General features: G+C 36.0%; 2 protein-coding genes and 1 long non-coding RNA gene across 4 annotated transcripts in view; 2 read left to right on the top strand and 1 right to left on the bottom strand.

The window, feature by feature from the left end:
- Positions 1–2,960, top strand: part of LOC139871531 (shaggy-related protein kinase kappa-like) — a 3,960-nt gene extending 1,000 nt beyond the window's left edge. For both annotated transcript variants that reach the window (XM_071859232.1, XM_071859231.1), the window contains exons 4-12: positions 1–168; positions 337–411; positions 676–732; positions 825–965; positions 1,347–1,397; positions 1,539–1,634; positions 1,724–1,807; positions 1,900–2,002; positions 2,714–2,960. The exon at positions 1–168 is cut by the window's left edge and continues 105 nt beyond it. In XM_071859232.1, the coding sequence (XP_071715333.1) occupies positions 1–168; positions 337–411; positions 676–732; positions 825–965; positions 1,347–1,397; positions 1,539–1,634; positions 1,724–1,807; positions 1,900–2,002; positions 2,714–2,805 (867 nt within the window). In that variant the 3' untranslated portion in view covers positions 2,806–2,960. The remainder of the gene's footprint in view (positions 169–336; positions 412–675; positions 733–824; positions 966–1,346; positions 1,398–1,538; positions 1,635–1,723; positions 1,808–1,899; positions 2,003–2,713) is intronic.
- Positions 2,961–18,005: 15,045 nt separating this feature from the next.
- On the top strand, positions 18,006–22,936 carry LOC139871899 (stromal 70 kDa heat shock-related protein, chloroplastic-like). The gene is made up of 8 exons (XM_071859652.1): positions 18,006–18,680; positions 18,798–19,050; positions 19,452–19,531; positions 19,640–19,782; positions 19,863–19,961; positions 20,448–20,637; positions 21,255–21,653; positions 22,370–22,936. The coding sequence occupies exons 1-8, from the start codon at positions 18,141–18,143 to the stop codon at positions 22,769–22,771; spliced, it is 2,106 nt and encodes a 701-aa protein (XP_071715753.1). The 5' UTR covers positions 18,006–18,140; the 3' UTR covers positions 22,772–22,936.
- A 2,466-nt stretch (positions 22,937–25,402) lies between these two features.
- Positions 25,403–59,820, bottom strand: LOC139871774 (uncharacterized). The gene is made up of 3 exons (XR_011766770.1): positions 59,683–59,820; positions 25,934–26,178; positions 25,403–25,505 (listed from the first exon to the last, which is right to left on the bottom strand). It is a non-coding gene; the product is annotated as an uncharacterized lncRNA (long non-coding RNA).
- Positions 59,821–72,089: the final 12,269 nt, after the last annotated feature.

The following is a 72,089-nucleotide window of genomic DNA, read 5'->3' as shown; positions in this document are numbered from 1 at the left end:
AATGTTGTGGCACTTAAGCATTCGTTCTTTTCAACCACGGATAAAGACGAGCTTTACCTTAATCTTGTTCTTGATTTTGTTCCTGAAACCGTAAGCCGTACCGCAAGGCATTACACTAGGTTGAACCAACGAATGCCCTTGATATATGTCAAGTTGTATACCTATCAGGCACGTGTCACTTTTGAGTTTAAGTTTACTTTCCCTCATTTATATTAGTATTACTATTAATTATTATGGAGTAATAGATAGATTACGTTCAAAAGGATTGACAGTAATAAAAGGATTAGAAATTTACTAGACTTTGAGAAAATCTAAATTATGTTTTTTCGGGTATAGATATGCAGGGCACTTGCTTATATTCACAATTGTATCGGGATATGTCACCGTGACATTAAACCGCAGAATTTACTAGTGAGTTTCTTTTTGAAAATCAATAATTTATTTCTGCACCTAATACTTCTTTAATTCTTTGTTTCTAATTCCGTCTTATATCCGTACTTATGAATGCATTTTAGAAAACTTGACAATGATACTGAAATTTTTGCCCTGATATGAAATTAATTAGTATTTTATTCAGATTTTTATTGAATCTTCACACTTCGATGAATTCTGTTACTGTAAAATTAACAAAGATCTAGGCATGCTTTATTTATTTACATTATTTGTTATTCTCAGGTGAATCCACACACACATCAGCTGAAAATTTGTGACTTTGGTAGTGCGAAAGTCCTAGTAAGTCCTGTACAAAGTGCATATTTGTTTAGATACATCGTAATTTTGTAAACCTTTTTTTTAGCATCTTTAATTAATATAAAATTTTCTAGGTCAAAGGAGAGCCGAATGTTTCATATATCTGTTCAAGATATTATCGTGCTCCGGAGCTCATATTTGGTGCTACCGAATATACAACGGCTATAGATATATGGTCAACAGGTTGTGTGATGGCTGAACTACTTCTTGGACAGGTATTTAAGTGGCGTTTGATTGTGCTTTACATTTATATAATAGCTGGTTCTACGATATTGGTCAGTCAAAGTTAGACAACTTGTTACAAGTGTTTGGAAAAATCAGATTGTTTAGGGGAACTATAGACGAAATGACCAAAATGGACATTTTTGGACACTGTTGAAATATTCGAGTTGATGTCAATTCTATACTACACTACTAATATCTTGTTATAAATTATATGGTTATAGAATTTGTAGTTGAGTTATCATATAGAATTCCAATAATTACGGTCTTTTAATTGTATTATTATTAACAATGAAGTTTGAGTGTAAAGAGGGGTAATAAGTAATATTTTTTTACAAAGCAATATTTATATTTATAAGTTAATCAATGTGCAGCCTCTATTTCCTGGAGAAAGTGGTGTTGATCAACTGGTTGAGATTATTAAGGTAAGTTGATTCAACTATTGTAAAGACATTTACTTTTTCTTCATAAAAAAACATTTTGAAATTCATATAAGTATTTTGGCAGACATAATGTATACTCGATATATATTTTACTGATTTCATGCAGTCTTATTGTTTATATAGGTCTTGGGAACCCCTACAAGGGAGGAGATAAAGTGTATGAATCCGAATTACACCGAGTTTAGATTCCCTCAAATAAAGCCTCACCCATGGCACAAGGTATACCTTAAAGATGATTACATTTCACGTTTTAGCGCTTAAAGTGTTGTCAACTATGATATGTGTCTTGAAATTTTTTTACTTTTCAGGTTTTCCAGAAGCGTTTACCGCCTGAAGCTGTGGATCTAGTTTGTAGGTTTTTCCAATATTCACCCAATTTACGTTGCACTGCTGTAAGTTCAGTCTTATATAAACTTTTACTACTCTTGACGAACTAGGCATTGTTTTTTTAAATTCTTATTTTTTTATAACTTTTTTTTTCTAGTTGGAAGCTTGTGTTCATCCCTTTTTTGACGAACTGAGGGACCCTAGTACCCGCCTTCCTAACGGTCGCCCCCTTCCTCCACTCTTCAATTTTAAACCTCAAGGTAAATGACAATTATAACCCAATAGTTCTTTCATGTACCCTGCCACTATGATAATAGCATAAGTATATTTATTATTTGATCCAATACCACCAAACGCGACAACATAATCAAATCTAAGAAAGAAGGTAAATGTTTACTTGTGGTCCACTGTCTTCAACTCCTTGGTAAAGGTGACAAAATCGACCCATTATCCGGAAATGGGTTGATTTGGGTTATATTTCGTCTCTAAAAGGTCATATGGATTAAGCTGATAGATTTAACTAAAAGGGAAACAGGTCAAATGGGTTGAATACCATTATTGTACATTAGGTACGTGTATCCTAATGTATAAAAACCTCTGAAATATTGAATATTAGTGAGATTCTTTTTGTAATCATATATAGCATCTTGATTATTTACTACCTTAGGAAAATGGATAAATTTATGCATGTGGCTCGGCCTGACCCGTTTTGACCTACAGTAAATAATTACACTTTCTGACCTGAAACGGCTATCCAACACATTCACCCTCCCAACATACCACTTCTAGTCCTAACCCACTTTCTAACAAAATAATTTCCCTAGAAATAAGTTTACTGTTACATAACCACATGCTATTAAAATTCTAACTCTTCACTAGGTTTATAATCTATTATACCTCGGACAACTGTGTTTATCCAGAGCTCACATTTTCATCATTTTTGTATCGTTAAATGAGTTTTGGTATTACAGAACTTGCTGGCGTATCTAGAGAGACAGTCCACAGGCTTATTCCAGAGCATGCTCGAAAACAGAACTTATTCATGGCTCTAAACATCCAATGAGTTTAGGATATTTCGTGTGCTGCTGTCCTACACCAATGTTTCCTGCTTATATTACTACTTATATATAGAATATAATACTACATATGTTTACATATGAGCTTGTTATATTAATATGAGGCTGAGCTGGGTATAAAAGTAAGCCCAGGTTTTTATTATTCGTATTATTTCTATGTGCGTCTTCTGTATTTAGCAACTGTTCTATTCTATTATCGTTAAAAGTACTCTTCGTCGTTCATCCCAGAGTATTTCATACCGACACCATATCATTTAACGCCCACAATCTCCATAGTTACTGATGGACAGACACTAGAACCGCAACACCATTGTTCACACAGTTTGTGCATTGCTGTTGTGTGATCCCGTAAGCGTGTGATACACCACATTTCGAGTTGTTTCTCCATCCATGTATTGATAATCCTTGAGGTCTTTGAGTCGAGACCTACTGAAAGGTAACTTCCATTAATTAATTTAGGTGTGTCTCAAATAACAAGTTGAATGGTGTGTGAGCTTCATGATTGTAAATGAACTTATAATCTCCATTATACTATCAAACTGAAAAACTAATATTTTGTAGTAAAAATTTTTTAGACAATGATTATATATGAGTGTGTGTGTGTGTGTGAAAAACACTAGTAAGAAGCTAGAAAGAATGGTAAAAAATAATTAAGAGAGGCAATAGCATTAACAAATTAACTTTCAACGTTATAAATTAAGCCATGAAATGAAAATAAACGAATAGAACCAAAGTTATTTTTTTTCTTCATCTCGTGCGGTGAAGTAGTAGAGTAAGTATAACTATTTGTTCTAAATGTTGTTCATGTATGTTTGTTTTAAGTTGACCGTACGAATTTAAACAAATCGTTTGAATCATCATCACTTATAACACAACTACGATTACATCATCAAATCTACTTTGAAGGCAGCATATGTAAAATTGTCCCTTCCAAAGAGATTATTTCAAAATAAATGGACAATAGTTAGGAGAGGTGTGTCAGCGACGAGCAAAAGCAAGGTTTCTCAAGTAGTAGTGACCTCAATTCTTTTGTTAGAGCTGAGGAGTTCGACTCCCGGAAGCTACAATAATAATCTTGATTCTTGAAATTCACCCAAAGTCGCATTTCTCACATTGTGTTGCGGGGTAGCGAAAAAGAGATTTTTACCGGCTATGCTCTCAGATTGGTCCGGTTTTCCCCCAAAGCAGCGGTTGAGGACAGTTTATGAAACTGCATGAAATGATCGCGTGAGTGGTAATGATCGCGTGAGTGGTTTAGATCTGTTGTTAAAAAAAAAAATCATCAAATCTACTTTAATTTATATTAGTATTAGTATGTTTTTCTTTTTGGGAAAAAAAACCTTTCTATACCTAATTATTAATATATTAAACATATTACAATATTAATTATTAGACAAAACTTATAAATAGTGCCAGGGTTATTATCGTCTTTTCACCTTTTTTTTTTCCCTTTTCCCTTCTTTCTTTCAAGTAACACCACACAAGGCCCCCACACTTTGTTCAAAAATTAAAATCGACCCCCAACATAGGGGGATAAAGCGTCAAATCAAAATTTTCATAAAATATCTTAAATAAACTCCACTCAAATATTAGACAAAACTTATGAATAGTATTAGGGGTATTATCGTCTTTTCACTTTTTTTTTCCTTCCCTTTTCCCTTCTTTCTTTCAAGTAACACCACACAAGCCCCCCCACACTTTATTCAAAAATTAAAATCGACCCCCAACACAGGGGGTTTGTAGTGACCCGAACTTTTCCATGTTTATATATATTAATTGAGATTGATATTTACATGATTAAATGTTTCCAACATGTTAAGCAATCAAACTTGTTAAGACTTGATTAATTGAAATAGGTTTCATATAGACAATTGACCACCCAAGTTGACCGGTGATTCACGAACGTTAAAACTTGTAAAAAACTATATGATGACATATATATGGTTATATATATAGTTAACATGATATTATGATAAGTAAACATATCATTAATTATATTAACAATGAACTACATATGTAAAAACAAGACTACTAACTTAATGATTTTGAAACGAGACATATATGTAACGTTTATCGTTGTAACGACATTTAATGTATATATATCATATTAAGAGATATTCGTACATCATAATATCATGATAATATAATAATTTAAAATCTCTTTTGATATTATAAACATTGGGTTAACAACATTTAACAAGATCGCTAACCTAAAGGTTTCAAAACAACATTTACATGTAACGACTAACGATGACTTAACGACTCAGTTAAAATGTATATACATGTAGTGTTTTAATATGTATTCATACACTTTTGAAAGACTTCAAGACACTTATCAAAATACTTCTACTTAACAAAAATGCTTACAATTACATCCTCGTTCAGTTTCATCAACAATTCTACTCGTATGCACCCGTATTCGTACTCGTACAATACACAGCTTTTAGATGTATGTACTATTGGTATATACACTCCAATGATCAGCTCTTAGCAGCCCATGTGAGTCACCTAACACATGTGGGAACCATCATTTGGCAACTAGCATGAAATATCTCATAAAATTACAAAAATATGAGTAATCATTCATGACTTATTTACATGAAAACAAAATAACATATCCTTTATATCTAATCCATACACCAACGACCAAAAACACCTACAAACACTTTCATTCTTCAATTTTCTTCATCTAATTGATCTCTCTCAAGTTCTATCTTCAAGTTCTAAGTGTTCTTCATAAATTCCAAAAGTTCTAGTTTCATAAAATCAAGAATACTTTCAAGTTTGCTAGCTCACTTCCAATCTTGTAAGGTGATCATCCAACCTCAAGAAATATTTGTTTCTTACAGTAGGTTATCATTCTAATACAAGGTAATAATCATATTCAAACTTTGGTTCAATTTCTATAACTATAACAATCTTATTTCAAGTGATGATCTTACTTGAACTTGTTTTCGTGTCATGATTCTGCTTCAAGAACTTCGAGCCATCCAAGGATCCATTGAAGCTAGATCCATTTTTCTCTTTTCCAGTAGGTTTATCCAAGGAACTTAAGGTAGTAATGATGTTCATAACATCATTCGATTCATACATATAAAGCTATCTTATTCGAAGGTTTAAACTTGTAATCACTAGAACATAGTTTAGTTAATTCTAAACTTGTTCGCAAACAAAAGTTAATCCTTCTAACTTGACTTTTAAAATCAACTAAACACATGTTCTATATCTATATGATATGCTAACTTAATGATTTAAAACCTGGAAACACGAAAAACACCGTAAAACCGGATTTACGCCGTCGTAGTAACACCGCGGGCTGTTTTGGGTTAGTTAATTAAAAACTATGATAAACTTTGATTTAAAAGTTGTTATTCTGAGAAAATGATTTTTATTATGAACATGAAACTATATCCAAAAATTATGGTTAAACTCAAAGTGGAAGTATGTTTTCTAAAATGGTCATCTAGACGTCGTTCTTTCGACTGAAATAACTACCTTTACAAAAACGACTTGTAACTTATTTTTCCGACTAGAAACCTATATTTTTTTGTTTAGATTCATAAAATAGAGTTCAATATGAAACCATAGCAATTTGATTCACTCAAAACGGATTTAAAATGAAGAAGTTATGGGTAAAACAAGATTGGATAATTTTTCTCATTTTAGCTACGTGAAAATTGGTAACAAATCTATTCCAACCATAACTTAATCAACTTGTATTATATATTATGTAATCTTGAAATACCATAGACACGTATACAATGTTTCGACCTATCATGTCGACACATCTATATATATTTCGGAACAACCATAGACACTCTATATGTGAATGTTGGAGTTAGCTATACAGGGTTGAGGTTGATTCCAAAATATATATAGTTTGAGTTGTGATCAATACTGAGATACGTATACACTGGGTCGTGGATTGATTCAAGATAATATTTATCGATTTATTTCTGTACATCTAACTGTGGACAACTAGTTGTAGGTTACTAACGAGGACAGCTGACTTAATAAACTTAAAACATCAAAATATATTAAAAGTGTTGTAAATATATTTTGAACATACTTTGATATATATGTATATATTGTTATAGGTTCGTGAATCAACCAGTGGCCAAGTCTTACTTCCCGACGAAGTAAAAATCTGTGAAAGTGAGTTATAGTCCCACTTTTAAAATCTAATATTTTTGGGATGAGAATACATGCAGGTTTTATAAATGATTTACAAAATAGACACAAGTACGTGAAACTACATTCTATGGTTGAATTATCGAAATCGAATATGCCCCTTTTTATTAAGTCTGGTAATCTAAGAATTAGGGAACAGACACCCTAATTGACGCGAATCCTAAAGATAGATCTATTGGGCCTAACAAACCCCATCCAAAGTACCGGATGCTTTAGTACTTCGAAATTTATATCATATCCGAAGGGTGTCCCGGAATGATGGGGATATTCTTATATATGCATCTTGTCATTGTCGGTTACCAGGTGTTCACCATATGAATGATTTTTATCTCTATGTATGAGATGTGTATTGAAATATGAAATCTTGTGGTCTATTATTATGATTTGATATATATAGGTTAAACCTATAACTCACCAACATTTTTGTTGACGTTTTAAGCATGTTTATTCTCAGGTGATTATTAAGAGCTTCCGCTGTCGCATACTTAAATAAGGACGAGAATTGGAGTCCATGCTTGTATGATATTGTGTAAAAACTGCATTCAAGAAACTTATTTTGTTGTAACATATTTGTATTGTAAACCATTATGTAATGGTCGTGTGTAAACAGGATATTTTAGATTATCATTATTTGATAATCTACGTAAAGCTTTTTAAACCTTTATTGATGAAATAAAGGTTATGGTTTGTTTTAAAATGAATGCAGTCTTTGAAAAACGTCTCATATAGAGGTCAAAACCTCGCAACGAAATCAATTAATATGGAACGTTTTTAATCAATAAGAACGGGACATTTCAGTTGGTATCCGAGCGTTGGTCTTAGAGAACCAGAAAATTTGCATTAGTGTGTCTTATCGAGTTTGTTAGGATGCATTAGTGAGTCTGGACTTCGACCGTGTTTTCTTTAAAAATGATTGCTTAACATTTTTGTTGGAAACTATATATTTTTAACATATGAATATTATGTGATATATTAATCTCTTATCGTGTTTGATATTATGTGATAGATGTCTACCTCTAGAACAAGTCCCATTGACTCACCTAATAATAATGAAGAGTCCAATGTAAATTGGAATGATTCGTGGACTGATTCACAAGTTCCCGAAGAGGAACCGGAAGAAGAGTCGGAACCGGAAGAAGAATCGGAACCGGAAGAAGAATCGGAACCGGAAGAAGAAATAGAATCGGTGGGGGAAATAATAAAACGGTTAAGTAAAAGAGAATCCTCAACCAACCGATCAAGGTTAATCATGGTCAATGGTGTTTCCGCCAAGGAAGCAAAATATTGGGAGGATTACCAATTCTCCGATGAATCGGATTCCGACGAGAATTCCGATGATGTTATAGAAATTACCCCAACTGAATTTAAAAAGGCAAAAGAAAATAATAAGGGAAAGGGCATAAAAACAGAGAAATCTAATTCCAACCCCGATGAACTTTATATGTATCGTCAACCCCCGAAGTCCTTAAGTTGTAACAATGACCCGGGAACCTCTAAACCACCAGGTTTTTCTAAACCAATGTGGATAACGACGGCTCGTATTAGGGGAACATCATATATCCCTAGAAACTTGGCAAAACGAACCAAAACCGAACAAGAAGAAACGAGCGAGTCGGAATAAGATAGTTATATTCGTGTGGTGTAATATATGTAATATAGTGTGCTTATGCTTTATGATATATGTAAAAATTGCTTGTATTAATAAGTATTTTTTTATGAATCTAACTCTTGTCTATTTTACAGTATAAAAACACAAAATGGATAGACAACCCAATATTTTAAGAGACCTACCCGGAGACATGATTGATGAAATCTTGTCTAGAGTCGGTCAGAATTCCTCGGCACAACTATTTAAGGCAAGATCAGTTTGTAAGACATTCGAAGAACGTTCCAAGAATGCCTTGGTTTATAAAAGGCTTTCGTTCGGAAGATGGGGAATATCACATTGGGAAATCCATAAGTTACGATGTGTTTACTTTGACGCATATATTGCGGGGAACCCAAATGCTATTTTACGCAACGGGTTAAGAAATTATTTTGACTCAGTATATCCGAATATAGGACTTCGTGATTTAGAAAAAGCGGCTAACATGCAACATAAAGAAGCATGTTATGCTTACGGGTTAGTAATGTTCGCTTCTCACCAAAGTGAGAACATGAACATCGGGCTACAACTATTAAACAAAATGTTCCCACAAGTGACGGAGTCGGTAATTGGGGTAAGAAATGAGGTTTTTAGGTTATTACGAGACTGTTGGTCATTACGTAACCCTCGTCCCTTTGATGACGTTACAACACGCTGTCTTATCAACGGCCATAATGGTTATGTTCCACAAGACCAAGGATGGGAAGTAGTCCTAGTAAAACCAGAATGCATGACTTGTTTCTGGACGTATGAATTACGTGTCTTTATTGCCTTTGCTGAACGACTTGTGTACTAGCTAGAATTATCTTCACAACTATCTTGTATCAAAGTTATTGTGTGCTATATTTCATGCTTTATGTAAAATAAGCGGTATTGTAAGTTTGTAAAATATTGTATAAAAGTTTGAACGCGAAATATTATTATAATCAGTTTTTCATATAGAATTGTAGTAGTTGAATTGTATATTAGCTACTAAGTATGAACTTAACGGGTAGGTACTACCCGAATTTAAACTTATAAAACGCTAATATGAAGAAAAAGCTTTTATAAATGAGTTCATATTATGCTACGAAATACTATTAACTACTCTTAATATTCTGTATGATTAACTTGTTCCATTTGACTATTTTGAAGGAAATGGCACCGACTACTCGACACACCGTGAATATGAATGAAGAGGAATTCCGTACTTTTCTAGCTTCAAACATAGCCGCAGTACAGGCTGCGCTACATACCAACAATAACCTTGGATCTAGCAGTACAGGAAATCGTGTAGGATGCACCTACAAAGAATTCACTGCCTGCAAACCTTTGGAATTTGATGGAACCGAAGGACCAATCGGATTGAAACGGTGGACCGAGAAGGTCGAATCGGTGTTTGCCATAAGTAAGTGTACTGAAGAGGACAAAGTGAAGTACGCTACGCATACCTTCACAGGTTCTGCGTTAACATGGTGGAATACCTATCTAGAGCAAGTGGGACAAGACGATGCGTACGCACTACCGTGGTCAGCATTCAAGCACTTGATGAACGAGAAGTATCGTCCCAGAACCGAGGTCAATAAGCTCAAGACAGAACTTAGAGGGTTACGAACCCAAGGATTTGATATTACCACGTATGAAAGACGATTCACAGAATTGTGCCTATTGTGTCCGGGAGCATTCGAAGATGAGGAAGAGAAGATCGACGCGTTTGTGAAAGGATTACCGGAAAGAATCCAAGAAGATATAAGTTCACACGAGCTCGCCTCCATACAACAGGCATGTAGAATGGCTCACAAACTAGTGAACCAGATTGAAGAAAGAATTAAAGAACAGACTGCTGAAGAGACCAATGTGAAGCAAGTCAAAAGAAAGTGGGAGGAAAACGGTGATAAGAATCACTAATACAACAACAACAGCAATTACAACAATAATCGCAACAATTATCCCAACAATCGCAACATCAATCGCAACTACAACAAACGGCCCAACAACAACAACAACAACAACAGCAACAGCAACTACAACAATCATCCCAACAACAATAATAACCGCAACAACAACAACAATCAGAAGCAGCTATGCCAAAGGTGTGAAAAGTATCACTCGGGGTTCTGCACCAAATTTTGCAACAAGTGTAAAAGAAATGGTCATAGCGCGGCGAAGTGTGAGGTCTACGGACCAGGGGTTAATAGAACGAAAGGAACAAATGGTGTCGGAACGAGTAATGGCGGAGCAAGTAGTGTCGGAGCAAGTTATGCCAATGTAGTTTGTTATAAATGTGGAAAACCGGGCCACATTATTAGAAATTTCCCGAACCAGGAGAATACGAATGGACAAGGCCGCGGAAGAGTTTTCAATATTAATGCGGCAGAGGCACAGGAAGACCCGGAGCTTGTTACGGGTACGTTTCTTATTGACAATAAATCTGCTTACGTTTTATTTGATTCGGGTGCGGATAGAAGCTATATGAGTAGGGATTTTTGTGCTAAATTAAGTTGTCCATTGATGCCTTTGGATAGTAAATTTTTACTCGAATTAGCAAATGGTAAATTAATTTCAGCAGATAATATATGTCGGAATCGAGAAATTAAACTGGTTAGCGAAACATTTAAGGTTGATTTGATACCAGTAGAGTTAGGGAGTTTTGATGTGATAATCGGTATGGACTGGTTGAAATAAGTGAAAGCAGAGATCGTTTGTTACAAAAATGCAATTCGCATTATACGAGAAAAAGGAAAACCCTTAATGGTGTACGGAGAAAAGGGCAACACGAAGCTACATCTTATTAGTAATTTGAAGGCACAAAAACTAATAAGAAAAGGTTGCTATGCTGTTCTAGCACACGTCGAGAAAGTACAAACTGAAGAAAAGAGCATCAATGATGTTCCCATTGCAAAAGAATTTCCCGATGTATTTTCGAAAGAATTACCGGGATTACCCCCACATCGATCCGTTGAATTTCAAATAGATCTTGTACCAGGAGCTGCACCAATAGCTCGTGCTCCTTACAGACTCGCACCCAGCGAGATGAAAGAACTGCAAAGCCAATTACAAGAACTTTTAGAGCGTGGTTTCATTCGACCAAGCACATCACCGTGGGGAGCTCCTGTTTTGTTTGTCAAGAAGAAAGATGGTATATTCAGGTTGTGTATCGACTACCGAGAGTTGAACAAACTTACCATCAAGAACCGCTACCCACTACCGAGAATCGACGACTTATTTGATCAACTACAAGGCTCGTCTGTTTATTCAAAGATTGACTTACGTTCCGGGTATCATCAAATGCGGGTGAAAGAAGATGATATTCCAAAGACTGCTTTCAGAACACGTTACAGTCATTACGAGTTTATGGTCATGCCGTTTGGTTTAACTAATGCACCAGCTGTGTTCATGGACCTTATGAACCGAGTGTGTGGACCATACCTTGACAAGTTTGTCATTGTTTTCATTGATGACATACTTATTTACTCAAAGAATGACCAAGAACACGGTGAACATTTGAGAAAGGTGTTAGAAGTATTGAGGAAGGAAAAATTGTACGCTAAGTTTTCAAAGTGTGCATTTTGGTTGGAAGAAGTTCAATTCCTCGGTCACATAGTGAACAAAGAAGGTATTAAGGTGGATCCGGCAAAGATAGAAACTGTTGAAAAGTGGGAAACCCCGAAAACTCCGAAACACATACGCCAGTTTTTAGGACTAGCTGGTTACTACAGAAGGTTCATCCAAGACTTTTCCAGAATAGCAAAACCCTTGACTGCATTAACGCATAAAGGGAAGAAATTTGAATGGAATGATGAACAAGAGAAAGCGTTTCAGTTATTGAAGAAAAAGCTAACTACGGCACCTATATTGTCATTGCCTGAAGGGAATGATGATTTTGTGATTTATTGTGACGCATCAAAGCAAGGTCTCGGTTGTGTATTAATGCAACGAACGCAGGTGATTGCTTATGCGTCTAGACAATTGAAGATTCACGAACAAAATTATACGACGCATGATTTGGAATTAGGCGCGGTTGTTTTTGCATTAAAGACTTGGAGGCACTACTTATATGGGGTCAAAAGTATTATATATACCGACCACAAAAGTCTTCAACACATATTTAATCAGAAACAACTGAATATGAGGCAACGTAGGTGGATTGAATTATTGAATGATTATGACTTTGAGATTCGTTTCCACCCGGGGAAGGCAAATGTGGTAGCCGATGCCTTGAGCAGGAAGGACAGAGAACCCATTCGAGTAAAATCTATGAATATAATGATTCATAATAACCTTACTACTCAAATAAAGGAGGCGCAACAAGGAGTTTTAAAAAAGGGAAATTTAAAGGATGAAATACCCAAAGGATCGGAGAAGCATCTTAATATTCGGGAAGACGGAACCCGGTATAGGGCTGAAAGGATTTGGGTACCAAAATTTGGAGATATGAGAGAAATGGTACTTAGAGAAGCTCATAAAACCAGATACTCAATACATCCTGGAACGGGAAAGATGTACAAGGATCTCAAGAAACATTTTTGGTGGCCGGGTATGAAAGCCGATGTTGCTAAATACGTAGGAGAATGTTTGACGTGTTCTAAAGTCAAAGCTGAGCATCAGAAACCATCAGGTCTACTTCAACAACCCGAAATCCCAGAATGGAAATGGGAAAACATTACCATGGATTTCATCACTAAATTGCCAAGGACTGCAAGTGGTTTTGATACTATTTGGGTAATAGTTGATCGTCTCACCAAATCAGCACACTTCCTGCCAATAAGAGAAGATGACAAGATGGAGAAGTTAGCACGACTGTATTTGAAGGAAGTCGTCTCCAGACATGGAATACCAATCTCTATTATCTCTGATAGGGATGGTAGATTTATTTCAAGATTCTGGCAGACATTACAGCAAGCATTAGGAACTCGTCTAGACATGAGTACTGCCTATCATCCACAAACTGATGGGCAGAGCGAAAGGACGATACAAACGCTTGAAGACATGCTACGAGCATGTGTTATTGATTTCGGAAACAGTTGGGATCGACATCTACCATTAGCAGAATTTTCCTACAACAACAACTACCATTCAAGCATTGAGATGGCTCCGTTTGAAGCACTTTATGGTAGAAAGTGCAGGTCTCCAATTTGTTGGAGTGAAGTGGGGGATAGACAGATTACGGGTCCGGAGATTATACAAGAAACTACCGAGAAGATCATCCAAATTCAACAACGGTTGAAAACCGCCCAAAGTCGACAAAAGAGCTACGCTGACATTAAAAGAAAAGATATAGAATTTGAAATTGGAGAGATGGTCATGCTTAAAGTTGCACCTTGGAAAGGCGTTGTTCGATTTGGTAAACGAGGGAAATTAAATCCAAGGTATATTGGACCATTCAAGATTATTGATCGTGTCGGACCAGTAGCTTACCGACTTGAGTTACCTCAACAACTCGCGGCTGTACATAACACTTTCCACGTCTCGAATTTGAAGAAATGTTTTGCTAAAGAAGATCTCACTATTCCGTTAGATGAAATCCAAATCAACGAAAAACTTCAATTCATCGAAGAACCCGTCGAAATAATGGATAGTGAGGTTAAAAGACTTAAGCAAAACAAGATACCAATTGTTAAGGTTCGATGGAATGCTCGTAGAGGACCCGAGTTCACCTGGGAGCGGGAAGATCAGATGAAGAAGAAATACCCGCATCTATTTCCAGAAGATTCGTCAACACCTTCAACAGCTTAAAATTTCGGGACGAAATTTATTTAACGGGTAGGTACTGTAGTGACCCGAACTTTTCCATGTTTATATATATTAATTGAGATTGATATTTACATGATTAAATGTTTCCAACATGTTAAGCAATCAAACTTGTTAAGACTTGATTAATTGTGATAGGTTTCATATAGACAATTGACCACCCAAGTTGACCGGTGATTCACGAACGTTAAAACTTGTAAAAAACTATATGATGACATATATATGGTTATATATATAGTTAACATGATATTATGATAAGTAAACATATCATTAATTATATTAACAATGAACTACATATGTAAAAACAAGACTACTAACTTAATGATTTTGAAACGAGACATATATGTAACGTTTATCGTTGTAACGACATTTAATGTATATATATCATATTAAGAGATATTCGTACATCATAATATCATGATAATATAATAATTTAAAATCTCTTTTGATATTATAAACATTGGGTTAACAACATTTAACAAGATCGCTAACCTAAAGGTTTCAAAACAACATTTACATGTAACGACTAACGATGACTTAACGACTCAGTTAAAATGTATATACATGTAGTGTTTTAATATGTATTCATACACTTTTGAAAGACTTCAAGACACTTATCAAAATACTTCTACTTAACAAAAATGCTTACAATTACATCCTCGTTCAGTTTCATCAACAATTCTACTCGTATGCACCCGTATTCGTACTCGTACAATACACAGCTTTTAGATGTATGTACTATTGGTATATACACTCCAATGATCAGCTCTTAGCAGCCCATGTGAGTCACCTAACACATGTGGGAACCATCATTTGGCAACTAGCATGAAATATCTCATAAAATTACAAAAATATGAGTAATCATTCATGACTTATTTACATGAAAACAAAATAACATATCCTTTATATCTAATCCATACACCAACGACCAAAAACACCTACAAACACTTTCATTCTTCAATTTTCTTCATCTAATTGATCTCTCTCAAGTTCTATCTTCAAGTTCTAAGTGTTCTTCATAAATTCCAAAAGTTCTAGTTTCATAAAATCAAGAATACTTTCAAGTTTGCTAGCTCACTTCCAATCTTGTAAGGTGATCATCCAACCTCAAGAAATATTTGTTTCTTATAGTAGGTTATCATTCTAATACAAGGTAATAATCATATTCAAACTTTGGTTCAATTTCTATAACTATAACAATCTTATTTCAAGTGATGATCTTACTTGAACTTGTTTTCGTGTCATGATTCTGCTTCAAGAACTTCGAGCCATCCAAGGATCCATTGAAGCTAGATCCATTTTTCTCTTTTACAGTAGGTTTATCCAAGGAACTTAAGGTAGTAATGATGTTCATAACATCATTCGATTCATACATATAAAGCTATCTTATTCGAAGGTTTAAACTTGTAATCACTAGAACATAGTTTAGTTAATTCTAAACTTGTTCGCAAACAAAAGTTAATCCTTCTAACTTGACTTTTAAAATCAACTAAACACATGTTCTATATCTATATGATATGCTAACTTAATGATTTAAAACCTGGAAACACGAAAAACACCGTAAAACCGGATTTACGCCGTCGTAGTAACACCGCGGGCTGTTTTGGGTTAGTTAATTAAAAACTATGATAAACTTTGATTTAAAAGTTGTTATTCTGAGAAAATGATTTTTATTATGAACATGAAACTATATCCAAAAATTATGGTTAAACTCAAAGTGGAAGTATGTTTTCTAAAATGGTCATCTAGACGTCGTTCTTTCGACTGAAATGACTACCTTTACAAAAATGACTTGTAACTTATTTTTCCGACTAGAAACCTATATTTTTTTGTTTAGATTCATAAAATAGAGTTCAATATGAAACCATAGCAATTTGATTCACTCAAAACGGATTTAAAATGAAGAAGTTATGGGTAAAACAAGATTGGATAATTTTTCTCATTTTAGCTACGTGAAAATTGGTAACAAATCTATTCCAACCATAACTTAATCAACTTGTATTATATATTATGTAATCTTGAGATACCATAGACACGTATACAATGTTTCGACCTATCATGTCGACACATCTATATATATTTCGGAACAACCATAGACACTCTATATGTGAATGTTGGAGTTAGCTATACAGGGTTGAGGTTGATTCCAAAATATATATAGTTTGAGTTGTGATCAATACTGAGATACGTATACACTGGGTCGTGGATTGATTCAAGATAATATTTATCGATTTATTTCTGTACATCTAACTGTGGACAACTAGTTGTAGGTTACTAACGAGGACAGCTGACTTAATAAACTTAAAACATCAAAATATATTAAAAGTGTTGTAAATATATTTTGAACATACTTTGATATATATGTATATATTGTTATAGGTTCGTGAATCAACCAGTGGCCAAGTCTTACTTCCCGACGAAGTAAAAATCTGTGAAAGTGAGTTATAGTCCCACTTTTAAAATCTAATATTTTTGGGATGAGAATACATGCAGGTTTTATAAATGATTTACAAAATAGACACAAGTACGTGAAACTACATTCTATGGTTGAATTATCGAAATCGAATATGCCCCTTTTTATTAAGTCTGGTAATCTAAGAATTAGGGAACAGACACCCTAATTGACGCGAATCCTAAAGATAGATCTATTGGGCCTAACAAACCCCATCCAAAGTACCGGATGCTTTAGTACTTCGAAATTTATATCATATCCGAAGGGTGTCCCGGAATGATGGGGATATTCTTATATATGCATCTTGTCATTGTCGGTTACCAGGTGTTCACCATATGAATGATTTTTATCTCTATGTATGAGATGTGTATTGAAATATGAAATCTTGTGGTCTATTATTATGATTTGATATATATAGGTTAAACCTATAACTCACCAACATTTTTGTTGACGTTTTAAGCATGTTTATTCTCAGGTGATTATTAAGAGCTTCCGCTGTCGCATACTTAAATAAGGACGAGAATTGGAGTCCATGCTTGTATGATATTGTGTAAAAACTGCATTCAAGAAACTTATTTTGTTGTAACATATTTGTATTGTAAACCATTATGTAATGGTCGTGTGTAAACAGGATATTTTAGATTATCATTATTTGATAATCTACGTAAAGCTTTTTAAACCTTTATTGATGAAATAAAGGTTATGGTTTGTTTTAAAATGAATGCAGTCTTTGAAAAACGTCTCATATAGAGGTCAAAACCTCGCAACGAAATCAATTAATATGGAACGTTTTTAATCAATAAGAACGGGACATTTCAGGGTTAAAGCGTCAAATCAAAATTTTCATAAAATATCTTAAATAAACTCCACTAAAATATTCAACAGGTCATATCTTCTCGCTCGCAACGAGTTAAATTTTTCCGACACCATCCTTAAACTCGAAATAATTTTATGAACACAATGTCACTAACTATACGCAAAACAGACACTTTTAAAAAAACGCTAAATATTTAGGGTACTATTCATATATGTTGATTTTTCACTCGCAGCTACGTAATTAAATACAATAAAATACATTAAAAATCGAACCCGGGCGCGAAGACAGTTTCTAAAACTAGTTATTATTATTTTGGCATACAAATAAAAAATATTTTGGACCAACCTAACCCCTTCCCCATCCAATCACCTATTTTATCTTCTTTCTTCACTACTTACCTTCACAATTTCTCCGTCGCCTTCTTCACCCAACTTTCTAGGGTTTTAGCGCGGCTGAGAAATTTCACTTTTCAATTTCACCACCAAAAATGGCCTCATCATCAACTGCTCAAATCCCTCTAGGAGCCACTGCTTTCACTTCATCAACCAAATCAACCAAATCCGTCTTATTCAGCCACGGTCTAAAAACCTCAGTTTCATTTTCACAACAAATATCATCTCTAAAACTCAAAACCACCACAAAATCACGTAAAAATCGCGCTCTTAGAGTAGTCGCCGAAAAAGTAGTCGGAATTGATCTCGGAACCACCAATTCCGCCGTCGGTGCAATGGAAGGCGGTAAGCCGGTGATTGTGACCAACGCCGAGGGACAGAGGACGACGCCGTCTGTTGTAGCTTACACGAAGAACGGTGATAGGTTAGTTGGACAGATTGCTAAACGGCAGGCGGTTGTTAACCCTGAGAATACGTTTTTTTCGGTTAAACGGTTTATTGGAAGGAAGATGTCTGAGGTTGATGATGAATCGAAGCAGGTTTCGTACACGGTTGTTCGTGATGAAAACGGAAACGTGAAGCTTGACTGTCCTGCTATTGGCAAACAATTTGCAGCTGAAGAAATTTCAGCTCAGGTGTCATGATGACTATACATTTGTTTAAGTGTTATGGAATTAGTTTGAATGTTGATGTGTTATGTGTATTGAATTGTGATATATTGTTGTATATTGATATTGATTGATGATGATTAGGTTTTGAGAAAGCTTGTAGATGATGCTTCGAAATTTTTGAACGATAAGGTTACGAAAGCTGTTGTAACAGTTCCTGCTTACTTTAATGATTCTCAAAGAACGGCCACAAAGGATGCTGGTCGTATTGCTGGACTTGAAGTTCTTCGAATTATTAATGAACCTACAGCCGCTTCACTAGCTTATGGTTTTGAAAGGAAGAATAATGAGACGATATTAGTGTTTGATCTTGGAGGTGGTACTTTTGATGTTTCAGGTGAGGGTTAGGGAACCTTTGATAGCATAATTTCACCTTGATTGGTTGCTTACTTAAGTTGATAACGATATGATATAAGTTGTTACTGAATACATCTGTTGGTGTCTATAGCTTTGAGTATTATTTTTTATACAGTTGTTAGGTGTTGTTTGTTTTTCAGTCTGCAAATCTTATTATGTCTTATGTATGCGTGCTAACAGACGTTCTTATTGCATATTGTTTGTTTTTCTAGAAGACATAAGATAAAATAATGTCTTCAACTGTCTGCTCGCACACTTAGAAATATGCTTCTAAGTGCTGCAGACAGAATTAAGTTATTTTGCAGACATAACAACAAACAGTCTTGATGTTTACACTATTAAACTTGTCTTGATGTTTCTTTCTGATTTTGTGGATTGTAGTTCTTGAGGTTGGTGATGGAGTATTTGAAGTGCTTTCAACTTCTGGAGATACACATCTTGGTGGTGATGATTTTGATAAGGTTTGTATTGTTTCATAGTGAATCTCGTTGCACGTTTATTACCACTTTATTGTAGCATAGGTAAATAGGTGATTTGTAGTTTCATTTCTATCTGATATGTTTATGTAGAGAATAGTTGATTGGCTTGCTGCTAGCTTTAAGAAAGATGAGGGCATAGAGCTACTAAAGGACAAGCAAGCTTTACAGCGTTTGACTGAGACTGCTGAAAAGGCTAAGATGGAACTTTCAACATTGACACAGGCAAATATTAGGTCAGTTGATATTTGATAATTCATGTTAATGTTTCGTCTTTTGGGCAAATGGGTTTACTAACTTATGCTTTTATTTCTAGCTTGCCTTTTATCACAGCCACAAATGATGGCCCCAAACACATTGACACCACCCTTACAAGGGCAAAGTTTGAAGAACTGTGCTCAGATCTACTTGATAGGTACGTATATATTTCTTTTGCTTATATACAATGTTCAATGACTTTGGGAAGCATGTCTTATTGATTTTGTGTTACTTGTTGAAAATATTACGAATTCGTCTAATCAGCTTATATTTTATCTATAACTGATCAATGGGTAGATTCAAAAAATTTGAGCTAAAATGAAATGGTTCAGTCGCATCTGAAGTCTCCTAAAGTGTATTTTTTAGGTTCTACTACAACCTAAATTGTATATAAAACCACTAGATTATTATTGGAATAATCCAGTCTTAGAATTTTGTTTAGACACACTAATTGCTTACAATAATAAATCGGACAATTTGTTCATGTAAATTTGTGACCCATATTGAAGTTATACTTTAACTTGTTACCGAAATTGCTGGACTCACCCATTTTGCTACCTGTTAAATCTTTCTTATGAAGTAAATCCCTGAAACTTTAAAAGAGAAATGATAGTGTAATTAATTAGTTCAAAAATGATTTCAGGCTTAAAAAACCAGTTGAAAATTCCTTAAGAGATGCTAAGCTATCTTTTAAGGATCTAGATGAAGTGATACTTGTTGGTGGTTCAACACGTATTCCAGCTGTTCAGGAAGTTGTTAAGGGCTTGACTGGAAAGGAACCAAATGTTACTGTAAATCCTGATGAAGTTGTTGCTTTGGGAGCTGCAGTTCAGGTATATCCTCCTCCATCCAATTTTGTTTCACTTCTCTTTTTACTCATCTTGTATAAATATTTTTAATTTCATTTTCTTTGGAGGGGCTGTATGGATGTATACTTTAAAAGTGGTTATGTTTTATTGGAAATTAAGAATTAAATATTAAATAATTAGATGTGATAAAGCAAAATGTGGAAGGAAGATAGTGATTGGTTGTGCTGCTGCCACTTGAAATGAAATTATCTGATTTTTTATTTGTTTGAAAAATTCATATTTTATTTAAGTGGTAGGATGATTTAAAAAATATGGTTTTGTGGGTAAAAGTTACTTAAATTAGGTTAAAACTAAATAGAAGGTATAAGTTGGTAGTTGGTAGCTTTTTCCTTACCCTTAAACAAACCATTTTGTGGCAGCTTTTATGTAACTGATTATAAGATAGTTAGATGCAGAATCTGTTTATCCAAGCTTCAAAAAGTATATCTAATGACTTTCGGTTGCAGTAATTATTTAACAATTAAACCAGTTTCAAAATACAATTTCTAACATCCACCAGAACGTTATATTTTGTTGTTGCTGTGTGGTCATATTATCCGCTCACTATTTATGTTCCATTATTTTGATTTATTCTTTTCTAGGCTGGTGTATTAGCTGGAGATGTGAGTGACATTGTTCTACTTGATGTTACACCATTATCCATTGGTCTTGAAACCCTTGGTGGTGTGATGACGAAGATTATACCTAGAAACACGACTCTCCCCACTTCGAAATCAGAGGTTTTCTCAACAGCTGCTGACGGGCAGACGAGTGTTGAAATCAATGTTCTTCAAGGTGAGCGAGAATTTGTGAGAGACAATAAGTCTCTTGGCAGTTTCCGTCTTGATGGAATCCCTCCGGCCCCACGTGGAGTTCCTCAAGTTGAGGTCAAATTTGACATTGATGCAAACGGTATTTTGTCTGTCACTGCCCTTGATAAAGGCACTGGAAAGAAACAAGATATCACCATCACGGGTGCTAGCACACTGCCTAATGATGAGGTATTTATGACTTTTATTTAGTTTTAGAGGTGGTAAGATAGGCAGTTGGGCTTGGTGGTTAATGGGTCCATTGTTGTAATTGGCGGCCGTCTCGGCTGAATAGTCGGTTTGGTGACTAGACCGTCCCGTTTTGCACAAAAACGTCTAACTAGTCGGTCAACGCCGAAAAGTCAGGTCAGTCAAAGTTAAGGTTTGTCAAAGTTAGGTCAAAATCTTAGTTTATACTCAGATTTTGTGCCCTATACATATGTTTCAAATATTTACGTTTGAACATTTTATATTTGATATATTTATGGGTAATGTATATACTTTAAATATATATTACTTAAAGTCAACATTAGTCAAAGTTCGACTTGACCCAGACTAGTCACTTCAAAGTCCTGAATGACTCGTATCCGACTCGCGACCTTGAACGGGTCAAATGGGCTCTGCTTGGAACTAATTATTTGATGATTATGAGAATTAATAACAATACATAACAATATAGGTCTTTCTGTCTTTGTAATAAACAATTTGGGAGAATAATCTAGTTTGATGCTTCAATAAATACAACCTGAACTGGCCTGTTTTCATTTACGGAGTAAATATTCATGAATGTGATGAATGGGTACAAAGAATGGTTATTATAGGTTTTGTAATAAACAATTTGACACCTTTGGTTTTCATATTAAACAAAATAATCTGATACATGGTGTTGTGACAAATGTGATGAACAGGTACAAAGAATGGTTAACGAAGCCGAGAAGTTTGCAAAGGAAGATAAGGAAAAACGTGATGCCATAGACACAAAGAACCAAGCAGATTCAGTAGTTTACCAGACAGAAAAACAGTTGAAAGAATTGGGCGACAAGGTTCCCGCACCTGTTAAAGAAAAGGTTGAGGAGAAACTTGGATCACTTAAGGAGGCCATATCTGGTGGCTCAACACAGACCATAAAAGATGCAATGGCCGCACTTAACCAAGAAGTTATGCAGCTTGGCCAGTCCCTGTACAACCAACCTGGTGCATCAGGAGCAGGACCCTCACCTGGTGAAGCCTCTGGATCCGAGACTTCCGAACCATCGAGCAAGGGACCTGAAGGTGATGTCATTGATGCCGATTTCACCGACAGCAAGTGAAGATATTTATAATCAAGAATTTTGTCTGGTAATTCTCAATAATGATGTGTATACGGGTTTTTATTGTTTTTCTTGGTCCAATTCGCCCTTGTGTTTTAAGTTAATCGTGATGCTTTAGATGTTAAACGAGTATGTTATAGTAATAGGATAGGTAGAACCTTAATGAGTCATGAACATTGAGATTGTTTTAATTTCTACTCAATTGAGGGTGACTTTTGTTATGGATCTTTGCCCATTTTGGTTTTGTTCTTCAGTAGATCAAACTATCTCAATAAGTGTATGAATAAACAACCTTTTATTAAGTTATATGTGTTTGGATTACTTGGTGAAGTTGAATTTTAAGCCACGAAAAGCAAAATCCAATATTCAAATTCTGCGGGCTAACTTTATCCTTCAATAACGATTGTCAATTGCGGATGTGCAGCATCATCAAGAAACAATTGTTGCAAGATCTAGGTGTCGTATGAATGCCATCGTACCATTGAAAATTTTGGTGCTATCAAGTGCGCTATAAGTTCATGTTTCAACAATAATAAATGAAAAGGACACATTCTCTACTTCTATAGGAATAATTTATCGTCTTGGACCATAGTAATAAACGAGACAGACTTGGTGTTAACAAGCATCTAAATCTCTGTTAGACGTTATATTCCATGAGGTCGTCAAACAGAGGCGAGTCTATGTATACTCCAGTGGGGTCCCGTGACCCCGTTAGTTGCGGAATTTTTTTTACAAATGATCATTAAAAATTTATAGGACACCACTAAATACAAACGGGCTCTTCACTGTTCGAAAATTCGCAACAATAATAGATGAACAATTGTTGGATCAGTTTAATTCGGGACAGGCAACATGTCGGAATAACCTCGTACCAAAAAAGATTGAAATTTTTATTTGGCGAGCACTCAAGAAAAAATTACCGGTTAAGATTGAACTTGATAAAAGGGGCATTGATCTCCACTCGGTAAGGTGCCCCATGTGTGATGATGATCTAGAATCGGTGGAACTCTCGCTCTTTAGGTGCAAATATGTGGAGGAAATATGGGCTCGTGTGTACAAATGGTGGAATGTTAGCCCCTTTACATTTACTAACATGGCGGATAATTTAGGGGCAAGCAATCCACCTTCAAAGATTAAGTTCGGGGAGCAAGTGTGGCAAGCAACAAGATGGATAGGTGCATATCTTATTTGGAAAAATCGGAATAATATGGTGTTCCAAAACAAAAAATGGACCGCCCCGATGGCTTTAAGTGAGATACAAACCTATTCATTCGAGTGGATTTCTACTAGATCGAGACGGCGAGATTTAGATTGGTTGACTTGGATCTCAAACCCAAGTGCTTATCTTAACCTTTCGTAATTGTATTTTAGTTCTTTCGAGTTTCGTGGTTAATTGGTTGCTCGCTTTGCAACCTTGCAACCTTTAGAGTTAGCACGCTAGCCTAGGCTTGTTAGGCTATCATCCTTTGCATCTCCGTGGTTTTTTATAAATATATTTGCTTTTCAAAAAAAAAAAAAAAAAAAAAAAGAATTTATTCTATGAGCAACTGAAAGATACTCTCTCCGTCCCAAATTAATAGTCATGTTTTCACTTTTCAAAGTCTTTAGTTCTTAACTTTGACTTTTAATAACTTTTTTTGTGTTATACAATATTTAATGAAATTTATATGTATATATTAAGTTTTATATGTGCTTTCATTTGTCATAACTTTAATCAAATATTATATTATATAATAAAAAGGAAGTTATTTAAAGTCAAACCTAAGAAATAAAGACTTTGTTATTTGTTTATTTTCCTTGTTTTGTATTCCTAGAATCTTTGTTCTTCGATGCAAGTTTAGTTAGTTTTAGTTTTAGTTTTAGTTTGAGCTCGGTTTATTTGGTTGTATGTTCTTCGAGAGTTCAACTTTTGTTGAAGTTCTCGATTGATTTATTTAAGTTTTTAGTTTTTTCGCTGAAAAAAATGTAACTTATTCTTTTAGATAGTGGCATGTGGATAATTATTATGTTTTGTTAAAGGTCCATGTCAATCTCGAAATCACTTATTTCAGCAGCGAGAGATCGGAAGTAAAACTCATAAGTTTATTCCATTATGCTTTGTTGATCATAAATTTTGGGTGGAGATCCATTTATATATGATTGTCTAATTTCATATATTGAGAAATATGTGTTACAGAGTATATTGTATTAGCAATGATGTAATTGTTAATGAATTTTATCGTATGAAACCGCATAGACAAAATTAAAAGTCGCATTTAGTATTTTGTAGATTGAATATACGATATTTTGTATTAATGATATGCTTTTGTATAATGATGTTTGTAATGACTCGATCAAATCTGACCTGACTCGACCCGAAGTGACACATTCACTTTTCTGTTTGAGTAAGTTATCGGAAAAAAAAAATTAGGACCCCATTGATTTACGATCCTAGATTCGCCACTGTCGTCAAAAGAATCTATGTGCAATATATCAAATGCATGCTCACACCAGACACTACTATTGAAAAATAAGCAAGACCGAGAAGGAAAAAAAACCATATATGGCAACCAAAAAGGAAGAAAGAGACAAGTATACCTATTTCAACGTTCATACAATTGTACAATTTTAATGAGATATGTAAGACCTTGTCTTTATACGAGTATCTATATCTATATGCTTGCACATTCCAACATTCCATATCTGGATGCTGGGAGTCCGTTTCGAATGAACAACTTTGAACTTCCATATACACCTGTGCCACAAAGGCCTCAAGTTATTTCAAATAGTAAGGATTTTCATAACCATAAACTAGCAGAGAGGGATAGTATTTAAAACAGCCAACAAAACTAGCATCGCACGATGATATAAACCATGAAAAGCTTATGTGAAGTATCCAAAAAACATTTTTACTGAAACTGTAATGGGTCAGATAGGTTAAAAGTCGCTCAGTCTTTTTATAATGCACAACCACCTAAACTGTTTTTAACAAGATATTTAGATCATTACTGTAAAATTATTGCTTTTGTAAAAATCATAGTCATCACAATAAATATGTATGATTCTTTTGTCATATAAAGATTGTGTTACCGTTTCAGACGTTACGAGGAATATATTAGTAATAGCGAATATGGTTACTAGTATGAGCTTCATCTAGAAGAAAAAACCAGTAAGAATCAGTACCTAGACTGAATTAAATCAATCATGAAGACCAAGTTCAAGCTCAAGCTCGTCATCTTGTTCAAATAGCTTTAATAGCCCAGCATACTGTTCATCACGTCTCTTTTTTTGCCATAACTTGAAAAGGAAAAATGACAAACCCCCAACTGCGGCAAGTGTCACGCATATTATGAGTATTGTAGATCCAGTTCTGCTAGTTGAAGAAGGATGAGCATCAACCTTTGTTACATCTTTGGAATCTGTGTCATCTGAAACCAATAAATGAATTATAATACAGAAAATTATTAGCCTATGAGAACGCTAATCATTCAAAATTTTCATTATGCAACACGAATAAATAAAGAAAAGAGACATATGTAACTATATAACAATAACAGAATAACACCCATCAAGGATAACATTTTCAAGGCAGAAACTTACAAGTTTCAAACCACCAAATAATGTCATAATGCTTACGCTGTTACGCATGCGTTTGGTATGCACAACAATTTGAATTATTGATCATGAATTTATGGTAACTGAAATTTACAATTTTCAGAAAACAGATCTCAGAAAATGAAAAATACCATAACGACTATTACGTACTTATATGCTATTTGAAGTTTTGATTTGATTTAAAATCAATTATACTCCGAAGTGTTCCCCTAAAACTTCCACTAAACCTCGTTTCGCCTACTCTAAGATAAATAAATCAGTATGAGCAACAATAAGTGTGCATTGTTATGCATCATCTTAATCTTATATGTCTTTCTTAATAAACTATCTATAACTAAAGAACAAATCGATACGGAATTCATATGAGCCTATTTATGTAACCCTACAACATCACACACTTGTATGCGTCTTCGTTTTTGATTATATACATTTTTTTAATAAATATTTACATATTATTCCCTATCATGCATGTATGTGTCTTCCATTATCAGCACCATATTCATATTCACATAATATTACATTCTGTTGGAAATTTAGTGTAATTGTGGGTTTTAATCTACACTTGTAAATGGGTTTGGAGGTACGGAGTGTACACCCATTAAGTGATAGATTACCCGGACCTAAAAGTGGTTTTCCATTATTTACTATCATGACTTGGTCTACCTGAAATTTGACTAAGTGTTTTCAGTACTAAGTTTTCTTAGTAAGCTGAAATTTGGCTAAGTGTTTTGTGCTGGTTGTTCTGCATTGCTGGTCGGTCCTTGTGCTGGTTGTTCTGCATTGCTGGTCCCTGTGCTGGTTGTTCTGCGCAGCTGGTCCCTGTGCTGGTTGTTCTGCGCAGCTGGTCCCTGTGCTGGTTGTTCTGCGCAGCTGGTCCTGTTTGCTGGTTCCTCTGCGCTGCTGGTCCTGTTTGCTGGTTCCTCTGCGATGCTGGTCCTGTTTGCTGACTTTTGCGCTGCTGGTCCCTATTGTAACGACCCGACCAAAACCGTTATTGACGGCGCCGTTAACTTAGGTCCCGTTGCGTGGTCGTAGTCCCTATATGAGACTCGTTTGACCAAAATTATGTCGCATTCATTTGAAAGGTACAAGACTTGCAAGTTTAGTTTACAAAACCGTTCGACAACAAGTCTAAGTTTACAAAAGTCATAAAGTATAAATGAAATAACTTGCGACATAATTAGTTTAAAAACACAGTTGCTATAAATAGCGTAAGTATGTAAACAAAAGTTTGAATCCAAAAGTGCTATCCCTAGCGTATGCATGCATGGTTGACTCCAATCAAGTAATCAAAGAGTGCGGAAGCATGTATCAAGTAGCCAAGTATGAACCTGAGAAAACATGTAGAAAACTGTCAACGAAAAACGTTGGTGAGATCATAAATGTATTTGTAAAAGTATGTTTTTAAATCACAAGGTTTAGTATCAAAGCGTATACATCTACAAAGATGTGTTTGTATCAAAGCGTATACATCTCGAAAGATGTTGTTTGTAAACCATACGATTTGGTATAAAGTGAATATCAAGCGTATACATCGCAAAAGATGTTGTCTGTATCACGAGCACCCAATTACCAAAACTTAACTGAATCTTACCTCTGCATAATAGTGTTAGAACCTACACTATACACCGAAAATACGTTTCATCCGTCAGACGAGGGTTCGTCAAACCCGTATGGCCACACAACATAAATTCTCGCTCACACCCTACAAGTGTAACTAATGGTAATTGAACTTGAGGATTTTTGTTCTAACTCGTATGTATCTTTGCTCTTGTATTCGTATTTGTGTTCAAAGTATGAAAGTATAAACCGTATAAAATGTATATAAAGTATATGTTTCTCAGCCCACGATTTAAAGTATAAAAGTATTTGCAAAGGTGGGACTATGATCTCACCTCGAGTGCACGAGTATAAATGTACTTCACAAAGTAAACGCGTGCATGAAAGTTGTTTAGCCTTGACCTAAACAAGTAAGTTGTGTCAATTAACCGGTTACGACACAAGGTCGGGTGAAATGTGTTCAATTAGTCCTATGGCTCGTTACGACTCGATTAAACATAGCATGTGAATCAATTTGTCAAGTTTCATACAAGAATCACGTATAAAAGCATGTTAGAACGATTGCATAAAAGTTTGGTTAAGTTTGACTAAAAGTCAAACTTGGTCAAAGTCAACAAAAAAGTCAACACGTTCGGGTCGGGTCCCTGACTATTTTTCTATGCTAGTTATTCATATACAAGTATATTAGAACAAGTTTCATGTGAATCGGAGGTCGATAGCTAGTCAAACATTTCACGTGAAAAGGGACATAATGAGCAGAATCTGGCCAGGCCAGTTCGCGCGCCGCGCGGGGATGGGGTGCGCCGCGCCACCATCTGGGCAGACCCTTTTCTGTTTTTCAAAGTATGCGCGAACCAAAACTCTTTCCCACCCAATTCTTGACCCGCAAACACCCAAACATGTGTCTTATATCATCGGAAAGGTATTTTTACAAGGAATACAACTAAACACAATTCATCAATCACAAACATCATTTACAATAGCCGAAATCTCATTAAGTGATCAATAAAAGTTCATTTTCAAAGTTTCAAGTTCATCAATCGCATTTTAAGTTTCGGGAATTCAATTCACACATATGATATGCCGTTTTGAAGGTAATGAAGCATACATTACTACTAAACACTAACAATTAACATTTCATGGCATTCAAGCATCAAAAGTTCATGTCAAGAACTATCAAACCCTAGTCAAACATCACAAAATCCTTAATTGGGTTTTTGAAGTTTTCTTAATCAACCTACACATCAAAATGTAGCTAATGATACTAGTAACACAATTAAAACATGAACTTTAACAATTAAACAACTTTTAATCATCCAAAATCAAAGATTAAGCTAACCCACTTCAAAAGTTCAAACTAGTTACTCAAATCAACAAATCGAGCAAACAAAACATATATTCATGCTAGACACGAGCCATAGACACTAACTAACACAATTTCAAGTTAAAAACACGAATTTATAGAAATCTAGAGTTTTTAGAAAGTTACCCAAAATCAATGAAATAGTATCAAATCGTAGAGGATGATGAGAGGATCAAGAATATGTAGTTTGTTTTGATGTTTGCTTGCTAAATCGAAATTAGATGATGAATCTTTTGTTTGAAGGTTGAGAGAAAAGATGGAAGTAATGAAGATGATGGAGATGAAAATGAATGGAGGAGGATGGAGTTGACTAGTTGACCTAGTCAACTAGTTTGGCTCTTTGGCGAGTTTAGTCCCTCAAGTTTATAGTCGGGTGCGGGAATTAACCGATCGAATATTTTAAAAACGCTCGTGTAAACGGGTGACGTTAAAATTAAATAACGAGGGATATTATTTAAAAAAAAAAAAGACGGTGTTAAAATAAATTTAACGGAAAAACGCAGGATGTTACATTATCCACACCTCAAAAGAAATTTCGTCCCGAAATTTAGTTGGAAGTAGTAGTTGTTGAATCTTCCTCGAGATCTTGCGTTGTAAATTCTACGGATAAGTGAAGGTACGTCCTTGGGCATTTCAACGAACTTCGACGGTCGGGATTTAACGTCGTCTTAAAGTTTGGGTTCAAAATTCATGGTTTCAACCGGTCCTCCTAGGAATGAAGTTTATCGTCGATAGTAAGCTTATCGAAAAGGAATGACAAGTTCTTGTTTCGCAAAACACGTCTTTAAGTTGATACATCGAATGTAGGATAAACGGAGACTCGAAATGAGCCGGAAAATCTAAACGGCTAGCAACGGGTCAAACGCCCCAAGATTTCAAAAGGATTAAAATATCACGGGTTTAGCTTTCTATGTTTCCCGAAACGGATTACACCTCCTCAAAGTGCGACTTTTAATGTGACGCGGTTTCCCATGGAATTTGAAAGGTTTACGTGTAACATCGGCATAGCTCCTGGTGATTACGAGTCGCGTTGGGTCTTGCTTGAATATGAATAAATCCTCTCGATTGCTCATGAATAAGCTCGGCCCCGGTGAATTGATCATCGTTTACTTGGTTTCGACAAAAAGGAGGATGGCGTTTCCGGTCACATGTGGTTTCAAAAGGTGTGACGTTAAAACTCGAATGAAAATCATTGTAGTACGAGGATTAAGCTAAAGGAAAATACTTTTCTCAAGTAAATTTGAAGTTAGTAATACAACTCGTATTATGGATTCTAAGGTTTAAATCGTATGTTTGTTCGGTCCGTCGGGTTACGGATGGTACGCGGTACTCATGTCTAAACGTGGTCCCGAGGCTTTTTGTGAGGCACTCCGAAGTCTAGAAATGAAACGAGGATCTCGGTCCGAAACGGAGTACATTCCGTAAGGTATATTTGAACAAATCTGTTAGGACTCGAAAACGTTAGTTAGAACAAGTTTCTCAAGAAATTTGCGTTGCGGAAGATTTATCGGTTTCCAAAAACGTTCGTCGGGACTATTCACCCTCGAGGCGAATACTAGCATAACGTGAAGAGTCTCTCTCCATTGAGAATTTAAAATAAAAGATTTCCTGAACCGGAATTACGAGTGTAAGGCGAGAGAAGTTTCCGCCTCGATGCGAGCATAACGAGTAAGTTGTAGTTAGTCAATAAGACTGTGCGAGGACGAGATAGTATACACGTGTAACGTATGGTCTGTAACATCCTGCCTTTTTCCATTTACTTTTCCGTTATACTAATTTAAAGTCCGTTATATGTTTATAACATCTCCCGTTGATACGCGTTTTAAATTATCTCGTTTAGGTAATTCACGCACCCGAACGAAAGTTGAGGGACTAAACTTGACAAGGGATCAAACCCTTGACTAGGTCAAAGGGTCAAACCCCTTTCACCCATTCATTATCATCTCCATCTCTCTCTCTTTCTCTCTAGCAAGAACACACACACCATTACCAAATTCATTCAATCATCATCTAAAACCGATCTAGGAGGCTTACAACAAAATAAATTACATATTCGTGATCCTCTCTTCATCCTCTTCATTTTGGTACCAACTTCATCTCGTTTGGGTAACATTTCTAAAACTCTAGATTTCTCTAAATTCTTGTTTTTGACTTGAAATGGTGTTAGTTAGTGTCTATGGCTCATTGTGATGTCGTGTATGTAATTTGTATGCTCGATCTCGTTGTTTTAGTATAACTAGCATGAACTTGATTTTGGTGTGTTGTTCTTGAATTTAGGATGATCATATGTTGTTAGATGTTAAAAGTTGATGTTTTAATTGTGTTACTAGCATCACTAGCTTCAATTTGATGTGTAGGTTGCCTTAGAAAACTTCATGAACTTGATTATTGATTTTGGTGAATTTGGGTTAGGGTTTGATGAACTTGAAATGGACTTTTGATGCATTGAATGCCATGGATTATTATTGGTAAGTGTTTAGTTGGATTGTATGCTTGATTACCTTCGAAACGGCATATCATTCATGTAAATTGGTTGCCCGAATCATTGAATTGCATTTATGAACTTGTATGCGGTTAATGTTAAGCATTAGATGCGGTTTTGGTTGTTGTAATAGGTAGATTGATTGATGAAATGTGTTTAGTTGTTTTCCTCGTCAAATTACCTTCCCAACGGTATAAGATACTTGTCTTGATTGTTTGCGGATCATAAATGGTGATTGTTTGAAGTTAGGTTCGTGCATAAAACTTAAAAACTGCCAGAACTCTCTGCACAGGTAATGGCGCGGCGCGCCATATACCCGCGCGGCGCGCCATTATGGTCTGTCCAACTTTGTCAATTTTCGAATAATGTTTGCTATGCTACGCACCTCCGATTCACATGTAACTTGTCCTAACATGCTCATACATGATTAAAAACCTCAGAAAAATAGTTCGGGACCCGACCCGAACGTGTTGACTTTTTCGTTGACTTTGACCGACCAAAGTTTGACTTTTTGTCAAACTTAACCAAATGATTATGCAACCTTCCTAACTTGTTTATACACTTGTACCTTACATGAAACTTGACAATTTGATTTCACATGCTACATAATCGAGTCGTAACGAGCCATAGGACTAATTGAACATCTTTGACCTATCGTGTTTACCGTTATTGATACGACCTATTTGTTTAGGTCAAGACTAGCACTATCCTTTGCACACGTTATTTTGTGAAGTAATTTTCGTACGTGCACTCAAGGTGAGATCATAGTCCCACTTTTACTCTTTTTGAACTTACTTTTGGGATGAGAAAACATAAACGTTCTTTTAAACTACGTGAACACAAGTACAGGGAAAACAAACATTCTACATACGAGTTTGAACACAAATCCTCAATTCGATTATCATTAGTTACATCAGAAGGTGTAAGCGAGAACTTATGTTATATGGCCATATGGGTTTGACAAACCCTCACTTCGGACGGTTCGCTACCGTCTACGGGTGAAATATATTTTCGGGAAACAGTGTATGTTCTAACACTATTATTACGGGGTTCAACGGACGGAATGTTAAGCTTTGATAATTGAGTGCTCGTGAATATTAACTTTTAGAATGTACTATGACTTTATCGATGTTGCAAATCTTGTGGTTCAACTTACTTTTACTCACTTACTTATTTAAACCTATGATTTCACCAACGTTTTCGTTGACAGATTCTCTATGTTTTTCTCAGGTCCTTGAACTTAGGTGATACATGCTTCCGCTCATACTTTTTGATACTTGCATTGGATGTCGAGTATACTTGCATACGTGGAGCGTCTTTTTGACTACTTTTAAATTGTGTCGCACGTGTTTCATACAAACTTTAAACATTGTTATGTACTTGTTATGGAAACTACTTTTGTAAACTTTGAAACATCCTTATTTATGAAATGAATGCGACAGATTTTTTTTTCGGTCAAACTTTATTATAAAGACTTACGACCATGTAATGGGACCATACGTAGATGACGCCGTCATTTGACGATTTGTCGGGGTCGCTACAAGTGGTATCAGAGCCCAGGTTGTAGGGATTTAGAGTTCATTAGTGTCAACCCCGAGTCATAGGGTACATTGGTGAGTCTAGACTACAACCGGCATATAGACTTGACATAGGAATTACTTGACTACTTGTGCATTCATACTCGAACTCTCTTACTCATATCTACTCTTATTCTATCTTAATCTCGCGTTATATAATTAAATTGGCACGCCACCTTGACTATATGAAGTAATGTCGCATGCACATATGAGTTAGGGTAATATAATTTCCGGGATTATATTACGGTGACACATATGAACATTCCGACATTATGACATAAAGAATTTAAGGCGGGTCAAGGATAATTTTCTCTCTATCTTTATTCCATATCACGGTTAGTATTATTTAGAATACTAACCAATGGTATTCTTTTGTTTTGAAGGAACAATGCCTCCTCGCCGTGTACGACGCAATGAAACTCCCGAACAAGCCTTACAACGCATGATAGCCACCGCCGTGGATGCGGCCATGGCCGGTCACTCGTCTAACAACAACAATAACACCAACCACAACAACAATAACCAAGGAGCCGGTAACTCTAGCGAAGGGTGCTCCTACAAAGCTTTCATGGGGTGCAAACCTCACACTTATGATGGAACCGGGGGACCGGTTGTGCTTACTCGTTGGTTTGAACAAACGGAGGCCGTCTTTAGCATAAGCGGTTGTCGGGATCAAGACAAGGTCAAATACTCCACCCACACTTTCTCCGGAATTGCTCTAACATGGTGGAACACCTATGTTCAATCGGTGGGTACCGATGAAGCTCATGCCCTCTCTTGGGCCGATCTAAGGGAAAAGATGATTGTTGAATATTTTCCGCGCGAAGAAACCCGAAAGCTTGAGGAAGAACTAAGAGCTTTGAAAGCGGTCGGAAACGATCTTAAAGCTTATAATCAACGCTTCGCCGAACTATCCTTGATGTGTCCTAATCTTGTTAACCCCGAATCTCAAAGGATTGAGCTCTACATGCTCGGTCTTCCAAAAAGCATCAAACAAGGGGTGATGTCATCCAAACCCGCTACTCATCAAGCCGCTATGAACATGGCCCGCCAATTAATCGAAACGGTTGACGAAATCGTAGAGCCGGCTCCTAAGGCCGAGGACAAGTCGGGTGGCAACAAAAGGAAATGGGAAGCCACTCCATCAACCAACTACAACAACAACACCTTCACCAAAAAGCCTTTCAACAACGACGGCAAGAAGGGTTATGTCGGAAACTTACCTTTTTGCAACAAATGCCACAAGCATCATCACGGTGAATGTAACAAGCTAGTTTGTCACCGTTGCCAAGGTGTTGGTCATAGGGCCAACAATTGCACAAGCGCCGCCCCCGTTGCTCGAAAGGGGCCCAATCCTCCAAAAACGGTCACTTGTTACGAATGTGGCCAAACGGGCCATTATAAGAACGAATGCCCGAAAAAGAAAGCCAACCCCAACAACCGAGGCCGAGCCTTTAACATCAACACCGAGGAAGCCCGAGATGATAATGAATTAGTCACGGGTACGTTTCTTCTCAACAATTCTTATGTCTCTTGCTTATTCGATTCGGGTGCCGATAAGAGTTTTGTATCCAAGACTTTGACTCATTCTTTTAATACTCTACCACGTCCACTAGATACCACTTATACCATTGAAGTGGCTAACGGGAAACTATTAAGTGCCGACACATGTTACCGGGGGTGTACGTTAAACATTTTGGGTAAGGAATTTGAAATTGACTTGATACCTATAGAACTAGGAAGCTTTGATGTAATAATCGGTATGAATTGGTTAGTCAAAACGAAATCTCACATCCTTTGTGATCTTAACGCAATCCGAATTCCTATCGAGAATGGTGAACCTTTGATTGTTTATGGCGATAAGAGTTGCACCAGACTCAACCTCGTTTCGTGCCTTAAAGTTAGAAAACTACTCCGTAAGGGTTGTTTTGCGATCCTTGCTCACGTTAAGAAAGTCGAGTCCGATGAGAAGCACATCGGTGATGTGCCAATTGTTAGTGACTATTCCGATGTATTTCCCGATGAATTGCCGGGTCTTCCACCTCATCGAACGGTTGAATTCCAAATCGATCTTATTCCGGGAGCCGCACCCGTAGCACGTGCACCATATAGACTCGCTCCATCCGAAATGCAAGAATTGCAAAGTCAAATCCAAGAACTACTTGATCGTGGTTTTATCCAACCTAGCCATTCACCATGGGGCGCTCCGATTTTGTTTGTTAAAAAGAAAGACGGATCCCTACGAATGTGCATTGATTATCGTGAACTAAAAAAATTGACAGTTAAGAACCGATATCCTCTTCCTCGCATCGATGACCTCTTTGATCAACTACAAGGGTCTTGTGTATATTCGAAAATCGATCTCCGCTCGGGTTATCATCAATTGAGGGTTAAGGGGGAAGATGTCTCCAAAACCGCTTTCCGAACTCGTTATGGTAGTTATGAATTCCTTGTCATGCCATTTGGTCTCACTAACGCACCGGCGGTGTTCATGGATCTTATGAACCGCGTGTGCAAACCGTATCTCGATAAATTCGTTATTGTGTTCATCGATGACATATTGATCTATTCTAAAAATGAAGAAGAGCACGAACAACATCTCTGACTTGTGCTTGAACTCTTGAGACAAGAACGACTTTATGCCAAATTCTCCAAGTGTGAATTTTGGTTAAAGGAAGTTCAATTTCTTGGTCATGTTGTAAGTGATCAAGGTATTAAAGTCGATCCCACAAAAATCGAAGCCATTAGTAAATGGGAGACTCCTACTACTCCTACTCACATTCGTCAATTCTTGGGTCTCGCCGGGTACTACCGTAGATTCATCAAGGATTTTTCTTTGGTTGCTCGTCCTCTAACCATGTTAACTCATAAGGGAAGAAAATTCGTTTGGGCAACCGAACATGAATCCGCATTCCAAATCTTGAAAACGAAGCTAACCACCGCTCCTATCTTGTCACTTCCCGAAGGCAATGATGACTTTGTTGTATATTGCGATGCCTCGAAACATGGTTTTGGGTGTGTATTGATGCAACGAACGAAAGTCATTGCTTATGCTTCTCGACAACTAAAAATTCATGAACGGAATTACACGACTCATGATCTCGAACTCGGAGCCGTTGTCTTTGCACTTAAAATGTGGAGACACTATCTTTATGGAACCAAGAGTACTATCTTTACCGACCACAAAAGTCTCCAACACATTTTCGATCAAAAGCAACTAAACATGAGACAACGACGATGGATTGAAACTTTGAACGATTACGATTGCGAGCTTCGTTACCATCCCGGGAAGGCAAACGTAGTAGCCGATGCCTTAAGTCGAAAAGAAAGAGCGGTGCCTCTTCGTGTCCGAGCCTTAAACATCACCATCCACGCAAACCTTAATAGCCAAATTAGGGTAGCCCAAGATGAGGCTCTCAAGGATGAAAACCTTTCACACGAGCTCTTGAACATTCTCGTCTCTCGATTCGAAATTAGGGAGACCGGACTCCGATATTACGCCGGAAGGATTTGGGTGCCTAGTTATGGGGACCTACGAAGCCTTATTTTAGACGAAGCCCATAAGTCACGATACTCGATTCACCCCGGTGCCAATAAGATGTACCACGACCTTAAACAACTATATTGGTGGCCGAACATCAAAAGGGACGTAACTACTTATGTTTCCAAGTGTTTGACATGTTCCAAAGTCAAAGCCGAACACCAAAGACCGTCCGGACTACTTCAACAACCCGAGATCCCGCAATGGAAGTGGGAAAGGATAACGACGGATTTCATCACCAAGCTACCAAAAACGACGGGCGGTTATGATACCATTTGGGTTATTGTTGACCGTCTCACCAAATCCGCACACTTCCTGGCCATGAAAGAAACGGACAAAATGGAGAAACTTGCACAACTTTACATTAAGGAGATCGTAGCCCGACACGGTGTACCTTTATCGATTATCTCCGACCGAGATGGCCGTTTCGTTTCTAGATTTTGGCGTACATTGCAAGAAGCGTTGGGAACGCGTTTAGACATGAGCACCGCATATCATCCTCAAACCGATGGACAAAGCGAACGTACAATTCAAACCTTAGAGGACATGTTACGAGCTTGCGTGGTTGATTTTGGAAAAGCTTGGGACAAGCACTTACCTCTCGCCGAGTTCTCTTACAACAATAGTTATCACGCGAGTATTAAAGCCGCACCTTTTGAAGCGTTATATGGTCGAAAATGTCGCTCTCCTCTTTGTTTGGCCGAAGTGGGTGACGTGCAAATTTCCGGGCCCGAACTCATTCACGAAACAACCGAAAAGATTCTTCAAATCCGAGATAGGCTTCGGACAGCCCGGAGTCGTCAAAAATGCTATACCGATAAAAGACGCAAAGACCTCGAATTTCAAGTCGGTGACCACGTCATGTTAAAAGTCGCACCTTGGAAAGGTGTCATCCATTTTGGGAAACGTGGGAAACTAAATCCGCGGTATGTTGGTCCTTTCGAAATCTTAGAGCGTGTTGGAACCGTTGCTTATCGTTTAAACCTTCCGCCTCAACTAAGCTCCGTCCATCCTACTTTTCATGTATCTAACTTGAAAAAGTGTCTTGCCGAACCCGATATCGTCATTCCTCTCGAGGAACTTACTATTGATGACAAACTTCATTTTGTGGAGGAACCGGTTGAAATTGTGGACACCTCCGTCAAGACATTGAAACAAAGCCGAATCCCGATTGTTAAAGTCCGTTGGAACGCCAAAAGGGGACCCGAGTTTACTTGGGAAAGGCAAGATCAAATGCAAAGGAAGTATCCTCATCTATTCATGAATTCGGAAATACAAGATCTCGAGGAAGAAACAACGACTACTACGCCTACTTAAATTTCGGGACGAAATTTCTTTTAAGGAGTAGGTAATGTAACATCCCGCCTTTTTCCATTTACTTTTCCGTTATACTAATTTAAAGTCCGTTATATGTTTATAACATCTCCCGTTGATACGCGTTTTAAATTATCTCGTTTAGGTAATTCTCTCACCCGAACGAAAGTTGAGGGACTAAACTTGACAAGGGATCAAACCCTTGACTAGGTCAAAGGGTCAAACCCCTTTCACCCATTCATTATCATCTCCATCTCTCTCTCTTTCTCTCTAGCAAGAACACACACACCATTACCAAATTCATTCAATCATCATCTAAAACCGATCTAGGAGGCTTACAACAAAATAAATTACATATTCGTGATCCTCTCTTCATCCTCTTCATTTTGGTACCAACTTCATCTCGTTTGGGTAACATTTCTAAAACTCTAGATTTCTCTAAATTCGTGTTTTTGACTTGAAATGGTGTTAGTTAGTGTCTATGGCTCATTGTGATGTCGTGTATGTAATTTGTATGCTCGATCTCGTTGTTTTAGTATAACTAGCATGAACTTGATTTTGGTGTGTTGTTCTTGAATTTAGGATGATCATATGTTGTTAGATGTTAAAAGTTGATGTTTTAATTGTGTTACTAGCATCACTAGCTTCAATTTGATGTGTAGGTTGCCTTAGAAAACTTCATGAACTTGATTATTGATTTTGGTGAATTTGGGTTAGGGTTTGATGAACTTGAAATGGACTTTTGATGCATTGAATGCCATGGATTATTATTGGTAAGTGTTTAGTTGGATTGTATGCTTGATTACCTTCGAAACGGCATATCATTCATGTAAATTGGTTGCCCGAATCATTGAATTGCATTTATGAACTTGTATGCGGTTAATGTTAAGCATTAGATGCGGTTTTGGTTGTTGTAATAGGTAGATTGATTGATGAAATGTGTTTAGTTGTTTTCCTCGTCAAATTACCTTCCCAACGGTATAAGATACTTGTCTTGATTGTTTGCGGATCATAAATGGTGATTGTTTGAAGTTAGGTTCGTGCATAAAACTTAAAAACTGCCAGAACTCTCTGCACAGGTAATGGCGCGGCGCGCCATATACCCGCGCGGCGCGCCATTATGGTCTGTCCAACTTTGTCAATTTTCGAATAATGTTTGCTATGCTACGCACCTCCGATTCACATGTAACTTGTCCTAACATGCTCATACATGATTAAAAACCTCAGAAAAATAGTTCGGGACCCGACCCGAACGTGTTGACTTTTTCGTTGACTTTGACCGACCAAAGTTTGACTTTTTGTCAAACTTAACCAAATGATTATGCAACCTTCCTAACTTGTTTATACACTTGTACCTTGCATGAAACTTGACAATTTGATTTCACATGCTACATAATCGAGTCGTAACGAGCCATAGGACTAATTGAACATCTTTGACCTATCGTGTTTACCGTTATTGATACGACCTATTTGTTTAGGTCAAGACTAGCACTATCCTTCGCACACGTTATTTTGTGAAGTACTTTTCGTACGTGCACTCAAGGTGAGATCATAGTCCCACTTTTACTCTTTTTGAACTTACTTTTGGGATGAGAAAACATAAACGTTCTTTTAAACTACGTGAACACAAGTACAGGGAAAACAAACATTCTACATACGAGTTTGAACACAAATCCTCAATTCGATTATCATTAGTTACATCAGAAGGTGTAAGCGAGAACTTATGTTATATGGCCATATGGGTTTGACAAACCCTCACTTCGGACGGTTCGCTACCGTCTACGGGTGAAATACATTTTCGGGAAACAGTGTATGTTCTAACACTATTATTACGGGGTTCAACGGACGGAATGTTAAGCTTTGATAATTGAGTGCTCGTGAATATTAACTTTTAGAATGTACTATGACTTTATCGATGTTGCAAATCTTGTGGTTCAACTTACTTTTACTCACTTACTTATTTAAACCTATGATTTCACCAACGTTTTCGTTGACAGATTCTCTATGTTTTTCTCAGGTCCTTGAACTTAGGTGATACATGCTTCCGCTCATACTTTTTGATACTTGCATTGGATGTCGAGTATACTTGCATACGTGGAGCGTCTTTTTGACTACTTTTAAATTGTGTCGCACGTGTTTCATACAAACTTTAAACATTGTTATGTACTTGTTATGGAAACTACTTTTGTAAACTTTGAAACATCCTTATTTATGAAATGAATGCGACAGATTTTTTTGTCGGTCAAACTTTGTTATAAAGACTTACGACCATGTAATGGGACCATACGTAGATGACGCCGTCATTTGACGATTTGTCGGGGTCGCTACATGGTCAAAGTTGGGAGAATTCGTCATTCATTCGGAAGCATAAATATAGTTCGACAATAATCGAAGATGTGTCCCTGGTATGGTGGTTGTCAGTACTTTCGGAGTTTTCAGATGTCCAAACATGAAAGGATGAAGTCATGTACATGGCACATGGTGGTAATTAGGTTGATCGAGTCTAACCACCATCACGTGTCATTAGAACTTTGGCATGAATTACCGTAATATAACCACGTTGATCGAGTGTCGTTATATTACGCTAACTCATACCTCCATTCCCACATCACTCTATAGATTCAAGTTCGTGTAATCGTGAAGTTTAAAATAAACAAAGTGTAACGACGTCTCTAACGTGACTCGTATTGAATCGAAAGAATTAGTGCATCTATAAAGAAGCGTTCCCCGAGGGAAGTGTATAAATGATTGTTCACGTCAATGTGGTTCGAGTCAGACAATAAGGTATTCAGGTATGAAAAGAGTAACGAGTCATGATAACGAGTAGCACGCAACCGTAGTGATAAATGTTGATGACGATACTCACCTAGAGTAGTGATGGTAGTAACACCAAAAAGTAGATAGTAAGAAACACCAGTGGGAAACCGATAGTAAGTTGAAACGGTGGCAAATAACAATCCGGGAGACAGAGTTCTCGAACAAGTGTGACTAATGAAGTCGTCGTCATCCATACGTGTATGAATCATGAATTTACGTGTGTTACCAAAAAGTGGCGGAATACGAGTTCGTATGATGAAGGTTGGGTACCATTAAAAAGTTTGCCTAAGAATGATTCAAGTATAATGCACAAGTAGTCAAGTAAGTGCTATCTATAGCAAATGTATGTCAGAATGCAAATGCTAACTATCCGGTTGTAGTCTAGACTCACTAATGCGTCCTAACGACTCTGTTAGACACACTAATGCACGTCCTAGTTCCCTACAACCAACGCTCTGATACCACTTGTAACGACCCGACCAAAATCGTTATTGACGGCGCCGTTAACTTAGGTCCCGTTGCGTGGTCGTAGTCCCTATATGAGACTCGTTTGACCAAAATTATGTCGCATTCATTTGAAAGGTACAAGACTTGCAAGTTTAGTTCACAAAACCGTTCGACAACAAGTCTAAGTTTACAAAAGTCATAAAGTATAAATGAAATAACTTGCGACATAATTAGTTTAAAAACACAGTTGCTATAAATAGCGTAAGTATGTAAACAAAAGTTTGAATCCAAAAGTGCTATCCCTAGCGTATGCATGCATGGTTGACTCCAATCAAGTAATCAAAGAGTGCGGAAGCATGTATCAAGTAGCCAAGTATGAACCTGAGAAAACATGTAGAAAACTGTCAACGAAAAACGTTGGTGAGATCATAAATGTATTTGTAAAAGTATGTTTTTAAATCACAAGGTTTAGTATCAAAGCGTATACATCTACAAAGATGTGTTTGTATCAAAGCGTATACATCTCGAAAGATGTTGTTTGTAAACCATAAGATTTAGTATAAAGTGAATATCAAGCGTATACATCGCAAAAGATGTTGTCTGTATCACGAGCACCCAATTACCAAAACTTAACTGAATCTTACCTCTGCATAATAGTGTTAGAACCTACACTATACACCGAAAATACGTTTCATCCGTCAGACGAGGGTTCGTCAAACCCGTATGGCCACACAACATAAATTGTAACAACCCAAACCAACACCCGACAAAACCTTGTGAAAATACGAAATAAAAAAAATTTCTGTTGCAGACCATCGGCGCGCCGCGCCATATGGCCCGCGCGCCGCGCCATATCTGGCTGTCCCCGGGACTTTTTAACCGCGAAAAGGTTGACTAGTTCCCGGCACTTTTAGACAAAACGCTTTTTACCATACTACCAAATATGTAAAACTAACATGTTTCAAACATAAAATTAAAGTTTTACAAGCGGGGCCCACATCGGCCGTTTTACGAGTTTAATACAAATGTACGAGTTTCGACCACCAAAAGTTTAAGTTCCAAACTACACAATGAGCATGGCGTTTGGGATTAAACTACCCAACTATCGGTCAAACTCCAAGAGCTACTAAAGCCAAAAGCGTCCCCTAGCATCAAGCGGGATCTCTAGTCCAAAACGATGCCCTTACCCTTGTCCAAAACCGAACCTATAAAATGGTAAACAACGAGAGGGTAAGCAAAGCTTAGTGAATGCAATAATTATACGAATACATATATAATTATACCTACTTGCATACACTTACACAACCCCAAACATGCTAGCGAACAACATTAGCTTATCGTCGCAATATCAAGCTATAAATCTCCAATACCACAAGCTAGCATAACAACCGCATATAAATATAACTCGAATAATATAATATGCTTACAACACAAATAACCATGGTCGACCAATAGTACAAGGGAACGGCGCTCGCGAAAACGCCATCGGTGTTCATAACATCCGTTAGGGCACTTAACACCTCGCACCACTAACCCCTAGGGTGGCACCTTAACACCTCGGCACTTCACCCCGAGTGGCATCTTAACACCTCGATGCTTCACTCATTATTTTACGGAGTGGTGTCTTAACACCTCGACACTACACTCCTAGGTGGCATCTTAACACCTCGATGCTACACCCGAGTGGCATCTTAACACCTCGATGCTACACTCTTCACGTGAAACGTGGTGTCTTAACACCTCGACACTACACCTTTCACGCTACAACAAATAGATACATTATATACATACGCATATAATTATTCCACTCACCTCGAAGTCTTCGTGTAAGATAACCGCACTTGCAACGTCAATGTAACGTACCTAATCCATTTTAGCACATAATCAATTCACAACTCAAGTCGGTCAAGCAACTCACTTAACAATCTAGAGTCTTTTGACCCTAAGTGCAATCCCGACCCATTTTGCACCTTTAACCCTAATAATGGGTTAACTTCACCAAAAACCCTAACTTTAGGCAATTAAGGTATTAACACACTTTTAACCACGAAGTTAACTCGTTTTCATACATGCAAGGCCACTTAGGTCATTAAAGACCCATTTGACCCATTTCAAGGTCAACACACCCATTTGGGTCATCCAAACCCAAATAACACCCATTCACATATCATTAAGGTGTTCTAGTACATAAACTAACCAATTTAGGTTCATAATCTAATTTAACACTTTGAAAACCCTAATTGGTCATCCTTGAGTCTTCATGACCCAAATTCACCCAAAACCCCCAAATTACTAGCAAGTGGGTTTTGTGTGCATCACTAACCCAAACCCTAACCCTTAATGCAATTAAATTAAGAATCTAGGTTTTAGGACTTACCAACACAATCACTACGTAGCTAGCGACTAGATGAACGACTTTAGAACTCGCACTAAGACCCGATTCAACCTCCTTCAAGCTCTAATGAAGCTTTCTCACTCAAGGATGCACTCTCTCACTAGAAATTGAATTTGAGAGGATAAGGTTGTTGGAAGTGGAGTGAATGAAGCTCCAAAACTGATCCAAGGTATTAAATTCGGGCTCCAAAGTGAATTGACCAAAATGCCCTCCAATTGTCTAATAAAAAGGAAAAGAGGATTCTGTCACAGACAGATGGCGCGGCGCGCCACTAGGCCGCGCGACGCGCAACCCTCCCAGTCCAGCTTCTTTTGCCTTTTAAAATATATACAATCAAACCCCGATCCAAGTACCGCACAATACACTTATATACACATATGTACACTACGAACACTCGGGTCTTACAACTCTCCCCCACTTATTCGGATTGCGTCCTCGCAATCCAAGCCGCATGACACGAGGGAAGGTAAACCAACACGAACTCTTCGGGTTCCCAAGTGAACTCGGAACCTTTACTTCGTCGCCATTGAACCTTGAAAGTTTTCACCTCTTTATTTCTCAACATTTTCACCTTCTCGTCAAGGATAGCAATCGGTTCCTCGACATATTCTAACTTGTTGTTTAGCTCGATCTCGTCTAAAGGCATCCATGAGGAATCATCCGCAAGACACTTACGGAGGTGGGAAACATGAAATGTATTATGGATCCCCGCAAGCTCTTCGGGTAATTCCAATCGATATGCAACTTCACCAACACGAGCTAAAACCTTGAATGGCCCAATAAACCGAGGAGCTAACTTTCCCCGTTTTCGAAATCGAATAATACCCTTCCATGGCGAAACTTTAAGCATCACCATGTCGCCTTCTTGAAATTCGATCGTTCGCCTACGTTTGTCGGCATACGACTTTTGCCTATCTTGAGCCTTCTTCAAATGTTCCCGAATAATATCAATCTTGTTGTTCGTCTCCAAAACCAAAACGGTACTCCCGATCTCTCGTTGACCCACTTCTCCCCAACAAACGGGAGTTCGACATCTACGCCCATAGAGCATCTCGTACGGTGGCATCCCGATACTAGTATGATAACTATTATTGTAAGAGAATTCCACCAAAGGCAAATGCTCGTCCCAACTACCACCAAAATCAATAATGCACGTCCGTAACATATCTTCTAGAGTTTGGTTCGTACGTTCAGTTTGACCGTCCGTTTGAGGATGATACGCCGTGCTCAACTTCAATTGCGTACCCATATCTTCATGAAACTTTTCCCAAAATCGAGATGTAAAACGGGTATCTCGGTCCGAGATAATAGATATAGGAACCCCATGACGAGCGACCACTTCCTTGATAAACAACTTAGCCAAGGTCTCCGACGATATCGCTTCTTTAATGGGAAGAAACAAAGCGCTTTTTGTCAATCGATCAACTATAACCCAAATCGAATCGAATTGGGTTCTCACCGTTTTAGGTAACTTTGTAATGAAATCCATGGTAATGTGCTCCCATTTCCATTTCGGGATTTCTAACGGCTGTAATTTACCATACGGTTTTTGGTGTTCGGCTTTTACTTGCAAACACGTGACGCATTGCTCAACATACTTCACAACATCACGCTTCATGCCCGGCCACCAATAATCTTTCTTCAAGTCAAGGTACATTTTCGTCGCGCCCGGATGAATGGAATATTTTGACTTATGTGCTTCATCAAGTAGCACCCGTCGGTAATCACCCATCTTAGGCACCCACACCCTTCCTTGAAAGGACAACAACCCACGCGGACCCATAGTAATAAACTCCGATTGGCCCACGATTCGTTCCGTATGCTTGTTGTGAACATAAGCCTCTATTTGGATCTCACCAAGCTTTTCAAGAAAATCATTGGTAATAATCAAACGTAACGACCCCACTTTTATCGCCGGATGTTGACTCTTTCGACTCAACGCATCCGCGACCACATTCGCCTTACCCGGATGATAAAGTATTTCACAATCGTAGTCTTTCACCACATCCATCCACCTACGTTGGCGATAATTCAAATCTCGTTGATTAAAGAGATGTTTCAAACTCTTATGATCCGAATAAATCGTACACTTGACACCATACAAGTAATGGCGCCAAATTTTTAACGCATGCACTACCGCTGCCAACTCAAGATCATGAGTCGGATACCTCGTTTCATGTTCCTTTAATTGTCGAGAGGCATAAGCGATGACCTTACCTCTTTGCATTAGAACACACCCGAGACCATTTAAGGAAGCATCACAATAAACCACCATGTCTTCAACACCTTCCGGCAACACTAACACCGGAGCTTGACATAACTTCTCTTTTAACAATTGAAAAGCAATTTCTTGCTCGTTCTCCCAATTGAACCTAGCATTCTTTCTTGTCAACTTCGTCAATGGAGAAGAAATCTTAGAAAAGTCTTGGATAAACCGACGATAATAACCGGCCAATCCGAGAAAACTTCGGATTTCCGTAGGCGTAGTCGGTCGTCCCCAACTCTTCACCGTTTTGATCTTCCCCGGATCTACTTGAATACCGTTTTCGTTCACGATATGACCAAGGAATTGAACTTCCCTTAGCCAAAATTCACATTTGGAGAACTTTGCATACAACTTCTCCCTTCGTAGCGTCTTCAATACTTCACGCAAATGATGTTCATGTTCGTTCATACTTTTCGAGTAGACTAGTATGTCGTCAATGAACACTATTACCGACTTGTCCAACATAGGTTGGCACACTCGGTTCATAAGATCCATGAATGCCGCCGGTGCATTCGTAAGACCAAAGGGCATAACTACAAACTCATAATGCCCGTAACGCGTTCGAAAAGCCGTTTTTTCTATGTCTTCCTCACGGACCCGCATTTGGTGATAGCCGGACCGTAGGTCGATCTTAGAGAAATACGTTTCACCTTGAAGTTGATCAAATAAATCGTCAATCCTAGGTAATGGATAACGATTCTTGATCGTCACTTTATTCAACTCACGGTAATCAATGCACATACGCATACTACCATCTTTCTTCTTCACAAATAACACCGGAGCGCCCCATGGCGAAGCACTCGGTCGAATAAAACCCTTCTCGAGCAACTCTTGGGTTTGATTTAACAACTCTTGCATTTCCGTTGGTGCTAAACGATAAGGAGTTTTAGCAATGGGAGTAGCTCCCGGAACCAACTCAATACGAAACTCAACTTGTCTTTCCGCCGGAACACCCGGTAATTCGTCCGGAAAGACGTCTTCGAATTCACTAACAACCGGAATTTCACGAATAGGTGGTGGCTCATTGCAAGTATCAACAACATGAGCAAGGAAAGCCATGCCACCGGTAACAACAAAACGACGTGCCCGTGCAAAAGTGCATATCGGCACCGGTCTCCTTCGCTTATCACCATGAATAATTAACTCTCCCCCACTTAGGGTCTTCACACGAATAAACTTATCATGGCATGCAATATCGGCTCTATAATGATCGAGCCAATCCATACCAATGACAATATCAAAGTCGCCCAAGGTCATTGGAATAAGATCAATTTTAAAGGTTTCAGCACCAAAAACAACATCACAATTTTCACACACATCAACCACTAGCACCGTCTTGCCGTCCGCTATTTCGACTTCTATCGGACGACTTAACTTAGCTAACGGTCTATTAAGTTTAGGTACAAATTTAGGAGACAAAAACGACAAATTTGCACCGCTATCGAAAAGAATCCTTGCCGGATTAAAATTAACCATGTAAGTACCTGGGACAACTTCGCGCGATTGTTTGGCTTCATCATTAGTCATCAAATAGTTGCGACCCCTAGCCGTACCCGCCGTCTTCTCTAAACTCTTAACATTATCGTTGCGCAAATCGGGACACTCCGGCTTCTTATGCCCTTCTTTACCGCAATTAAAACAAGTGAGCTTGTTTCCGGGAGATGGTTTTGGACAATCACGAGCCATATGACCCGTTTGCCCACAATTATAGCACGTAAAAGTAAAACCACCGGAAGCGCCCTTCCTCACGCTATTGACACTTTCGGAACTTTTCTTGTTCTTTTTGTTCGAAAAGTTTGAATAGCTCGAACCTTCACTTTTTCTCTTGCCAAAAGTAAAACCACTCTTTCTTAAGATGAGCGACTCGAAACCTTTGGCCATGTCAAACAACTCATCAAAGCTTTTCACTACGTTCACACTAATCTTATCTTGATAGTTGTCATTCAAGGTTCGATAGAAATCTTCCTTCAACATTTTATCATTCCCGACGTACTCCGGACAAAATTGGGTCTTGGACAAAAACACGGATTTGAGAGTGTTCAAATCCATCGACCCTTGCCTCAAAGAACGTAACTCGTCCTTAAGCCTAGTAAGATCGGCCGAAGTTCGGTATTCCTTGAAAAATTCGGACTTGAATTCATCCCAAGTGAATTCCATGCATTGCTCTTCACCATAAACTTGGAGCTTTGCGTCCCACCACAACTTGGCATCGCCCCTCAACATACTACACCCGTACCTTGTCCTCTTATCGAGAGGACATTCACAAGTACGGAAGGCCCCCTCCATATCGGAGATCCAACGGGCGCTCTTAAGAGGATCTCTTTCACCATCAAAAGAGGGAGGTTGAGAGTCCTTGAAATTCTTATAGAAAAAGTCCCGTCTTCCCACATTATCTTCGCGAAGAACGGCCTTAACTTGCTCCTTTACCACATTGACTAATTGCTCGTCAATCGTATCTAGGAACATCTTCTTAACGTCCTCGAGAAAAGCTTCATGATGCCTTTTCAAAATGGCCTCAACCTTGGCCGTAAACTCGATTTCTTCACTAGTGCCTCCGCCGTTGATATCATGCCCGTTTCTCATCTTCATTCTATAAGACGGAATAGATTAAACAACGAGACGAAAAGGATTTAACACATAAGTATATACATATACACCACACTACCCCATCTTGCTCAACAATCGTCGTACATCGCTTGTTTGACACGATTTGAACCCGTAACAATGGTAGCTAATCATTGTTACGCGAGCACGTCGCATTAACTTGCTAGTACAACGTCCATCTCGCTCGATGCTCGCTAAACACACATAACAAATAGCACATGATTAGTTTACATAAACCTATGCACAAACCAATCCCGATCCGACCCAAAGTCCTACAAGTCCCGCATAAACGCGCACACAAAAAGTCTAAGTCTAGGCGCCTATCTCAAGTCACCTAAATCCCTTAGACCATGCTCTGATACCACTTGTAACAACCCAAACCAACACCCGACAAAACCTTGTGAAAATACGAAATAAAAAAAAATTTCTGTTGCAGACCATCGGCGCGCCGCGCCATATGGCCCGCGCGCCGCGCCATATCTGGCTGTCCCCGGGACTTTTTAACCGCGAAAAGATTGACTAGTTCCCGGCACTTTTAGACAAAACGCTTTTTACCATACTACCAAATATGTAAAACTAACATGTTTCAAACATAAAATTAAAGTTTTACAAGCGGGGCCCACATCAGCCGTTTTACGAGTTTAATACAAATGTACGAGTTTCGACCACCAAAAGTTTAAGTTCCAAACTACACAATGAGTATGGCGTTTGGGATTAAACTACCCAACTATCGGTCAAACTCCAAGAGCTACTAAAGCCAAAAGCGTCCCCTAGCATCAAGCGGGATCTCTAGTCCAAAACGATGCCCTTACCCTTGTCCAAAACCGAACCTATAAAATGGTAAACAACGAGAGGGTAAGCAAAGCTTAGTGAATGCAATAATTATACGAATACATATATAATTATACCTACTTGCATACACTTACACAACCCCAAACATGCTAGCGAACAACATTAGCTTATCGTCACAATATCAAGCTATAAATCTCCAATACCACAAGCTAGCATAACAACCGCATATAAATATAACTCGAATAATATAATATGCTTACAACACAAATAACCATGGTCGACCAATAGTACAAGGGAACGGCGCTCGCGAAAACGCCATCGGTGTTCATAACATCCGTTAGGGCACTTAACACCTCGCACCACTAACCCCTAGGGTGGCACCTTAACACCTCGGCACTTCACCCCGAGTGGCATCTTAACACCTCGATGCTTCACTCATTATTTTACGGAGTGGTGTCTTAACACCTCGACACTACACTCCTAGGTGGCATCTTAACACCTCGATGCTACACCCGAGTGGCATCTTAACACCTCGATGCTACACTCTTCACGTGAAACGTGGTGTCTTAACACCTCGACACTACACCTTTCACGCTACAACAAATAGATACATTATATACATACGCATATAATTATTCCACTCACCTCGAAGTCTTCGTGTAAGATAACCGCACTTGCAACGTCAATGTAACGTACCTAATCCATTTTAGCACATAATCAATTCACAACTCAAGTCGGTCAAGCAACTCACTTAACAATCTAGAGTCTTTTGACCCTAAGTGCAATCCCGACCCATTTTGCACCTTTAACCCTAATAATGGGTTAACTTCACCAAAAACCCTAACTTTAGGCAATTAAGGTATTAACACACTTTTAACCACGAAGTTAACTCGTTTTCATACATGCAAGGCCACTTAGGTCATTAAAGACCCATTTGACCCATTTCAAGGTCAACACACCCATTTGGGTCATCCAAACCCAAATAACACCCATTCACATATCATTAAGGTGTTCTAGTACATAAACTAACCAATTTAGGTTCATAATCTAATTTAACACTTTGAAAACCCTAATTGGTCATCCTTGAGTCTTCATGACCCAAATTCACCCAAAACTCCCAAATTACTAGCAAGTGGGTTTTGTGTGCATCACTAACCCAAACCCTAACCCTTAATGCAATTAAATTAAGAATCTAGGTTTTAGGACTTACCAACACAATCACTACGTAGCTAGCGACTAGATGAACGACTTTAGAACTCACACTAAGACCCGATTCAACCTCCTTCAAGCTCTAATGAAGCTTTCTCACTCAAGGATGCACTCTCTCACTAGAAATTGAATTTGAGAGGATAAGGTTGTTGGAAGTGGAGTGAATGAAGCTCCAAAACTGATCCAAGGTATTAAATTCGGGCTCCAAAGTGAATTGACCAAAATGCCCTCCAATTGTCTAATAAAAAGGAAAAGAGGATTCTGTCACAGACAGATGGCGCGGCGCGCCACTAGGCCGCGCGGCGCGCAACCCTCCCAGTCCAGCTTCTTTTGCCTTTTAAAATATATACAATCAAACCCCGATCCAAGTACCGCACAATACACTTATATACACATATGTACACTACGAACACTCGGGTCTTACATAAATTCTCGCTCACACCCTACAAGTGTAACTAATGGTAATTGAACTTGAGGATTTTTGTTCTAACTCGTATGTATCTTTGCTCTTGTATTCGTATTTGTGTTCAAAGTATGAAAGTATAAACCGTATAAAATGTATATAAAGTATATGTTTCTCAGCCCACGATTTAAAGTATAAAAGTATTTGCAAAGGTGGGACTATGATCTCACCTCGAGTGCACGAGTATAAATGTACTTCACAAAGTAAACGCGTGCATGAAAGTTGTTTAGCCTTGACCTAAACAAGTAAGTTGTGTCAATTAACCGGTTACGACACAAGGTCGGGTGAAATGTGTTCAATTAGTCCTATGGCTCGTTACGACTCGATTAAATATAGCATGTGAATCAATTTGTCAAGTTTCATACAAGAATCACGTATAAAAGCATGTTAGAACGATTGCATAAAAGTTTGGTTAAGTTTGACTAAAAGTCAAACTTGGTCAAAGTCAACGAAAAAGTCAACACGTTCGGGTCGGGTCCCGGACTATTTTTCTATGCTAGTTATTCATATACAAGTATATTAGAACAAGTTTCATGTGAATCGGAGGTCGATAGCTAGTCAAACATTTCACGTGAAAAGGGACATAATGAGCAGAATCTGGCCAGGCCAGTTCGCGCGCCGCGCGGGGATGGGGCGCGCCGCGCCACCATCTGGGCAGACCCTTTTCTGTTTTTCAAAGTATGCGCGAACCAAAACTCTTTCCAACCCAATTCTTGACCCGCAAACACCCAAAACATGTGTCTTATATCATCGGAAAGGTATTTTTACAAGGAATACAACTAAACACAATTCATCAATCACAAACATCATTTACAATAGCCGAAATCTCATTAAGTGATCAATAAAAGTCCATTTTCAAAGTTTCAAGTTCATCAATCGCATTTTAAGTTTCGGGAATCCAATTCACACATATGATATTCCGTTTTGAAGGTAATGAAGCATACATTACTACTAAACACTAACAATTAACATTTCATGACATTCAAGCATCAAAAGTTCATGTCAAGAACTATCAAACCCTAGTCAAACATCACAAAATCCTTAATCGGGTTTTTGAAGTTTTCTTAATCAACCTACACATCAAAATGTAGCTAATGATACTAGTAACACAATTAAAACATGAACTTTAACAATTAAACAACTTTTAATCATCCAAAATCAAAGATTAAGCTAACCCACTTCAAAAGTTCAAACTAGTTACTCAAATCAACAAATCGAGCAAACAAAACATATATTCATGCTAGACACGAGCCACAGACACTAACTAACACAATTTCAAGTCAAAAACACGAATTTATAGAAATCTAGAGTTTTTAGAAAGTTACCCAAAATCAATGAAGTTAGTATCAAATCGTAGAGGATGATGAGAGGATCAAGAATATGTAGTTTGTTTTGATATTTGCTTGCTAAATCGAAATTAGATGATGAATCTTTTGTTTGAAGGTTGAGAGAAAAGATGGAAGTAATGAAGATGGTGGAGATGAAAATGAATGGAGGAGGATGGAGTTGACTAGTTGACCTAGTCAACTAGTTTGGCTCTTTGGCGAGTTTAGTCCCTCAAGTTTGTAGTCGGGTGCGGGAATTAACCGATCGAATATTTTAAAAACGCTCGTGTAAACGGGTGACGTTAAAATTAAATAACGAGGGATATTATTTAAAAAAAAAAAGACGGTGTTAAAATAAATTTAACGGAAAAACGCGGGATGTTACACCTATGCTGACTCCTTTGCGCTGCTGGTCCTTCTGCTGACTTTTGCGCTGCTGGTCCTTTTGCTGACTTTTGCGCTGCTGGTCCTTAAGAGGCAGTAGCAAGAAAACACTTAACACAATTTTGAGTGATTACGGAAGAATTATTCCTGGACCCACTTTTACTTTAATAGTGGAAGGAATAATACTTGTTTATTATAAAGTAATCACTCATGCTTTGATAGTTGTAAAATATAATATTTGTTTATTGTAAAAGTAACAACTTTTACTTTAATGATGGAAGTGATAATATTTGTTTATAGAAATATTCTTCCTGTAACCACTTTTGAATATTATAGAAGATATTTTTATTAATCAATCGGCCAATTGATTTTAATAAAAGACTCTTTCATGATTAAGGGTGTATATAAATATATTAACCAATATGCATGAGAGGAGACACAAGTTACGAACACCAAAATATTCTTCTGCAAAAGGAATTCTTGTTTCTGCCAAAACAAGAATTTAATCTCTGTCTTATCCCAAAGTGATATTCGTGTAACCCAGGCTATAAGGGTCGAATAATTACTTTCGGAAAGTGATACCACGATTCAGTGATTTATCCGGCTATCGATTATTTTACCCTACACGAAAGAATTTAATAAAACCTCCAACAATCGAAAGTAATTATTCGTTATAATCGATGGCGGCTACGATGAAACACATGACGGCGAATTTCTCCAAACTTGATAAGTTTGAGGGAATTGATTTTAGGAGATGGCAAAAGAAGATGCACTTCTTTCTGAGCAGCATGAGTGTGGTGTACGTACTCAGCACACCAATTCCTGAAGATCATGGTGATGATGCCACTATTGAACAAATTCGAAAAGGTGCAAGTGGGAGAACGATGACTACATCGCTAGAGGTTTAATCCTCAATGGCATGGCTGATTCCCTTTTTGATATTTACCTAAATGTTGAATCTTCTAAAGAACTATGGGACTGTTTAGAAACCAAGTATATGTCTGAGGATGCTTCTAGTAAAAAGTTCCTTGTGAGTAATTTTAATAATTACAAGATGGTCGATTCTAGACCGGTCTTGGAACAATACAATGAGCTCATTCGTATACTTGGTCAATTCACACAACATAAGATGAACATGGATGAGTCTATTCAAGTCTCAAGCATAATTGATAAACTACCTCCATCTTGGAAAGAATTTAAACATTCTTTGAAACATAAGAAGGAGGAGTTAACTCTTGTTGAGTTGGGTAGTCATCTGCGTATTGAGGAATCCCTCAGGTTGCAGGATAATGACAAGCCAAAGAGCAACGAAGTTGCTGGTATGTCTGTTGTCAATATGGTGGAACATAAAAAGTTCACTAGTAATAATGACAAAAAGGGAAAACGTAAACATCAAGGTTATAACAAGGCTGATCCGAACAAGAAGTCTAAATTGACTTGTTGGAAGTGTGGTAAAACTGGACACATGCAAAAGGATTGCAAGGTTATTTTTGGTAATAATAATGCCAAAGGATCTAGCACAAGCGGTTCGGGAAATGGTTTAAACAACCACAACTCGAAAGGTCAGAATATATTTAATAATTCAAATGAGAATTATTATGTTTCATATATATCTGAGGCTTATTTTGTGCAGGATGATGATGTCGCGTGGTGGGTTGACTCGGGAGCCACCACCCATGTATGCAAGGATAGATTTTGGTTCAAGACTTACGAGTCCGTGACTGATGGATCAATTCTTCATATGGGAAATGAGTCAACAACCTCTGTTCATGGACGTGGAAGTGTGGATTTGTGTTTTAGTTCTGGAAAAACTATTTGTTTGTTTGATGTTTTGCATGTACCACAAATAAGAAAAAATTTGGTTTCCAGTAGTGTGTTAAATTGTTGTGGTTATAAACAAGTGATTGAATCTGATAAGTTTGTTTTGTCAAAACATGGTATGTTTGTTGGTTTTGGTTATTTATGCAATAGAATGTTTAGACTTAACATTAATCACTTGAATGTTAATTTTGCTTTTATATCTACTTCTAGCATAAATAATTCTACACTTTGGCATGCTAGACTAGGACATATACACTTTAAAAGAATGCAAGATATGTCTAAAGATGGATTAATACCGGCTTTTGACATGAACAATGAAAAGTGTAAAACGTTTATGTTAACAAAGATCACTAAGAAACCATTTCAAAATGTACATCGTGATACTGAAATTTTGAAATTAATACATAGTGATTTATGTGATTTGCATGCTACTCCTACTTTAGGGAACAAGAAATATTTTGTGACTTTTATTGATGATGCTTCTAGATTTTGCTATGTTTATTTGTTACATACTAAGGATGAAGCATTAGATAAATTTAAAATATTTAAAACTGAAGTAGAATTACAACAAAAGGCTTTGATTAAAAGACTTAGAACAGATAGGGGAGGTGAATACATTGACCAATCGTATTTCCAATCCGTTGGCATTATCCATGAGACCACAGCTCCTTATACTCCACAACAAAATGGTATATCTGAAAGGAAGAATAGGGTCCTTAAGGAAATGGTTAATTCCATGTTATCCTATTCGGGTTTAAGTGAAGGATTTTGGGGGGAAGCTATGTTAACAGCTTGTTATTTGCTTAATAGAGTTCCTAACAAAAGAAACAAGATTACACCTTATGAACTTTGGAATAAAAGGAAACCTAACTTGAATTATCTTCGGGTATGGGGCTGTAGGGCGGTTGTAAGACTACCTGATCCCAAGAAGAAAAGTTTAGGTGAAAGAGGTATAGATTGCATATTTGTTGGATATGTTGAACATTCCAAGGCATATAGGTTCTATGTAATAGAGCCTAATGAGTTTGTCTCAATCAATTCTGTGATTGATTCAAGGGATGCAATCTTTGATGAAAATCGATTTTCATCTATACCTAGACCAAAGGATATGATTCCAAGTAACAATGGAATCAATAAGGATTGTAATGATGAAGTCTCTGAAAAGGCTGTTGATCAGTCACTTGAGCTTCGGAAAAGCAAAAGAAAAAGGAAACCTAAATCATTTGGACCAGATTTTCAACTATACTTAGTTGAAGGTTCTAGGGATGATGTTTCTACCCAATATTCGTATTGTTTCAATGTTGATGATGATCCTAAAACATATGATGAAGCAATGAGGTCTCAGGATGTTGCATTCTGGAAAGAGGCAATTAATGATGAGATAGATTCTATCATGGGCAATAACACTTGGGTGTTAGCTGATCTACCTCCTGGTTGCAAACCTTTGGGTTGCAAATGGATTTTCAAAAAGAAGATGAAGGTGGATGGAACTATTGAAAAGTTCAAGGCAAGGTTAGTCATTCAAGGCTTTAGACAAAAGTCTGGAATTGACTATTTTGATACTTATGCTCCCGTGGCACGTATCACTACCATTAGACTGCTGATTGCTTTGGCTACGATTCACAATCTAGTTATTCACCAGATGGATGTGAAGACAGCATTCTTGAATGGTGAATTGGATGAGGAGGTTTATATGAACCAACCTCAGGGCTTTGTCATGCCAGGAAATGAAGGCAAGGTGTGCAAACTTGTGAAATCCTTATATGGTTTGAAACAAGCACCTAAGCAATGGCATCAAAAGTTTGATGAAGTGATTTTATCTAGTAGTTTTAAATTAAACCAAGCAGATAAATGTGTATATAGTAAATTTGATGATTCTGGTAAAGGAGTTATAATTTGTCTATATGTTGATGACATGTTAATCTTTGGGACTGACCAAAGTCAGATTGATTTAACAAAAGAATTTTTGTCATCAAAATTCTCCATGAAAGATATGGGGGAGGCTGACGTTATCCTTGGCATTAGGATCAAACGTGAAAGCAAAGGAATTTCGATTTGTCAATCTCATTATATTGAGAAGGTGTTGAAAAAGTTCAATTGCTTTGAATGTAATCCTGTGAGTACCCCTGTTGATCCAAGTGAGAAGCTTATGCCTAATCAAGGTGAAGCTGTATCACAACTTGAGTATTCTCAGGTGATTGGCTGTTTGATGTACGCCATGACTTGTACAAGGCCGGATATTGCTTTTGCTGTGGGAAAACTGAGTAGATATACTAGTAATCCTAGTACTCATCACTGGCAAGCAATTAGGCGGGTACTGAAGTACTTGAAGAAAACTATGGACTATAGTTTATCTTATAATGGGTTTCCTTCGGTAATAGAAGGATATTCTGATGCGAGTTGGATAACCAATATTGAAGATCATTCTTCAACGAGTGGTTGGGTGTTCTTGCTTGGGGGAGGTGCTATTTCATGGGCTTCTAAGAACCAGACATGTATTACCAACTCAACGATGGAATCTGAGTTTGTTGCTTTAGCTGCTGCTGGTAAAGAAGCAGAATGGCTTAGAAACTTGATCCATGAGATACCATTATGGCCTAAACCTATAGCACCCATGTCTATCCATTGTGATAGTGCTGCGACATTGGCAAAGGCTTATAGCCAGATGTACAATGGAAAGTCTAGACACTTAGGTGTCAGACATAGCATGATTCGTGAACTCATCATGAATGGGGTGATTTCTATAGTGTTCGTGAGGTCACAACAGAATTTAGCTGATCACTTGACGAAGGGATTGGCAAGAGACTTGGTGAACAAGTCTGCTGTGGGGATGGGTTTAAAGTCCACATAAATTTCTAATTATAAGATACCCAATTCCCTTCTGATGAAAATTAGAAGTTGAATTCAATGTGGAAGGCTTATACTTAGAAATTTGGAGTACAAAATTTTTGTATCATCCCAAGGTAAGGTATGTACTCGGACCTGTTGAATGTGAGGATGAAGTTTAGCTTCTTAATGGTTTATTTGAAAAAGTGCAATAGCAGGTGCATGACTGAAATGAACTACCTTTGTGAATGTGAAGTTTTGCCGCTTCAACAAAGCTTGGACTTTTGCTTTAGATACATTCATGAATGGATATGGACACATGGCTTGTAAAGTGTCAGGATAGCTTTAGAGTATTTGAAAACTTATGTGTATGTTATTTTCAGTTATTCAAATGGGTTGAAGGGTTCAATTCTTAGAACACCCCGATTCTCGAATATTTGGAATGTGTAATGTACTAAGGTGAAAATTCAATCTTCAAGATATTTTCATTTATGCATGAGTTTTGTTTTAATTTGTTTAATTCTCATGAAACGAATTGCACTAAATTGGGGAGGATTGTTGGAAATTTAGTGTAATTGTGGGTTTTAATCTACACTTGTAAATGGGTTTGGAGGTACGGAGTGTACACCCATTAAGTGATAGATTACCCGGACCTAAAAGTGGTTTTCCATTATTTACTATCATGACTTGGTCTACCTGAAATTTGACTAAGTGTTTTCAGTACTAAGTTTTCTTAGTAAGCTGAAATTTGGCTAAGTGTTTTGTACTGGTTGTTCTGCATTGCTGGTCGGTCCTTGTGCTGGTTGTTCTGCATTGCTGGTCCCTGTACTGGTTGTTCTGAGCAGCTGGTCCCTGTGCTGGTTGTTCTGCGCAGCTGGTCCCTGTGCTGGTTGTTCTGCGCAGCTGGTCCTGTTTGCTGGTTCCTCTGCGCTGCTGGTCCTGTTTGCTGGTTCCTCTGCGCTGCTGGTCCTGTTTGCTGACTTTTGCGCTGCTGGTCCCTATGCTGACTCCTTTGCGCTGCTGGTCCTTCTGCTGACTTTTGCGCTGTTGGTCCTTTTGCTGACTTTTGCGCTGCTAGTCCTTAAGAGGCAGTAGCAAGAAAACACTTAACACAATTTTGAGTGATTACGGAAGAATTATTCCTGGACCCACTTTTACTTTAATAGTGGAAGGAATAATACTTGTTTATTATAAAGTAATCACTCATGCTTTGATAGTTGTAAAATATAATATTTGTTTATTGTAAAAGTAACAACTTTTACTTTAATGATGGAAGTGATAATATTTGTTTATAGAAATATTCTTCCTGTAACCACTTTTGAATATTATAGAAGATACTTTTATTAATCAATCGGCCAATTGATTTTAATAAAAGACTCTTTCATGATTAAGGGTGTATATAAATATATTAACCAATATGCATGAGAGGAGACACAAGTTACGAACACCAAAATATTCTTCTGCAAAAGGAATTCTTGTTTCTGCCAAAACAAGAATTTAATCTCTGTCTTATCCCAAAGTGATATTCGTGTAACTCAGGCTATAAGGGTCGAATAATTACTTTCGGAAAGTGATACCACAATTCAGTGATTTATCCGGCTATCGATTATTTTACCATACACGAAAGAATTTAATAAAATCTCCAACACATTCCTTGTTTCTTACTATTTCAATTGGGCAAAAAAACGTTCACACGATTTTTAGAAATATATACATCCTTCATTTTATTAGATACACTAAATTCTTAGCTTTGTTTAGCTCATACTTTAATTTAGAACCATTCGGAATACAAATACAAAACATGATCAATTGATCATCATATCATATCGTAGGCTGAATTTCACAAATTCAAATAGTTATACTAGTACGAACAAAAGTATAAGTTCAAAATAAACCCTAGAACGCATGTTAACCACCCACAATATTATGTTTAATCATAATATGTAAACATAAATGAAGATTAAGTTATTGAATAAATTCCTAGAACATCAGATTACAGTTAACCACAACATATTACAGTAATTTATTAATACACATCGATCTATTGTACAGAAAATAGCATATTACGGAGTGAATTTTTATAAATGAATTAAGAAATGAAAAAAGAGGTAGAGAGATCTGAGGAACGAACCAGCAGCGAATGATTGTAGAGAAATTAAAGAAAACAATAATAATAAAAACCGGAACGATGTTCGAAGCGAGATCTCAGTCATCTATTAGTTAGTTAGTTGATGATGCTAAAATCAATGCAAAAATTGCAGAGCGTTTTTAACGGAATTTGGGATACAAATGTTTTCGCTGTTATAATTCAGTAGGCTTATAACTACCTTTAGTGGTTTGATTCTTGATGTTATAATTCAGTAGGCTTATAACTACCTTTAGTGATTTGATTCTTGATTTAGAATACTAATAATGAAGTGTAAGAACAAAGATGATAATGGAGAGAAAGAAAGAAACACTTTGTAAGTGTGAGAAATGGTGCAAGTTTAATGCTTGCATTCATGAGTATTTATAGCCTAAAATCTCAATATAAAAATACATACTTTGTGTACCAAAATTGACTATATGTATACACCAAAATTGACTATCCATATCTATATTATTATTATTATTATAACACTCCCCCTTGGATAGCAATTTTATTTTGTTGAAGATCAACTATAAATTACTGCCTCGTTAAAAACCTTGCTAAAGAAAACCCAGTGGGAAAAAACTTTAGCTAAGGGAAAAAGAGTGCAGCATGGAGTTGACTCCCCCTCAAGTAGACATCGCTTCAGCTGTTACATCTTTTGAACATGTCTCATGCCAATGTTATGAACGTGTGTTCTGAAAATAGCAGTTGGAAGTGCTTTCGTGAAAAGATCAGCAGAGTTTTTGCTAGATTGCACATATCTCATTTCAATCTGGTTGTCCTTAATGAGATTTTGAGTGTATGAGAAGAATCTAGGTGGTATGTGTTTTGTTCGGTCACTTTTGATATACCCTTCTTTCATCTGTGCTATGCAAGCTGCATTATCTTCATAGATAGTTGTTGGACTTTTATCGCGTTCTAGTCCACAAGAATCAGTAATGAGTTGTGTCATTGATCTCAACCAAAAACATTCCCGAGTAGCTTCATGTAATGCAATCACTTCGGCATGATTTGACGATGTAGCAACAAGTGTTTGTTTTTGAGAACGCCATGATATTGCAGTACCTCCATTTAGGAATACATATCCAGTTTGAGATTTAGCTTTATGTGGATCAGATAAATAACCTGCATCTGCATAACCAACCAAATCTTGTTTTGATTCGTTAGAATAAAATAATCCTAAATCAGTAGTTCCTCGAAGGTATCGAAATATGTGTTTGATCCCATTCCAGTGTCTTTTGGTAGGAGCAGAGCTGAACCTTGCCAACAAATTAACTGCAAAAGAAATGTCAGGTCTTGTACAATTTGTAAGATACATAAGAGCTCCAATTGCACTAAGATATGGTACTTCTGGTCCAAGAATGTCTTCTTGATCTTCACATGGACGAAATGGATCAGCTTCAACATTGAGTGATCTAACAACCATAGGAGTACTTAATGGTTTTGCCTTGTCCATATTGAAACGTTTCAAAATCTTTTCAGTATATGTTGTTTGATGTACAAGTAAACCATTAGGCATATGCTCAATTTGTAAACCAAGGCAATACTTGGTTTTTCCGAGATCTTTCATTTCAAATTCTTTCTTTAGAAGTTGAATGGCTTCATGGATCTCTTTATTTGTACCTATGATGTTAAGATCATCAACATAAACAGCTATGATCACATATCCGGATGTTGTTTTCTTAATGAAAACACAAGGGCAAGTAAGATTATTTGTATACCCTTTGCTTATCAAGTAATCACTTAATCGGTTATACCACATACGTCCCGATTGTTTTAACCCATATAAAGATCTTTGTAATTTAATCGAATACATTTCTTTGGGTTTTGCATTTGATGCTTCTGGTACCTTAAATCCTTCAGGTATCTTCATATATATATCACTATCAAGTGATCCATATAGATAAGCAGTCACAACATCCATGAGATGCATTTCTAAATTTTTAGAAACTGCCAGACTGATTAAGTACCTAAAAGTAATTGCATCCATAACAGGAGAATAAGTTTCTTCATAATCAATTCCCGGTCTTTGAGAAAAACCTTGAGCTACAAGTCTAGCTTTATACCTTGTAACTTCATTTTTCTCATTTCTTTTTCGGACAAAAATCCTTCTGTATCCTACAGGTTTCACATCTTTAGGAGTGAGAATGATGGATCCGAAAACTTTTCTTTTATTGAGTGATTCTAATTCAGCTCGTATTGCTTCTTTCCATTGAGCCCAATCATGTCTATTTTGACATTCAACCATAGATGTTGGTTCTGGATCATCATCATTATTCATGATGTCATACGCAACATTAAATGAAAATTTCTCATCAAGATTTTTCATTTCATTTCGGTTCCATAATATTTTTGAATATGCATAATTGATTGCAATTTCTGTATTGACATCATCAATCTCCTCTGCAGTAGGAGTACTGATTTGTGGTTCTTCTTGAACACTTTCTTTTACTTCATTATCAGCTGATTTTCTTTTTCGAGGATTTTTATCCTTTGAACCAATTGGTCTTCCACGTTTCTGACGTGGCAAAGATTCATGAGTGACGTTATTGCCAGCTTTTGGAATTTCAATTCGAGCTGGAGTATTTACTGCTGGTATATATGATTTTATCACCGTTTTTGTATCTGTAAATGCATCAGGCAATTGATTTGCAAGTTCTTGTATATGCATTATCTTTTGAACTTCTGTCTCGCATTCTTTTGTGCGAGGATCAAGATACTTTAATTGAGGTTCACACCATGAAACATCATTTTCTTTATTTTTCATTTCTCCCCCTAATCTAGGGAACAATGTTTCATTAAAATGACAATCAGCAAAACGTGCTGTAAAAACGTCACCTGTCATAGGTTCAATATACCTTAATATTGAAGATGTTTCATATCCAACATATATTCCCAACCTCCTTTGAGGACCCATTTTTGTACGTTGTGGTGTCGCAATTGGAACATACACTGCACAACCAAATGTTCTAAGATGGGAAATATTTGGCTCTTGACCAAAAGCAAGTTGTAGGGGGGAATATTTATGACTTGCACTTGGTCTGATGCGAATCAATGCAGCAGCATGTAAAATTGCATGACCCCATATAGATACAGGGAGTTTTGTTCTCATTATCAATGGTCTAGCGATTAACTGTAAACGTTTAATCAATGACTCGGCTAAACCATTTTGTGTATGCACATGAGCAACAGAATGTTCAACAACAATTCCTATAGACATGCAATAGTCATTAAATGCTTGAGATGTAAATTCACCAGCATTATCAAGTCTCACCCTTTTAATGGTGTAATCAGGAAAATGAGCTCTCAATTTAATAATTTGGGCAAGAAATTTTGCAAATGCCACATTACGGCTTGATAACAGACAAACATGAGACCATCTGCTAGATGCGTCTATTAGAACCATGAAATATCTAAATGGTCCACATGGTGGATGAATTGGTCCACATATATCACCTTGAATTCTTTCAAGAAACATTGGTGATTCTTTCTCAACCTTAAGTGGTGAGGGTCTAGTTATCAATTTTCCAAGAGAGCAAGATGTACATGGAACCATTGTATCATGATGGATTTTTCTATCCTTTAGTGGATGTCCATGAGTACATTCAATAATCCTTTTCATCATTGTTGATCCTGGATGGCCTAATCTGTTATGCCATAAACTGAATACACCAGGATCAATATATTTTTCGTTAACTACCATATGTATTTCTGGTATATTTATATGTGTATAATGTAATCCAGAACTAAGTCTTGGCAGTTTTTCAACCACATGACTCTTGTCAGTGATACTTAAATATTTCTCATTTTCTGTTGTCACTGACTGATAATCATACCCGTTAAGGTATATGTCGGAGAAACTCAATAAATTTCTGCTTGACTTGGGAGAAAATAAGGCATCATTTATTAAAAATTTTGTACCATTTGGTAGTATGAAATTTGCCTTTCCTATCCCTTTTATCAAGTTAGCAGGTCCTGATATTGTATGTATAGTTCCTTCCGTTGGTTTTAGATCAATAAAATATTTCTCGGATTTAAGTATAGTGTGTGTAGTTCCACTGTCTGCTATACAGAGATCTCCACCACTTGATTGATGTTGTATTCCAGCAAAATTCATATTGAACTTCATATATAAGAAATAAATAGTGAGTACATTAATATTACACAATATTTTAAACGCAAATAGATAGTACTGAAACATTTAGCAAACATAATGACAAAGACAGACGATATTAAATCGTTTATTTTTCAAAAGACACACAACTTAAACATTCAAGAAATCTTCATATAAATCAGATGGTTTCTCAGTGACTGTTGGATCAATATTATCCACAAAATTTACTTCCTTTTCTTTACCTTTCAGCGAATCCTGATACATCTTAACAAGATGTTTAGATGTTCGGCAAGTATTAGCCCAGTGGCCCATTCTACCACATCTGTAGCAAGATTCTTCAGAATTTTTAGAAGAATTTTCTTCAACATCTTGTTTAATGGGCTTGTTTTGTGGTTGATATTTATATTTTCGTGGATTACTATTTCTTTGACCACCACGGCCACGACCACGACCACGTCCACGCCCATTACCATTACCATAAGGATGGTTTCTACCATAGTTATGGCTTTTGGCATGATGATGGTGATGGTTATTATAACCACGACCTTGCCCGCGTCCTTGTCCCTGTTTATAATTATTTGCAGTATTTGCTTCAGGGATTGCAAGTGTACCAGTAGGACGGGATTGCTGATTTTTCATTAATAGCTCATCATTTTGCTCTGCAACTAAGAGATATGAATTAAGTTCAGGATATGTTTTGAACTTTAGCATTCTCAAATTTCTTTGCACTGTGATGTTTGCAGCATTCATTGTGGAGAAAGTTTTCTCCATCATGTCTGCATCACTAATTTCATGTCCACAGAATTTAAGTTGTGAACATGTATTATACAGAGCTGAGCTGTATTCATTTACTTTCTTAAAGTCTTGGAACCTTAATGTTCTCCATTGTTCCATTGCAGCTGGAAGTAAAATTTCTCTTTGATTATTGAATCTGCTTTTGAGACCTTCCCATAAAACATGGGGATCTTCTACAGTCACATAATTATTTTGTAAGCATTCATCAATATGTTGATGAATAAAGCAACATGCCGTAGCTTGTTCTTTTTCAGAACAAGTGTTGTTTTCATTTATGGTTTCAAGAATGCCCATTGATTTAAGATGCATTTTTACTTTTATAACCCATGGCATGTAGTTGTTTCCAGTTGATTCTAAAGGAGTAAATTTAAGCTTTTCCAGATTCGACATTTTCTATTATCAAAAATTAAAACAAACATCATGATAAATTAGAGTCAATTTATATTCATAAGTATATAAACATTAAACATAAATTTAATATAACATAAATGATAAGTAGGTGACAGTGTCGACCATGTGTAAGCAATCATAAATAAATGTTATATAACAAAAATATAAATATTAGTAAACATAAATGAAAATTTGGCGACAGTGTCGACCATATATTTTTTCAGGTGGTATAACCGACCTATATCATTCTGGTGGTATAACCGACCATATATCATTTTGGTGGTATAACCGACCATATATCATTTTGGTGGTATAACCGACCATATATCATTTTGGTGGCAGAGCCAACCATATTTAGTATTAAGATTATCGTGCTGATAACGTGTTATAATTCAGTAGGCTTATAACTACCTTTAGTGGTTTGATTCTTGATGTTATAATTCAGTAGGCTTATAACTACCTTTAGTGATTTGATTCTTGATTTAGAATACTAATAATGAAGTGTAAGAACAAAGATGATAATGGAGAGAAAGAAAGAAACACTTTGTAAGTGTGAGAAATGGTGCAAGTTTAATGCTTGCATTCATGAGTATTTATAGCCTAAAATCTCAATATAAAAATACATACTTTGTGTACCAAAATTGACTATATGTATACACCAAAATTGACTATCCATATCTATATTATTATTATTATTATAACATTCGCTTTAGTTCTTGTTAATGGGTAATTAAACGGAGTAATTTATTTTCTTGAGTTTGACCCTATCCGTTAAAATTATTGAATTTTAGAGAAGGTAATTTTTGAAAACTCAGTTCATTTATTTACACTTTATTTTATTATATATGGAATATGGAATATTAATAACATAACGTTATTACATTGTATTAATACTAAACCACTACGGAGTATTTTAAGTCAATGGGACAATTACAACGCAATGCTTCGTTTTAACATAAATTCTTACCTTAATGTTATGAAAAATGTTAAGGACGGCCTTTAGGGCTGTCGTCCAAGTAAATTTTATTCCTAAAAAATTTCATAACATCATCTCAGGGACCATGCCTCAAATTTTAAGAGAAAATTGAAATCTTGAGGGAAAAAGAGCATGCAGATAGAAACTCTACACATAAATACAAGTTAGTTACAAGTAACTAAATATAAATATTGTATGCTATTTAAGACCTAAAATTTGAACATTACTGTGATATTTAACCTGTGAAGATACTTACATTATCCATTCAACCATCAAAAATGTCAACTCCTACTCCCAGCCATACTAACCCAATTTCAAAGGTAACCGAAATCGAAGAAGTTGAAGTTGAAGTTCAAGTTCAAGTAGAAGATAAAAAATTGGTTTTTGGTCTGGATAAAGTGACATCAACTGAGTCATGAATGTGTCTCGTACTTGAAGATTATACGAACGCGAATAAACAGCCCGCAGAACTTGAAGTAGATAGATTTAGTGACGCTAATGAACTTACCAAAGAGTGCTCCAATAACCATAGCATTTTCCTTAGAGATGCGCGTGGCCGGAAACCTCCGACATTTCCAATCACGCGTAACGGTGAAACGAGTTAGCCAGATCCGCAAAAGGAGAGATCCTAGCGAAGTCCGTCGAGCAAGAATTGATGATATTATTAAAACTACCCATATCACCACATATGCAAATACAATCAAAAGCTTCAAAGTTGCAAATATTTGAAACATATGCATTACACGAAATTAAGAAGTAGAGACTTTAGTATCAACCAAAGAATCGGTATCTAGTAACAACACTGTCCGTTGAAGTTGTTGAACGATATAATAGCATTAACGATGTGAGTAGTATTACTATTCATAATTTATTATATTATATAAAAATACTATTAGAGAAAGTTTAGTAGTGGGAATTACTATTCTCTTTGTCATTCACAGTCATTTGATAATTTTTTTTTTTTTTTTTTTTTTAATTTCAACCAACCAATTGTTATAGAATGTAAACCCCGTGAGGTGTATTGTATTATTGATCAACTATATATAGAGTACATGAACATATAAAATCGTAATGCTAAAGTCTAACGGACCGAGCCCGTCTATACTTTCGGGTTGGGTTGTCCTATTATTCTAATAATATATTCTAATACTCCCCCGCAGTTGAAGCGGGAGTAAAATACAGATGCTCAAACTGAAACGTAAATACATAAATACAAAGTCTAATATTATAAACATCTAAACATAAACATAATGAAATAACAAAGCTAAAATTATAGCAAGAGTCTTCATGGTTAAGCTTGTAGTCTTGACTTTTCTCATATATATATATATATATATATATATATATATATATATATATATATATATATATATATATATATATATATATATATATATATATATATATATATATATATGTATATATATTCATTTGGCGGGCCTTCATATGATGATTGATAAAAGAGTTTGAAGAAATAGAAAATTTAGATCGAAGAAAGGAAAGATGATCGATCTTTTTTTTAATAAAGAAAATAGAAAAATAAGAAATTAGAAAAGAAGATATAATGATAAGGAAACAGAATAAGAAGAAAAAGTAGAATTATTTAGAAGAATAACTAAAAGATGATTTTCTTAATTTGTTAGCAATATATCACCAAATAGGAAACAAAATCAAGAAATAATCAAAAGATTAGCTTTTAATTTCTTGAAAAGAAGAAAAACAAAAATACGCAAGTATGAATCAATAAAAAAAGGAATGGATACGTTTTTTTAAAGAAAATAAAAAGGAAAGAACATACATGATAGAGAATTCTATTATGGAAAAGAATCAGAGTATTACGGAGAAAAAAAAAGATAATAGGAGAAGATATCGAATCTATGTTTTTTTATTATTTTGAAAAATGAGAATTATATAAAAGAACATAAATATATGAAGTAGATAGGAGGGGATTTGAGAAGATTTATAGGAAAAAGAAAGAAACATACATACGAAGTATTTTTTTTAATAGAATAAAAAGAAAAGAATAAAATATAGGAAATAGGAAACCGAAATTATTTGAGGATGGGTATGTTTCCATATACAAAAATAAAATAAGTGAAACGATTACTCCATATATCAAAGTCGCTTGAAGATCTTGAAACATAGGTTGCGACAGTTTGCACAATTTGTTTGTTTAATTAGAAGAAAATAGTATAGAAGAAACAAAGATTAAAATATCTAAAGGATTAAGAAGAGGCGGAAAAAATTGTCGCGGACGGGGAACGTATAACAACCCGGAAATTTCTGACAAAATTTAAACTTAATCTTTAATATTTTCAAGACGATAAACAATGTTTGTTAAACTATATCTCCAAGTTTTTGAGCTGTTTCAATTATCTTTGACCAATTCTGACGATTCACGAACAATTTTTATAAATAAATATGTAATATATATATACCTATTATATAAATAATAACTTGCAATATTAATATATCAAACTACAAGTTAAATCATAGTTGTTATACTCATATTATTATTACCTTCATTATTATTATAAATCTTAACATTCATATCAATATTATTATTTTCAATAATAATATAGTTGATACAAATAATTAATTTTATATATTAATATTACTATCAATATTAATAATATTAATATCATTATTATTATGATTGAGAATTAAATTATTACTATTATCATTAACACTAATATTATTATTAAGATTATTATTAATATCATTATTAAGACTATTATTAAGATTATTATTAAGATCATTATTATTAAACTTATTAAAATGATCATTTTTTTAGTTTATTATTATCTTATTAATATTACTATCATTATTTTTATTATTATTATTTACCATTAATAACATTATTATTATTAATAATATAATAATTATTATTAATATAATTATTATTAGTATTATTATTAATGTACTTATTTAATAATAAAAATCAAAAATAAAAAAATAAAAAAAAGACTTGTATCTAAATTAGGTAATAACTTCTTTTGATTTTTTAATAATCGTGGTTCCTACTTTTAATTTTTTTATATAAATCATGATCGACTTTAATATAGTTCTTTTTATTTTTTTATTTTATCTGCATTATTTTTTGATCTTAATCTACCAAGATTTTGTTTCTGCCTCCAGCTTTAAAATTTTTAATTTGATCGTGATATTGCTGGATATAAACAATCAACTAATCAATCAATAAATTGCTACTGCACTTGGTAAAAGAAAAATCAAACAGAATTTTTTTCTTTTCTTAGAAACCTCTGTTCATGAACTCAATATCTAAAAACTCAAATTTAAAACCCTTTTCAAAATCTATAATTGCAATCCTATTAGAAATAATCCACTCAATCTATCTGCAAAATCCTAGGTTCTAATTCTTGTTATCGAAGTCGAATTTACGAGTCAAAGTTTTGGTTTTCAAAAAGTCAAACTTTTGTTCTTGAACGAATTCGAAATTTCTGGGATGTGTTAAGTTAAATTGTCGATTCCAATAGTTTCTAGAATGGATTTGAAATGTACTTCGTGTTTTAATCTTGGTCTATTACGTTCTAAATTTCAAAATCAATTATATATTTTTTTTTAAAACGACGACAGCGGCAGCAAAGTTTTAATTTATTTTTTTTGTTTTCCAAACAATTCAAGAACTTATTTAAATTGATTATAATTCGTAGGAAAGTCTTAAAGCCAACATATAATGTGTTGAATGTTAAAATGAGCTTTTGGTCGATTTAATGACTGAAGAAGAATAAAAGGGAACAACAGAAATATTGTATATATAGAATTAGGTGGTGATTAATTTTAGAAAAACGATGGCAGATGGATGGTTTGGGTTGTTGACAGGTTAGTGAGAGGTCACGGGTTCGAGTTCCGGCCATGGCATTTTTTTTTTAGAAAAGCTTATAAGGTAGTTTTTATTATTATTATTATTATTATTATTATTATTATTATTATTATTATTATTATTATTATTATTATTATTATTATTATTATTAAGATTATTATTATTATTATCATTATTAATTATTGTTATTATGTTAGTTATTATTACTAACAATAAGATTATTATTATCATCAAAATAACTTATGATATTATCATTATTATTATTAGTATTATCATTTAAAAATTATTAGTATTATCTAATATTATTATTATTAGTAGTATTATTGTATTATTACTAATATTATTATCATTACTAGTATTATACTTAAGTAGTATTAATAGTATTAATATAAAAACTATCATTAGTAATAAGATTGTTATTATTATTAATTATAAATAATTATTAACAAAATTATTATTTTCATTATTATTATTATTAAACTTACCATTTTTATCAAAAACTACTACTATTATTAAAAGTAATATTTCTATTAAAATTATCATTTCATTAATGGTATTAATCACTTTTATTATAAGTATTACTATTAATATCATTACTGTTATCATTATTAATATAGGTATTACTATTATTATTGTTATCAAATTTTTGTATTAACATTATTAATAAAGTTATTATTATTAAAAGAATTATTATTAGCAAAACTATCATTTTAACATTTATATTGAAAACATCATTTTAGTAAAATTATCATTTTTATTAAAGTTATCATAATATCATTTTATCAAATAAATACTTATATATAGAATATATATAAAAGTATATATATAGAAATAGATAACAACTAAAATATATATATAAACTTATTCGATTACGAGTATATGTGTTAATATATATACTTGATATAGGTTCGTGATTCCGAGGACAACTCTACACTTGTTCAGTACCATCATACAAATATTTACTACAAACTATCATATCGTATCGTGAGTTTTCATAGCTCCCTTTTTATCTATATTTTTGGGCTGAGAATACATGTACTATTTTTATAAATGATAGACACAAGTACAAACTATTATGCGACCAACATGAGTATTTTTATTGTGTTCATTTGAAATATGCAAAACCCTGCTTTGTAATATCATTAATTGCTAGATAATGAAGAGGCAAACGGAATTATTATAAATAGCGCTATTGGGAGTAACGTCCCGCACTGTTGACCTCAGGTCAATTGGTGGTATAATAATGATCTCGACAATTACATATGTATTGTCTCGGGGTAAAATCGTTTAGTTTTAATATTATACGCTCATGGCATACTTTTGATATACATGATATATCGTCTTTTATTAAATCTTGTGATCTATTACTGAAATCATTATTTATGACAAACCTATGAACTCACTCAACCTCGTGTTGACTTTTTAAAGCATGTTTATTCTCAGGTACTTAAATATTGCTTTCACTGTATATCTGCTGCTTTGATGATGATTTCTTGCCACGCTTGGAGTCTTCATGCATTACTTATCAATTCATTTAAAAACATTAAATGCTCTAAATACAATGTAATCTATTTATCTTCCGCTGCAAAACTTAATAAAACGTTTCATATAGAGTCGTTCTCGTTTATACAACTGTGATTTGATATAATTAGTCACAAATACCCCAGGCCCTATTTGGGGGTGTGACAGATTGGTATCAGAGCAGGTTGTTGTAGAGAACCAGGATTGCATTTTATGTGTGCCTTATACAATTAGGTACCTTAGCAATGTAGGACTACAACTTTTCTTGACCATAGTGCCTTTAATTATTGCCTTTAATTGTTAAATGCTACACTATACCTTAGAAACTTTACTTATTTAATTCTATAATCTTTCTTAGAATGCCGAGCCAGCCTAAGAATTCTGCTCACTCTCCTAAGTACTATCCAATTCCGACACCACATTTAAATGCGACACCATTCTTGACATTCCTTTGTCATCTATCATGGTTTTGTGTATTACATATGTATTACATGAAATATTATCGATGATTTTTTTGAAACTACTATATTTGTTACTATTCATACTCAAACGTATATAACTCCCTGTTATATCATGTATCTATATGCCTTTATGCATCAGTTTACGAACCGGAAAAAGTCATTGAATTATCAAGAATCTCAAAGACATCATAATGTCATCACTATTCATATTTATTACTTTCAAAATCTTTGCTTTCTCGTTATTTTTTATCATTGAATTTTCTTGACGAGTGGCGTCTACGAAACTCTAGAATGGAAGGGTTTGGA

Source organism: Rutidosis leptorrhynchoides, chromosome 10 (assembly GCF_046630445.1).
Source record: "Rutidosis leptorrhynchoides isolate AG116_Rl617_1_P2 chromosome 10, CSIRO_AGI_Rlap_v1, whole genome shotgun sequence".
Taxonomy (NCBI): domain Eukaryota; kingdom Viridiplantae; phylum Streptophyta; class Magnoliopsida; order Asterales; family Asteraceae; genus Rutidosis; species Rutidosis leptorrhynchoides.
Note: the sequence above shows the minus strand (reverse complement) of the source record. Positions and strands in the feature narration are given on the sequence as shown.

Excerpts from the sequence above, each read along its gene's own strand:
- LOC139871899 (XM_071859652.1), top strand. The coding sequence starts at position 18,141 with ATGGCCTCATCATCAACTGCTCAAATCCCTCTAGGAGCCACTGCTTTC. Across the intron at positions 19,532-19,639 it reads GTGGTGATGATTTTGATAAG|AGAATAGTTGATTGGCTTGC; the intron begins GTTTGTATTGTT and ends ATGTTTATGTAG. Across the intron at positions 19,962-20,447 it reads TGCTCAGATCTACTTGATAG|GCTTAAAAAACCAGTTGAAA; the intron begins GTACGTATATAT and ends AAATGATTTCAG.